Here is a 71,912-nt window from a genome sequence, read left to right as displayed (position 1 = left end):
GGTGTGACTAAATCACCTGTGTTTATATAAATATCAGAAATACAGAACGTGGTCAGGTGAATTGATGATAATGGCACTTTGTTTGTGTGACAATTATTTCTACATAATTCCTCATGATTATTGGAATGAAACATTAGAAGAAGTCGAGATAGAAATATATGAAGGATTTTTCCTCGGAGGAAGGGCTATAGGTAAGGGTAGAACGTACCTGAATGTACCGTGCCATATGAATAAATCATATCTGGAGAAGTGAGGGAAAGCCAATATTTCATCAGAGGGCTGGAGCACCTCTGCTATGGAGACAGGCTGAGAGAGTTGGGGCTGTTCAGCCTGGAGAAGAGAGAAGAGAAGGCTCTGGGAAGACATTAGAGCCCCTTCCAGTGCCTAAAGGGGCTACAGGAGGGATGGAGAGGAACTTTGGGCAAGGGCCTGGAGTGACAGGACAAGGCGGAATGGCTTCCCACTGACAGAGGGCAGGGTTAGATTAGACATTAGGAAAAACTTCTTCCCTGTGAGGGTGGTGAGACACTGGCACAGGTTTCCAGAGAAGCTGTGGCTGCCCCATCCCTGGAAGTGTTCAAGGCCAGGCTGGGTGGAGCTCTGAGCAACCTGATCTGGGTGTCCTTGCCCCTGCATCTAGTCCCTGACAGACTACATGGCCTTTCATGTCCCTTCCAACCCAAACCATTCCGTGATTCTATATTTTGCTTTAAAAGAACAGCTTTCTTGCTTTCTTGCTACAGAACAAACCACCTTCTGCTGATGAAGAAGAGATAGGCATTATCATTGATCTTTAAATTCTGATTCTTAGATCGCTGTTTTGCATCCATCATCATGGGGTGGTTTTTAAGGTCATCAAATGCAATGGAAGGATTTGCATCCCCTTTCCACATTTGGAATCCTCTCCTTCTCTGTATATATATACAATTTTTATTCCACTTCAACCTGTTGTGATGAATCCAGAAGGGTTTCTTCCTGTGTGGGCTCTCTCAGCACACTAGTACTGAAAGGACTGCTCACACGGAACAGGGAAAACTTTCTATCTTGCAGCTTTCGATATTGTGAGACAGAGGAGGAGGAAAAGAAGGTGGTTTCCCGGAGGCTGATTCTGCAGAGCTTTGTCTCCCTGATCACCTGTCAGCAGAAACAAACTCCACCGTGGGGGTGGCCAAGGAACGTAAATTAGGAACCTGCTCTGAATCCTGCACTGAAATATTTTCTCTTCCTTCATCTCCTTATACAGAGGTAATTTATGGAGTAACTTACGGAGGGAATGTCTCCCAAAACCCATGAAAAGATACTTCAGGGAACCAGTCCTTTAGTAACTGTTATCCAGTGACAGAATCAGACAACTAAAATTCCTTTCCTAATCCCCAAATTATCTTTTTCCCTTTAATAATTAGTACTATTTTTTGGACAGCCTCTTAATAGTGCAGTTTCCCTAAGACAGCTACTTTCCCTTCATTTTCATCAGTGTCTTCCTCTTTGGTTTTAACAGAGAACTAAATTAAAGTGGATTTTGGTTTGCATGTTTTAAACTGTTACTGTTCACAATTCCAGCACAAATGTGGGACGGGGTTTGCTCTCTGGCTCAGGCCCCCTCTGCTGGTCTTCCCAAAGCAAAACACAAAATACCAGAGATTTTTCATTACCAACTAAGATTTTTAAGAGAAAAATCCAGATTTCTCTTCCTAAACCTTTTTCTATCAGAATATAAATCACAAGGAAGATTGTCTTTGGGGCTGTGAACTCAGCATGGGGGAAGATTTTTAAATTAACTCAAGAAAATAATTGCATAATCAAGCATGTGAACCTGTGGAATTTCTCAGGCAAAAAGTCCAAAAGTGAGCATGGCCCAAAAAGCTGATCCCAGTCTGATCTGGCTCTTCGCATCACCCTGTGATTGGCATTTTAATGAAGATATTATGTAAGCTCCACAAGCTACTGGAGATTAGGGGGTTTTGTGTATCTCAGCTAACAAAAGCCATAGGCAGTGTTCCTGCTCAGACTGTACATATTTTAAGGAGATAAAAAGGTAAGGAAATACAGTGGCTAAATATTAGCTTCCATGCAACACAATAAAAGAGAGAGCTGATCTAATTATTCTTCTGGGGAAGTCCCTGGGTGTCAGAGAAATGAACTGGAGCACAATGCTTTCCTGATCAGGTGAAGGACAGGACATGCTGGCATTGGGAGAGGGGGAGTTTGGTGCACCTGCTATTCCAGCAGTTCCTTTCTGCTATCCAAAACCAAAAAAAAAAGGAGCTCTAAGACTGCTCTAACTAATACTAACACCTAAAAATGTTTCCTGCACTGCCCAGAATCAGGTAGAAATGTATGGTAGTACGGGTGTCAACCCAGAGAGGTTCAGGACAGTCACAAAAGACAGTAATGGTTTGTTTTCCATAGCTGAGATGTGTAATGATGTTAAAAATCACTTTATATGTCACAGCAACAGGCAAGATACTGGACACAGGTATTTCAATCAAAGCTCTGTAAGCAGCCTCCCGTTACCTTTCCTGGGTAAGTTCTTCAACATACTGGAGAAAGTGCAGTGGAGAGCTACCCAGATGGAGAGAGACTTAGAGATCCTTTGCTCAGCTGTAAGGAGAGAAGGATAAAGGAAGATTTTACTGCTGCCTTCAACCACAGACTCTTTTCAGAGATGCGTAGTGATAAGGCAAGAGACGACAGACACAGATTGCAACACAGGAAATTGTGATGGGAAACACAAAAGCAGGTGCCCAGACAAGTGGAACTTCCCTTCTTAAAGATATTTAGGTTGAGTATTAGGCAAAGGTTCTTCACCCACAGCATGGTCGGGCACTGGAACAGGCTCCCCAGGGCAGTGGTCACAGCACCAAACCTGACAGAGTTCAAGGAGCGTTTGGACAACGCTCTCAGGCACAGGGTGGGATTGTTGGGGTTGTTCTGTGCAGGGCCAGGAGCTGGACTTGATGATCCCTGTGGATCCCTTCCCACTCAGGATGTTCCATGATTGTATGGCTCAGCTGGACAAAGACCTAAGCAATTCCTCATGGGACCTGCTTTGAGACAGGAGCTGAACTAGATGACCTGCAGCAGTACCTTCCAACCAAAATTATTCCATGATTTTATGATAAATGACTGCTGTATCATTAATCCAGCTTAAACTGATGGAAGTTACTATGACAGTACTAATGCTTCCCCAAGCAAATAAGAAATTTAAATCCAATTCAGACTCACTGAAGTCAGGGGGAATCTTGAATTTAACTTAAGGGCACTGAATCAACTTCAATGCTTTTAGGATCCGTGTTCAGAAAAGATACTAAACTTTATTTTTGTAGATGACACTAGATATTACTTTTTTTTTTTTTTTTACTGTGGGTTTCTCAGTAGGCTGCCTTTGCAGGTCAATGAGAACTGCTCTCTTTTGAGCATTCACAAATCCTTCCCAGCAGAGTGAGGGGATTTGCTCAGTGCTCTGAAGGGGTGTAACTTTGCTTTTCAGTTTACACTTGCAGAATTCCCGTTTGCTGAGTGTTATTGGTAATGAGTCTCTCTCACCTAATGTGGGTTCAGCTCAGGTCAACCACTATATTCGTGTTGAGACACTGTTTGTAATAATTGAAATTTATGTCATAGAATGGCAATCTTGTGACCTCTGTAGGGTGAGCTAATGGTTCCAACACTGTTTCCAGCAGGCTGCTGTGAATTAACGTGGCCAGTGCTTTCCCTTTTTCACCTCATTGTTTTTCTCATCCTTGTAAGACAAGCTTTTTCCCTTTTCCTTAACTTGTCTTTTACAAGGGGTCATATTATTTATCTTGAGCATAAACCAGAGTAAAACAACACAAAGGAGTAATTATGACAAAATAAATGTCAAGGACTAGCCAATTATTTTGATTATTCCTAGAAAGGTTAAAAAATTAAATTGGTGAGTTTGTAAAAATATAGTATATGCCTTTACACACACAAATAGAATGGAAACATAGATTTGTCTTAATAACTACATGAGTGATATACCACAAAGAAAGAAAAAAAGCAAGGAAAGAAGCACATTTCAAATCCTTAAAAGAAATCACATTCCCAAATCTCTCAAGAAGTAGTTGGCCTCCTAATCCATGGGATTAACTGAAATTTCCTGAGGAGGGTGGAGGCTCGAATTACCTCCAAGTAGCACCCATGTTTTGAGTAATACTCTGATATGAAGCTGCGCCAGGCTACTTGCACTTAAACACTCTACAAAAGAACACAGGCTAATGTGACCTGCAACACGAGATTTTCCTTTCTTGGTAGGTTCCTCCTCCTGAAGCTCTCAGCTTGATCTGCACAACAAACAGTTTCTTTTCTTAACGGCCCCCGTTGCTTTGCTAACATTTTGTTCTGTACCATCGCCAAAGAAACACAAAACCGTCATGGTGAGGTGAGGGTTGTCATAAAAATGCTAAAAATACAAATTACAAATTGTTTTGCTTTCCTACGAAAACGATCACATACAGCTTGTGACCTCATATCCATTTTTACCATGTCCCTTATGCCAGAAAACATGAAACAATGTCTTCGCTTCTTAGTCATACCGCATCAGCACCTATGTAATGAAACTAAATTTAAACTTTGGTTATATTGTCAACTAAAAAAGGCATAAGTGGCAAAATCCAGCTTCAGAACAGGACTATCCTTTAAATCTGGGAGTCTCCAGAATCCTTGGTACTGTGGAAAGCTTATTTTGCAAAATACTAAGTAATCTTTAGATTTCAAATATCTCCATGCCTTGGCTATTGGATTCTGACACGTTGCTTTTAGCTTAACTTAACTGTTTAATTGACACAATAAATTCATCTCCTCAGCCGTGTCTGAGCTAACAGGCTTGTTAAAAGAGATATAAATATATGAAGAAATGTAGAAAAACCTAAGTTGTGTTTGGTTGTGCAAAGAGCGTGAGTAGACCCAGCTATTTAAAGAAGAAAAAGACTAGTAAGACAAAAAAAATGGGAGTTTACAAAATATAAATCTTATCCTCCCATCAGAACTAATCTCCTTCACATCTGGAAATTCCAGTCTTTATCAAATTTTAGAATCTCTTGCCTGAATGTTAATAATTATAAAACTCTTAAGAACATCATAAGACTCTTGATGACTCAGGATGAAGTATTCTTATGCATCAACAGTCTGACTTGTAATTTCAGCTGGGATTGCTAAGCTAATTTTTAGGTTAAACAACTGACAATTGTGGGCAGGCCCATTAAAATTGGCTGGGTAACAGCGGTTTTTACAACGTGCTAATGACTGAGGGATTGATCCTGCAACGCTGAGGTCAGTGGGAGCTTTGTCACTGACTGCAGGGAGGGCACAGGCCTTCCTGCACTGATTACTGACAGCAAAGGAAACCAGCAACTCCCATACACCTTCACATTTTTGAAAGAGAAGAACATCTAATGCGCGGAATAGGCGAAAGCCTGGCTGATAAAATATTCCGGGTGTTCTCTACTTCACAGCTTGCCTTACAGCAAAAGAAGATCTTGTCAAGAAAAATAAACTGTGAGAAACTGAACACCAAGACACAGGCACATCTTGGTGTTCAATGATGAAGATTAAATGAAGTGTATCCCCTTCAGGTTGGAAAGAAATGTGGAAGGTATCCCTGCCGGAGTCCTGTTGTGTGAGAATCTGACCCAGCCTTCAAAATACTTCAAATCAACTTCTGTTTTCTCCTAATGTGGCTTTAAGATGATTGATGGCTTCTGTGTTGAAGGGAAGCACAGATGATCCCAAAGAGACCATATGCATCACACCACCATGAAGCTGGTGGATAGCACAGGGACAGGCGCCAAAATGAGTTGGCATAGCCTGGCAAAGTCGTGCCAGTGCTTCTTCAGACATCAGCCATGGCTGTTTTGTCCCTTTCTCCACACCAAGTTCAGGACACACAGCCTTTCTACCAAGACTTTTCCGTTTCAACTACTGAGGCAGCTGAGATTCTAAAGGGAAGGGAGAAAATCAGTATTTAAATGGTTCTCTTTTCCCCCTCATTTTTCATTTTCTTTAAAATGCTTGTAGACCGTACTGACGTTCTTTTTTCATTTCCCCATTTCACATGAAAAGCAAATTTTCCTGGCCACCAGGTCTTCAGTGACATTTTGCTACAGATGGAGGGAACCACGTAAAATGCAGGTGATTCACATATGAGCTCTGAATACCTCAACAAACTGCATTTCTTTTCCTGAGCTGTCTGGATTTTTGTCATCTTACTTTGGGCTTTTGAAGGAATTGGGAGATGCCATGCTTTTGTCATACTACATAGAGAAAAGAGTTGGAGAAAAATGAGGGGACAAAAAAAAACCCCAATATTATAGAATATTGAGACTATTAATCTATACTAATTTATAATAAGTATTTTAGTTTTAGTCTTTACTATCTTATATTCATTTATATTAATATATTTTATATGCTTTATATTTTTATTGTGCTTATATTTTTTATGCTTTGTAGTTTTATTATGCTTATTTTTCCATGCCTTATATTGTTATTATGCCTCTATTTTTAATATGCTTTATATTAATTTTCAGCATTAAAGGATTTTGCCTCTATTGATATTTTGGTCTTTACTGTACTTTGCTTTTGCTGATTTTCCTGAATTGCAGGTTACTTCCATCAGCAGATTCTCCCTGGAAAAATAAAACTCATGACTGAGCATTGCTTGCTTTCTCTTACAGCTAAAATAAGAAAAAACCACATTGTGATGCCCTAATGACTTTGTACCTAATTTTGTAGACTGAAAATTACCAGCATTTGGCTTTTAACCGATGCCATAACTCTGAATGTTGTTTCTAAAAGAGATCAGGGGAGCATGGATCTCCTCTCAGAGGGGACGAAGTGTGGCAGTTTTGGGAAGCACTTTTCAGGATGTGAATTATATCGAAGCTGCTGCATTTCAAGAATGCAGGACGTTTGCATGTGATGTTCTTCAAAAGACCGAAGTCCTCGTGACATCCTTCAGGTAAATTCAGTTTGGATACAGGATACACCCTAGGTGTGTGCTTTTGATGACTTAAACCTCGTGTGATTGTTAATCATCGCTACAGGACTGGCATTTTATGGAGTTCCCAATGGCACAGCTGCCTGAGCAAATCCCTACAGATGTCATCACACCGGGATGTTGCAGGAATAGCACCGGGAAGACGTAAAGCCTGCAGCATAGTCATCCAGTTGGCTTTTAGATTCCAAAAATAGGAGCATCCCCCAGGAGAATGGACTGGGCGGGGCATCGGTACTTCCCAAGCCAAATATAAAGTTTTGACAAGATCACACTATTACAGGCCACACTTATCATTAATATGAAGATTTCTATTAGATAACTTCTAAGCAGCTCAGGTGAATAATTAATTAATTTTAGCCATCTAAAAATGAAGGTTCTAGTCCAGGTGGTCGCCTCAGCTTCTTCTGTACTCACAGAAACTACAGAAGACAAAAAAAAGCCACCTCCAAAGAACTCACACAACCTGCTCCAGACATCAGCGAAAGCACAGGAATAATGCTCACCTGCAGGTCTCCTTCTCCTTCCACCAGGGCAGCCTGGACAACAGCTTGATTGTATGTCTGATATTTAGATGAGAATTTATTAGGTGATACAAATTCTGTACCAAACAAAACAAAACCCCGCAGTCTAACAGCTTTTTAGGCTGCAAAGTAACTTCGAATGTATTATTTCCCACCTGTGTCAGCTATTCATGGCAGGCCATACAAGAGAGGAGAAACAGTGTCAATAGGTAAGGGAACCCGAAACCAAGGTTTCAGAGAAGTAGCTTTTTTTTTCACTTAGGAGTCAAGAAACGTAAACAGTGCAATACAACAGTTCATGGTAACATCAATAATCCTCCCTCTCTGCTCTGCCCTACTGAGGCCATATTTGGAGACTTGTGCCCAATTCTGGTCTCCACCGCTCAAGAAAGACAAGGAGCTACTGGAGAGGGTCCAGTGGAGGCCACAAAGATGATGTGGGGTCTGGAGCATCTCTCTTATGAGGAGAGCCTGAGGGAGATGGGCCTATTGAGTCTTGAGAAGACTGAGAGGGAATCTCATTAATACATGTAAAAATCTCCAAGGCAAGTGCCAAGAGGATGATGCCAGGCTCTTTTTTGGTGGTGCCCAGTGATAGGACAAGGAGCAATGGCCATAAACTAAAACACAAGAAGTTCCACTTCAATATGAGGAAGAACTTCTTTACATTGAGGATGGCAGAGCACTGGAACAGCTGCCCAGGGAGGGTGTGGAGTCTCCCTCTCTGGAGACATTCCAAACCCACCTGGACATGTTCCTGTGTCACCTGCCTCAGCTGACCCTGCATTGACAGGAGAGTTGGACTGGATGATCTCCAGAGGTCCCAATTTGGTTATATTGTCAGCCCCAATTATTCTGTGACTCTGTGATATTGGTTCTGGATGTCCCGTGTTTGAGGAACACACAGACAAAATTCCAGTACTTCATGATACACCTTATAATAAAGGAAGTTTAACCCTCTGGTATTAAAACAGAAAGAGTTAACAGGAGTGTTGGGCAATAGAACAGGCAGATTACAGCAGGCTCCTCCAGAGTACGGCCATTACAGATGGAAACTGATTCCAAAGTGCAGCTAAAAGCACATTGCCATGTGATCCCAGTAGCAACTGCGGTCCCATTTTCTCTTTTTATGGGAAATGATGTCATTGGGAACGGCTTCATTGGGCTAAGTGTGGAGTTTTCTAAATTGAGTTTTAATGAATAGATTGGACAAAATCATCCTCCTGCCTGCAGTAACCAAATGTGCATAGGTGGCAAATATCTGTTTATTTAGATACTTGGATTTTTTTTTTTCAGAAATACTCTTGGCAATTACTGTCCATCTAAAGACTTTTTTAAAGCTGTGACAGGAAACAGAATTGTCCAAAAATAATATTCTCTAAAAATAGATTGTGGAGCAGCACATCATTTTCAATATGTCTTATAAAGCTAAAAGAATTTTCTTGTTCCAAACAGCGCAATACGATTCTTCTCGATAACTCATTAATGATTTATGATACAGTGTTGAGTTTCACAATGGTTCTTGTTGCTGTGGTGCTAATGACTCTTGGGACTACAGGTCCCAACCATCTGTATCACAACTTGACGAACAGCTAAAGAGAAAACAAAGAGTTGTACACTGGGAGATGTAGTCTCATCAGCTACAAAGAAGTTTAGTAGAGGGATATGTTACATGCAGCTGTTTTATCCTAATTAAAAGCGATGTTTGAACTTCTTGCAAATATTTATTACCATTGTCAGTACAACAGGCCAAGCAAAACTAGGAAACTAAATAAAAGTTACACTTTAAGAAAATATTGTGGTAATTTGACTTCATCCAATTTCCCCTGAAAAAGCATATAAATAGAAAATGACAGCAACAAACTCTCTGCTGTCATTACATTCCTGCAGCTTAAAACTGGGACATCACAAAACAATATGCGGAGCCATGTTTTCAATCACTTTTATTTAAAATAAAAACCACTCAAAACACAGCTGCGGATAACATGGACTCTAAATGAAACCCATGATTGTATATAATTCAAAGTGTTAGGAGAGATTTATTAAAGTGGAAAAGGAGGGTGAAAGATTAAATTTATGTTTAAGCGTAGAGGTTAAAGAAACATGGCACATGCCTGCAGGAATTCTGTGTAACCTCTACCTTGTCTGTATATCGTAGATTTGGTGGGGGGGGGAAAGGAAAGAAAGGAAGGGAAGGCAAGGAAAAGTGAGGCCAAACAAGGCAAGGCAAGGGGAAAGGGAAATGCAGCTTTAAAAGCCTGAACTGCATTCAAATTGTAATCAATTATCTTTGGATACCAAAAAGAAATTCAAAATTGCATTGATGAAGGTTATGGGAATTACTCCACGACCTTCCATAATCTCCCTTTCGCTGTGGAATACACTGCATATTTTCAGTATATTTTGCATTTAAATCTCTCTAAAGGTTTGTTTCCACCAACAGATTTTACTGCATTTAACTACAAAAGCCCGAAATTTCTAAATCAAAGGCCCTGAATCCTTAACAGAACGATTAGCAATATCGAGATAACGATCATGATGATGGTGAATACAGGGAGACTGGGTCCAAACATTCCGTCCAGGCACAGGCAGCAATGGGAACTGGAGATTTTGTAATCGCACGGAAACACGAAACACGGTCAGTTTATCTATCACAGGAAAGCCCCACAACTATGAGGTTTTGTTGGATTTTTCGCAGCTCTTTTAGCTACCTCTGGGTAGGGCTTTGATGTTGTTGGTCAAACCTGTGCAAAAGCCTTCGATAAACTGCCCTCAGTCCCCGATGAAGTTGCACCGATGGATATCTACAATGGGAACATAACCAGCAATTGGAGGGCTTTCCAAACATTCACCTTAGGGAATCCTAGAATGGTTTGGGTTGGAAGAGACCTTAAAAGACCACGTCGTTCCACCCCCCCTGCCATGGGCAGGAACACCTTCCACTAGACCAGGTTGCTCAGAGCTCCATCCGGCCTGGCCTTGAACGCTCCCAGGGGTGGGAGAGCCACAGCTTCTCTGGGCAACCTGTGCCAGGGCCTCACCACCCTCACAGTCAAGAATTTCATCCTAATTTCAAATCTAAACCTACTCTCTTTCGATGCAAAGCCATTACATGTATGGCTGCTTGCTGTCGTTGCTGTTTAAGATGGAAACTACCTAGAGTACACAAGCTTGCTAAGCACCCACTTCACCTTTCCCAGTCCTCTTCAGCATCTCTCCCTTTGCATTCAATTCCTTCTTTACAGCCTCACAGCTCCTGTGCATTCCTAATCCTCCCCTTGAAGCACTCCCTCCTCCTGGCACCCACTCCAGCTCGGAAATCCCCAGCCACAAGGTTTAATCACGGCTTGCTGGAATTAGCAGTTCCCCCCCGAACCACCCCTCTCCCATCGCGGCCTCCTCAGGCATCTCCCTCCTTCTTGAGACCAAGCAGTGGTCTGTCTAAAAGCTTTTCCTCTCAGTTTGTTCTCTGCAGGCTGTCGGGGGGAGTCTCTGCCACAGCCTGAGCACACCGCCATCCCTTTTGTCCACAGGCCAGCCTTGATCAAAGGGCGGCTGAAAACCGTGGGATTATTAAACCCATTATGCGTTCATTACTGGTAATCCGCCGCTGATTTTGCCAGCGGTCGTGCTTCCAGCGGGAAAACCTGCGGGGCTCCGGTTCAGGCGGGTAAGAGGATATCCCTCAGGACCAGGGGACATAGTCTTAAAGTACGCCAGGGGAGGTTTAGGTTGGACATCAGGAGGACTTTCTTCGCAGAAAGGGCGATTAGACATTGGAATGGGCTGCCTAGGGAGGCGGCGGGGTTTCGGTCCTTGGAAGTGCTGAAGGAAAGACTGTCCGTGGCACTCGGTGCCATGGTTTGTTTGACATGGTGGTGTTGGATCATAGATGATCTCAGAGGTCTTTTCCAACCTAACTGATTTGGTGATTCAGGGAGACGAAGTTGATGCCCCCAGCGCCTCGGCACTCAGCACCCACCGCCCACCCGCTCCATCGCCCTCAGGTGGGCTGAGCTACTGCCGCCACGGGCCCGGGACTGAGATCGGGACAAGAATCCCAACCGGGAGCTGCCGAGCTGCCGCCGCTCGCCCTCGCGCCGCTCTCATCCCTCAGGGACAGGGGTGGGGCCGATGACGTCATCGCCCCTCGCGCCGGTCCCGCGCAGGCGCGACGCAGCGCGGGACCCGGGGCGGAGGGTGATGTAATACCCGTAACGGCCCCGCTCCCACATCCGGGTACCCGCCGGGGTGCGCTGGGGTTTTTTTTCCCCTCCTCTCCCTCCTTTTTTTTTTTTTTTTTTAAGCCCCACGAAAAACCTCCGTTTGTCGCTTATTTATTTTCTTGGGGAAGGGGAGGGGAAGTGTTTCGTGTTTGGTTTTTTTTATTATTTTTAACGAGGGTGAGAACGAGGAGGGAAAGGACGCGCTGGGGCGCGCGCGCGCGCGCGCGCGCTCCCGTTTCTCCTCTTCCCTCCCCACCTTCCCCCTTCCCTCCCCTGCGGCGCGCGCGCCTGCGCAGAGGGGCGGAGGCGGCGGCGGCAGCGGCGCAGCGCGAGAGCGTCCGTGTGTCTGTCCGTGTGTCCGTCCGTCCGTCCGCGGCCGGCGCTCCGCGGGGGCGCTGCGCGGGTGGGCGCGGGGGCAGCTCGGGCAGGGGGGGGACGGGGGACCCGGGGACGGAGGGGGGGGCCGGCGGCGGCGGCGGTGGGGGCGAGATGAGCGCTGGGCTCCCCCTGGGCACAGAGCCGCCCTGTGAATGAGCTGAGGCGAGGCCGCCAGCCGGGTGCCCCCCTCCTCCTCCTCCTCCTTCTCCTCCTCCTCCTCCTTGTCCCCGTCCTTCACCGCCGGGAGCGGGAGCGCGGCCCTGCCCGCGGAGCCGGCGCAGACCCCGCGGCCGGGGCGGTGAGTGTTCGCTGCGCCGTGAGGGGGCGGCGGGGCCCGTAAACAACCGGGGGTGGCTGCGCGGGGGCGGGGGGGGCGGCGTGAGGAGCCCGGCGCCATCCCCGGCGGCACAGCCGGGATGGAATCGGAATGGGAACGGGGATGGGGGTGCGATCCCGCTGGGATAACGCCGCTGCCGGGACCCCCCCGCGCAGCCCCTGCATTGCAGCGCCTACTGAGGGGCTGAGGGCGGAGGTGTCCCCGCAGCCCCCCCCGGGCACCGGGAGAGGAGGGCGAGCAGCGCGGGCTGGGCCTGGCTCAGGTAGAAAACCAGCAGCTTTCCCTTTCTCCCTGCCCCCCCCCCTTCTTCCCTCGCCCGGAGTTCATTAAATAAAAGGCTATAAACAGCCTGCCTCTCTCCCATCGCCACCCAAACGCTCGGGGCACGGCACTGGGAAAGGAGAGAAAAAAAAAGAAAAAAACACCACGCATCTATTTATAAAGCACCCCACCCTGGCGAGGGTCGGAGCATCAAGCGCTCCCCGAATAGTGACACAGTGATGCAGCGGGGCGGCTTCCCCTCGCCAACGCCTTTCGGGCGTTTTAAAGTTCGGGAGGGATTTCGGTGCCTTTGAAAACAATGTCGTTGAGCAAAGGTTGTGCTGTGACGGTCTGTGATCTGTCACGGCCTGCGTGGTAAAAGTCCGTGGAACCCAGCGCTCCCCCCCCCCCATGAGAAAGTTGTGCTGGGTTAATTGGGCTTGCGTGTGAAATGCCAGAGGTTCTGAGCATACGTCTAAAGCTTTTTGTTACATTAGGTTGTGTGCTAGTGGCTGTGATACAGCTTTAAGGCCGGCTGGAGGTTAATAGTTTTTCACGGGAATTGATTTTGCAGACGTCTGTTCGATACGTATTTGTATTTATTTTGCACGATTAAAATATTTCAGCGCTGCCCGTGTGGATGGCAAATTTTTCGTTGTAGCAAAACAAATGTTTAAGTCTACAGTAATACTTGGGGAAGAACTAGATTTTTTTTTTTTTTAGAGCTGTACCTTCTGTCAAATGAGAAAGTGCTGTTCATTGAGGGCCTGTCTAGTAAACCTTAAAGTTTAAGGTCCTGTATGTCATCCCAAGGAATTTTTTGGGTTTATTTTTTTTAAGCAGAAGGTGATTTTAGACCACCGACGAGAGCAGTAGCTAGAAGGAAGGTAGGTGATGTGTTTTCCTTAGACTGGGATGTTTAGCATCAGAGTAAACAGAATGAATTCATAAAGAAGGAGTTCTAAGTCTTGTGATTCTAGGAAATGACTTCCCAAATGTGAGCCCGTGTAGCACTTTGCTGAGCTGTTCCAGTGGTTAGGTGGCTGAAGCAGGATTTGTGAAGTACCAGTGCAATTAAGGCTGGTTGGCTGCTGTTACTCAGGACCCTGTGTGAGTTGCCAAATGACCAAGAATTGTGCAATTTCTACCCACATTTCTTCTGTAATACCTTCCCTTGTGTTGCTATTCATAGTTTTTTCTATGAATGACATCAGAGACATAGGATGGGGGAAGAAACATGGCTCAAGGAAGTTTTACACTTTACCTGTCCAATCACAGTATCAATCACAAGGAAGGTGTTGAAGGACAACAGTTTTGGTAGGTGTTACCAGCATTTTTGCCTGGGGTAGGGACAGCTGCTCCTAAAGTTTTCTCTTCCAGGCATTTCTGGGTCTACCTTTTGTATGAGACTGGGCTAAGAGTAAGGCAACTTGCTGATGCATCATGCCAATTATTAATGTTCTTCTCAAAGAGATCTCTGATAAAAGCCTCAGATAAATGTGGAGAGAGCTACTCTGTCCTCTCTAACTGTTTGGCATAGCCATGTTTTTGTCATATAAAGGCAAGGCCTAGCTCTGGTTTACAGGTTTATTCCTCTGGTTGGTGGTTGTCTGGCAAATCTCTCCCCTTGAGGTACAGTAGAAAACTATTCCTGTGTTCCAAGTATTTCCTAAACTGTCTGTAGGTAAGCTTAAGTTACTTTTGTTGAAAAACAGAGGAGGAGAGATGGAAATGCCAAATGACTGGTGAAGTTTGCAGGTCTAAACAAGCACAACTCAGGGCAATTTGAATTAAAGCAGAATGCTAAATTATTATTTTTTTTCTATAAAATCGAGGTAGTTGCTTCTTATCTGGAGTGCAGCTTATGTGGTGGAGTTGAGTCATTCTTGCTGAGACAGCATTTTGAGTACTGTCGTTAAAATGCTTAGAAATTTAACTCTGTCACAGTATAATTTGCAAACTTATGTAACTGGTATGTTTTTGAATGCAGCTGTCAATAAGAGATCTTATTGCACTTTTCCTTTTTAGTGAAACTGTGGAACATAAAGCAGCTTCTTTCACAAGATGACCTAAATATAGAAGTCATTTAAGAACAGCATATTTCTTACAAAAATATTGACATTGCTATCGACTTAAAAATTAAGTGTTCAGGTCTGTTCTGATGTAAAAAATACTTACATAATTGGCTAAGCAGAACTGCATTGCAATCAAGTGATGGAATGATGCAGGTTGTGTTATTAAATAAGCAGGTTTTGGAATGGAAAGTACTGTAAAATAATTGTATTCGTTTTGTCTCTGCAAACCAGAGGCGTTTTTCAGACTTGACTGGTAGCAGTGTTTGAAGTCAAGACAGTAGTGGCTTATCATAGGTAAACCTGAGCCAAACAGCATTTATTCTTGCTACTGCATGTGGCCCTTCATGATTTTAGCTCCTCTTTTCTCATAAATCGTACTTGACTTTTACTTCAAAAAAAAAATTGACTTATCATCTTTTTCTGAATGATGCAGCTTGTAGTCTCATTTGGTTTTTTGAAAATTTAGCTCCTTTTGGATACTACTTTGCTACTGAATTCTCACTGATCTCTGTAGTTTTAGTCACATGATCCAAGTTTCAGTTTAAAATGCTAGGATAAGAAATAAACCTCTGTAAAATTTCACATGCTTAACTCTAGTGCTCTTCATTGAATGAATGGCAAAGTACCAAGTATGTGTGTACAGTTTGTAATCCCTGAAAAAATGCCAGTGTTCTTAGGATATTTAGAAGGTCCAGGGAATGTAGGTAAATTTACATTTTATGGCATTTTATATACGTTCCATTAGCCAGAGGCTAAAAAATAACGTTTAAAGAGAATTCATGATGTGATGTGGATCACAGTGGAGGTAACATTATCTACTTGTAGCTTCGTAATGTTGCTGTCTGTGAAGGAACAGTTTAGTATTTATTAAGATTTAATATTGCCAGAGTAAATCATTTGACTCTTAAGACGAGGAAGAATGTGTAGACCAAGAAAATTGTAATCAGGGCAGGAGGAGAAAGCAAATGTGATACCTTGGGAGTGAGCAGGCTGATTTTTTGTTCCTGTGTAGAGGTGGTAACCACCGAGCGTTGCTGGTGTTAAACCACAAATTTAAGTTACAGATTTCTGTCAAGTCTCTGTCTTATTTATTTGTTTATTTCTGTTTGTGTTTAAACACATATACTGGTAAAATTCAGCTTGCTGCTGGAGTCTACAAAACAGAGCGTGTTTACAAATATGTGAAACAGTCGCTCAGATTTTTTTTTTTAACAGCTCTTCTCAAAAAGTGTTTCGATGTGACTAAAACAGCAGAATAAAAACTTCCTTCACTGGCACATCCAGTGAAGCACACTTCTACTGTTTAGAGTGTAAACTTTGTATCAGGATATATGTGTATATATATCAAAGGAGCATTTAAGAGTGATACAAGGGAAAAAGCCAAACTGGCTAACCATGTTTCAGTATTGAAATGTGGAGAAAAGCAGTTTACACATAGGGGAAAAAGTACGTTATCCTCTTTGTTGCTAAACAGATTAGTTCTCAGTTCAGGTAAGACTATTTTAGTAGGTAAAAAGCTCTCTAAAGTCTTCAAAGATAATAGTTTACAAACCCAACAAACTCAAATGTAACATGGCTTGTATTTTGATAGCTGCAGTTTAAATAAATCAAAGCATTTCAGTGTGCTTATGCTGATACTCCACGTGCAACTGAATTATGTGGGACTGCTCAGATGTGTGCTGTTGCTCTCATGCTGAAATGCCTTGCTGGACTGTGACCTAGGGGATGAAATGTGTTCTCATGTTTGGGCCTCAGCTGTAACTTGAAGGATTTTCTGTCTCTATGTGTGCAGTTCATTTTAACTGCCAGCTGTACTTGTGCTCTGGAATTTGAATGGTGGCCTGTGTTCCTGACCGTGTATCAGAGCGATTTGTCCATAATGTTCTGTGGTATTTTTTACTTAGAAATTTTTTACTCTAAAATGGCAATGGCCACGAGAAATGTAAACTGTGCCCACGCTCTTTGTGTTTGGAGATGAGCTCAAGGAATTCTCCAGCTGTTAAGTAAAACCCAGTCTTTGAAAGGGGTGCAGGATATGGGAAACTGTGGGCAGGTAAGCACTTAGCATTAAATTGTAGGAAAATTTAATGAAGAAAGAATCAGTTTCTATCAGTCAGTAATTTTCTGGTTCCCCCAGTCAATTCTAGTGAGTATTTGGACAGACCCTTCTTAAAAATATTGTACTGCTGCTCTCTGAGGCTGCAGAGTGAGGCCCTGTGAGCTTGGGCAGTCTGGAAATTAGCATTGCTTGTATTTTGAAGAACAAGTGAATTGACAATGACCTCATTCAGTGATCAGAGTGTTTAGAGCTGTGATGAACTCTTGGACTGAGCAGAGCACCTTTACTGCCTTGTTCATCAGGGGCAAATCATCTCTGTGCTGATAGAGGTGAACTTGGTAATTGCTGTTGCCCTCAGAGGAAAACCTGTCCTAAAAGGTTCTGGCTGCATAAAAGGCTAAACCAATAGGTTTGTTTTTTTATCTTGGTATCTCATTTTTATATTTTTATGCAGTCTTGGGGAGAAAATCTACTTTATTGCAGCAGTCATCTTCTAACTTTGTTCTTTAATGAAATGCTGGGGACGTGAGGGCAAAAGAGCTTTATAAATCAAAGCTCTGTATATGTACAAATGAACAAATTCCAGCTTTTCCTAAGCTTTGAGGATTTGACTTCCAGGTCTTAATGTGCTCCTGGCATAGTTTTGATGTCATTTCCTTGCAAGCAGAGCCAGGTTACAGCTGTACACTTTGCAACATTTCCTATTTTATTACCATTTTATTCCCTTGTGTAGTCATCAGGTTTTAAGTCTCTCCTGTAGCTGCTTTTCCTGTAGCCTCACCAGAATAGTGTTAATATTGCTGAGATCAGAACCCCGTTAATATTTTCATGTAAAGTGAAAGCACTGGGAAATTGCTTGTGTATTATTTCATGATGTTGAGTACTTGACTAAACAGGAAATTTTGGGGCCTTCATACAAACATCATCTTCTAATCATTGGGCACATACATACTGGTGGCATTTTCTCTAAATAGTTTATTTTATTCCCAGGCACTATGTGTATAAACTTTATTTTTTTTCACTTGGGTCTCATTCTTCCATATTGATAAATAAATGGCTCATCAGACAAATCACAAACAGGTGGCTGATGTTTCTTGTTGGAGGTAGGAAGATCTGAAGTTTGAAAGCTTCAAATAATTATTTTTTAAAGGGAGCAGTGACCTTGGTGAGAAACTGGAGGCACAGGGAGGACAAATTAAAGAGCAGGTTGTGGGATGAGTCCATGTGTTCAGTTTTCTTGAAGTATACAGGACTGTATTAAGTTAATTTTCAAAACATTTGTGGTGAGGTTATCAGTGAATCAGACAGAAGGATGGAGGGGGTTTATAAGAATCTGTACACATTACTACAGACAACAATACCGGCTGTAAAAAACAGGGCAGTTTCCTGAACCGAAAGTGACTGTGAGTAATTTTTGTTTCCATATTTCAGGAATAGTTCAGTTAATGCAATGGCTGTGTTGTTGTTTTTTAAATTGTAGTTATTCGAGCCTCCCTTTGTTTTTTGCGTCTCAGCGAATAATCCCACTGGGACCTTTTTCCATGGAGCATCTTTTTCCTGGTTATTTTAACACTTCAGCTAAAACACAAAGACAAATTGGCAGCAGCTTGACTTCAGTCACATTGGAACCTCCTGAGCAGTTCTGGCTATTCCAATAAACCATCCTGGTCTTGAGGCTTTTCAACCAATATCTTCACTTTCCTCTTTTGGGTAGTGGCAGGACAGGCTATGACTCCAATTCTGTCTTGATTTTTCTAAATTGGTTTAGCTGAACTTGATAAAAAAGCAAATGCTTTTTGGTTGGTTGGGTTTGTTTTTTTCTTTCTGACACAGAAATAGTAGTGGAATGATGTGATTCTTCCACTAAATAAAGCATTCCTCTATGAATCTTAAACTTTTTTTTTTTAATGGCAAGAATTTTGTCATTGGTAGTACAGTGAACAAAGATGCTGAGACTGTAAATGAGAGATCAAAGAAAGAAATTTAAAGAATAGGAGTGCTTTAGCTATTATTTGAAGCTTTTGGTATGGTCAGGTCTGTTAAATTCTTGGACTTTAGGTGGCTTGTACTCAAGTAAGAATTTTCAATTAGGCCTACAGTGTCCAGGAGTGGGGTAATGATCTGTCATGATGAGAGATGACAGTGGCAGAGCACTCATGGTATTACAAATACTGGAAAAAATTGTAAATCAACTTTCGTGACTTACTGTAGCTCCATTCTTCTGGGTTGTCTTTTTCTGTTTCCTTTTCACCCGTGTTTTCTTTGTGGTGAAGCTATTGCTGTGCCTGGTTCTCTTGGAATGGCTGCGTAGCCCTGACATGAGCAGTTTGGTTGGAACCCTTAAAATTTATTTCTCTGCCTTGCTCTTTCAAAAAATTTGAATCTTACTGCATCTCATTGATATATAAAATGAAGCAAGGCCTTTCTTTCTCCTGACTTCTGTCTACACAGACTGCAGCTTCCTTGGATCTTCCAGTTCTTTTTTGCAGTTGCTTCAGTGGGGCTTTGAATTTTGGCTGGAGTCTGCAGGAGTGTCTGTCCTGTTAACAAAGTGGTTGTCTGAGCTTAGTGTCTAAAATGGGTGTCTTTTGTTTATCTTCCTACACTTTTAAGTAAGAAATCTGTGGAAAATGAAGTATAACCAGAAAGGTGCTGAACTAACCACCAGCATGGGCATGTTTTTTGCTTATTAATGCTTTCAAGCAAGGACCTTGGTGTTTTCATTCTCATACTGTTCAGACAGCAGCATATGAATTTATGCAGAGTTACCTCATTGATTTTCATAGTACTTGTTTGTGCTATTTTGGTTGTCTACATAGTTTTTCATGGTGATTGGGCTGCTCGTACTCTGGTACTGCTGCCTAGTGTGTTTTTTTTCTTTATGCTTTCCCACTTGTAATTCATAGTATGAATATTTAGAAAGAAGTCAAAATTCTATTTTGGTCAAGAAATACTCCCTTAATCGTGTTCTGAGGGTGCCAGTCATGTTAGGATCCTGATGAGTGACTGCTGCTTGTGGATGCAAGCTGTAACTCCTCTCAGAATCAATGTAGTGATTTTTTTTTTTTCATTCCCAGCAGTGATCTCAATGATTCTGGAAAGAAATTATTTTCTTCAGTAACTGACCATATTGCAAAATTAACTCCATAAAGAAATCTTGAAACTACATCACTGTCTTCCAAATTTCTACAGGAACAATTTGTTAGAGGGGAATTATCTTTTTTTAATGTCCAGGGCTTCCTTTTTCAGAAATCAGATTACACCTCTCTCTGCTGGAGAGAGTTTGAACCTCAGCCAAAACACATTCATATTGAGAAGCTTCTGGTTTAACCTTGGAACAGGTTTAGTTGTCTGCAGGAAAGGTAGGCAGGAGCAGAAAATGATGTTTTAAGAAGAAGCTGAAACATGTTGTTGGAGGGAGGGTGTTAACTCAGGAATGGTTACCTTCTGTGTTCCAGAAGGCTTTAATAATCCTCTCCTAAATCCTACCTGCCCTGCCATACACACCACGTGGGATAAAATATTTTGCTGCTTAGTACAGGGAGGCATTTGGAAAGGCTGTCAGCTCCTAGGAAGGAGAAGGGATTTTGAGCAGAAGAGAAGTTATGTTTAAAAAAAAAAAAAAGAACTTGCAAAACAGCCCAGCTTGGTGAAATGGCAGTGCCTTGGACCAGCTATTAAACAGTCAGAGCTTGGAGGTGTTTGTAGCAGAGGTGCAGGGATTTAGTGTTTTCTGCTGCGCTGTAAAGTTGTAATTGCAGTCACTGTTGCATTTTAATTACCAGGAGAGAGGGAGGGTAAGTTGAGAAAGTTTGGAGCAGTTCATACTTTCCCTCATACACACAAAGTCATTAACTTGCTTACTCTGGGTTGGTTTTTTTTTTTCTACCCTGTCTTTCACTTGCATCCATGTGTAGATGTTCTTGCCTGTCCAAAGGCCTGTTTCTGAGAGTTTTGATATTTCTCTTTACTTTCTTTGAACTAATGTTTCCAGCTGTCTGCCTTTTCCTGTTCCCTTTGTCTGCCACATGCCACAGCTCCTACATCTCTCCTAAACCAAGAAATTGTTGATGTTATTAGAAGCATGGGTAGTTTCTTATGTTCTTCCCTTTGCAGTTGTCTTACTGCAGTGTAACACAGACTACAGTTGCATCCCTAAGAAGCAAATGTTCTGGTGAGGAAATTCTGTGTTAGTCCATGTTTATTCAAATAACCCTGCTTCTGTATTTCTTTTTTTTTTACATCTTTTTCATAGAAAATCCATGTCTTCTAGTTGGCCATTTATTCCTGTATTTGAAAGTACACATTCAGAAACATCAGCTGTAATTTTTTAGTGTTTTACTGATGTTTTGAGCTGTAAGTGCCAGAACTCAGTCATATAGCCTCCAATAGTTTTTAAATAGTTTCATTGGCAAGAAGCTTTTTCATGACTTCATTCAGCCCATGACTGTGGTGTAATTATGTCTCCTCATCTGCGTGTTCTGTTTTATTTTAGTCATTCTTCCGATCCCTGGGATGATCTCTGACATGTTGTTTGTTAAAATTAATTGATTTGGGGCATCCAGTACATTCTGTCAGGTTTTCATTCAACAGGCTCTAACTCCTGAAAATGTTTCCACGTTTGCACAATTCCACGCTGTCTGGCTACTGCATCCAGCCTGCTTAAGGCAGAGGGAAAAATTCTGCAGATCAGGCTGGAGCTGAAGTTGAACAAATGCCCTTTTTCTATTCAGTAGCAGTCTGTATAATTTGGTGACTTGCTCTGTGTCCTGCAGTTCAAGTAAAGGTTGTAATCTTTCTTTATGGTGCTCATTACAACACACGGGTTGTAATGTCACTGAGAGAATTGTTCCAGGAAATTGGAGTATGAGGGTATTTCTCAGCTTAGTTAGAACAAGTGCCTGTGACTTCAGTGTGGTTCATATAAGCAGCTTATCCTAGTGGAAGGAATACAACTTGCACATTGTTTTAAGAGGATTATTAATTTACATATTGTTGAAGTACAAGTTTCGGATGGGGGTGGTTAGTTTTCTTGGACGAAACGATCAAATCCTTGTCCAAATTCCTTGGAAAAATAAATTGTATTTTTATAGAGGTATGTGGAGTTACATTAACTGTCCTTTGTGGACAATGTAGGACTTACCTTCACTTGAACCTTCAAGCAAATCAATAACCAAATACCAAAACAGTAAAACTTATTTTGCAGTGTATCAGAAGGCATTACAGTTGTGCTGCCTGGATAGCACAATTTGAGGAACAAATGAAGGGGCAAAGAGATTTCATGCATTCCAGTGATGTATCTGTGGTTGTCCCTGGTTGTCTATGGTCTGGTATACTAATTACTCTCCTTTTCTTTGCCACTCTGTTCTCCAGTTGTGTCTATTTTCAAGGAGTTTTAGCTACTGACTCTTTGGCATGCTCCATTCATTATTTCAATTTTGTTTCTAATGCTACAGTCCTTTGAATTTTGGCACTCTTGTGCTTTATCCAAGGTCTTGTTACTTGTGTTGATTTTTATAGGCCCTTTACAATATTCTTGCTTTTCCTGCAGTCTGCAAACTGCAGCTTGAGTTCTCCGTGCACTTGTTGTAGATGCTGTCCTTCAGTTTGACCTCCACAAAATCAGGGTTTCAGAACTCAGGGTTTAAATGCACTCACAGATGCTTCTCCTGCATATTTGTTTCTGTTCACAGGGGTCCCATTTTCACTTCTAGCTTTGCTCAGAAGCCTCTCTGTTCTTCAGAGCTGAAATCCAGAAACTTTGACTGCAGAAAGCTCTTCTTTTTTAGGACATAAAACTAATGCAAGTCCCTGATATGAAGATGGTAAACAAAGAATCATGTTCGATTAAAATTGAAGTTTGCTTGGCTAATTGTTGTGGCATTTGCTGTGCTAGATGTGTTAGTTGCCGTTTCTGAAGAAAATGTTGCACCTCTGATCTTTTTATGAGGCACCACCCTTATAGGACTGTTCAGAATGGTCCTTCTCTAAGAAAATAAAAGTGGATGGTGTATCTTTGCCACTAAACTTTATGATTAAAGTGCATCTTCTCTTACTTTGCCATTAATAGGAGCAGGAAGAATGTCTTCTCCTTTAGCACATGTCAATTATTCAAGCATCCCAGAAGTTGAGGCTTCCAGAGTAGAGGACTGGTTCTATCTCCTACTGGGAGACCAGTTTTCTAACCTGATTGTAGAAATGTGTGGCTGGGTTAAGAAGGGAAAGGGTAGTAAAATTATTTGGAGAATGAAGGTCATAAAATGAGGACTCCTCTTAAGAAAGATGACTAAAGAAATATAAAGAGTGGCTAAGTTAGGCCATATTCAGGATCTGTTCCTTTATATATTGCACATGGTGCATGCAGTGTGTTCTGGGTCTGAAGTCTCTGTAGTGTTTTTACATAACAAAGTCATGCTGTAACTTGGGCACTTGCACTGCTATAGGTTAATCAGATTTGCATACAGAGTTAAATGCTTAACCAAAGGTGTCATTCCAACTTAATCACTGTAGTGCACGAAGCACCTCATCAAAGAATGAAAAACTGTGCTGGTAATTTAGGTAGACACTGGTGTGTGAAAGATATTTCCGTAGATAAGGACTCAAAAACAAGTCTAAAAGGTATTTTTAGTAGGAAGGAGGCATGGCTTTCTTACATCAGTCTTTGTGTGTGTGTGTCTGTCCCTTCTTTTAAAACTAAGATTTATTTTTTTTTCATAACCAAGACACTCTAAATTCTTCAGGTTTTAACCACACTTAAGGGGTGTGGGGAGAGAAGTAGCAGGTAGCTTCCAACTCCTAAGAATTCAGAGATTGGTCATATTTGACTCAATTTTTTCTGAATGAGAATTGAAATTCTAGGAAAAACCTAAAAGTCTGGCATGTTCATTCTATCCACAAGTAAATGATGCTTTCTCTTTGGATACAGTGAGCATTTTGAAAACTTGGCCTCCTTTCCTGCAGGTTTAGACTGAAGTTCTGGTGGAAGTATGATTGGCTGGAGTGTTGCAGGGACGACAAGTGCACTCTGTTATTGCAGTTTTTGCGGGTGATCACTTCATGCCATGGGCTGGGAATAATTTCCAAAGGGGTTGTTGCATGACCACATTGTGGTTTTACTTCTACCTGCTTGTATTTGCATCCATGGTGGGAACTCACACCCCTGAAGGATCCCTGGTCAACATCTCACCTGCAAGGCTTAATTTAGAATTTAGAAGAGACCCAGCTTTCAGGTTACCTTCTGGGGAGGGATGAGGCAACGTGGTTTTTAAATGGAGAGTGGATTTGTTAACTTTGCAAGTGTTCTGCCAGTTCTGTAGGAGTTGTTAAAACTTCATGTGGCCTGTCTGTCTGTATTTTTATTGGGGTTTACATGATAAACTACTAAACAGGACAGACTGCTTACAAAGCACAACTCTGGATCTTGTGTACTTTGTAAGGTGAGAGATCAGAAGGAACACTGCCAATTTTGACGTCCAAATTTTGACAGTGCTTGTGGTCAGTTTAACTGTATCCTGTTCTTAATCTTTTCTGTTTTGTTTCAAACACATCAATAATGTCAAATACTTCATGAAAATGTGGTATTTGCCAGGGCAGTTTCTGCTTTTTGAGCTCTAAAGATGAAATAATTGAATATCTGCATTAAGTTTTATGATTTCTTTGACAGTAAAAAAGTGCAAGGTGTTAAACTCTGCTGCTGTCGTAGAATGAATAGAAAGTATTATTCTGCAAAATAATTCCCCATGTGATGTATAGCAGCATTCTGTAATTATTTTGATCACTCTGACTTCAGTAGAGTTGCATGTGAAGATAAAAAAGTCTAAGTCATATTTTTTTCCTAGCAACTGCAGTAATGTGAACCTCTCCTGCATGTGCTGGGACACAAGACACGCTCAGTGCACACTCTGTTTTGTTGGTTAGTTACAGTTTACTTGGGCATCAATATCTTGTGTTTGCTTGAGAAGAGACAGAACTTCAGAGCAGGGTTTGGGGTGAGAGGAAGCAGAGGTGTATTGCTGCTGCTGCCATCTCCATACCGCTGAAGTATGTGTTTTGTTTTTGTTAACAAAGCATGTGAGCCAGAGAGTGTATAACCAGTCCCCAGTGCCTCACATTTGAATCACTGTTGTGGTGAGATCAAATATAAACATTTCTTGACTGTTTATTCTAACACAGATGTTTTAGAAAGGTTGATAGTGGCTGGAAAAAAGCTGTGTGAAAAGCTTTGTCGGATGTATGGTGTCACTTATAGCTGGTGCTGTATTGCATTAGAAAGTGATGTTATCAAAAAAGTGATGTGGTCACTTAGAAAACTGGTCAAATATATTCCACATGCAAGTTAAACATTTCTAAAGCCCCTGGTGTACTGAGTTTTCTGTTAGTGCAGCTGCTTAGTTGGGCCTCAGGTAAAATGTGTTTCAGAGTCTGTTCTCACAGTTAATTTTTGCCCACTGTCTTCAAATAGAAAAACTCATAATCTTGTTCCATTACCTTGCATTGTATAACAGTGATTTGCAGAGTCTTTGATGCTTCCCGGGGCACAATTTGCAAGTATGTAAAATGTGTGACCTATTTAGTATGGTTTTTTAATAATGAATGCACAAATAACCTGATGAGGATTAGAAGGGTGGGTTGGATGGTTAGGGTGTGAAAGCCATGAAGATAAACCAGTCAGTTGACGCTGCCTGCAAATATAACTCTTATTCTCTTAAGCACAAATATTTGCTGCATCACATCCCAATGAGGAGGTGGAGGAGGAGAGGGTGTGCAGTGTATTGGTCTGGCTCGAATCTTGATTCACACATGAATTTACAATACATGCGATTTTATTTCCAAACAGATTTCCTCAGACTTGTCAGGGGCAGTTGTCTTTCAGTGAAGCATGAATACATTAAGGTTTTAAGTAAATCTGCAGCACAGACATCTGAGAAGCTTGCTGCGTAATTTAACCGAAAATCTAAGGATGAGCTTTCACAAGATGGCTGAGCCAAACTAATGGCTTACTGCTGCCTAAAGGGACAGCTGCTCTGTTCCTTCCCAGCCCTGCTCCTAGATTATCCAGTGTTGCTTTTTCCTTTACACAGACTCTGGCATCATCTTGGTCATTGAGATCATTTATGTGTTTAAAAAAAAAAAACAACCAACCAAACCAAACCAAAACCCCCTGAACCTGCCCCCCCCCCTAAAAGAAAACCTAATCAGTTTGCTTTCACTTCCCCATCACTATGAGGAAAGCAGAGTTCGAGCAGGAATTTGTGGCCAGCAGGTAGGGATCTAGGGAATGCCACTGTTCTGGAAACATTGAACTCTTTCATGGCTCAGTAATCGCAGGGAACAGCTATTCAGATGTATGCCAGTGAACAAGTCCTCTTTGAAACTGATTTCATACATGCTTATATTAGAGGCTTTTGTCAGAACCATGAATGATAGTGGAATATAAATTTTTCAAGTAAAACAGCTGAAAATACAAAAATAGGAAAAGTGCATTTCAACTAGTAGTAGTGCCCTTGTTTAAATTAGATGAAAGCAATGCAGATTTGACTCGAGACACAGAAAAATCCTAGCTGTATAGCTCTGGTTTTTTATCATCTTAACATTATTTGTGCCATTATTTAATAGCTTCCAGTAGGATTTCCGAACAAGGAAATATCTTAATAATCCTTTTCTTTCTTTTTTTTTTTTTTTCCCCCCCTTCCTTGCAGAACTGAAGGAAGGTCATCATGGGAGCATTTTTAGACAAGCCAAAGATGGAGAAGCATAATGCCCAGGGGCAGGGGAACGGGCTCCGTTACGGCCTGAGCAGCATGCAGGGCTGGCGCGTGGAAATGGAGGACGCACACACGGCTGTGATCGGTTTGCCAAACGGACTTGATGGATGGTCGTTTTTTGCTGTATATGATGGGCACGCTGGATCACAGGTTGCCAAGTACTGCTGTGAGCATTTATTAGATCACATCACGAGCAACCAGGATTTTAAAGGGCCAGATGGGCCACCATCTGTGGAAAGTGTAAAGAGCGGCATCAGAACAGGTTTTCTGCAAATTGATGAACACATGAGAGTCATCTCGGAGAAGAAACATGGCGCAGACAGAAGTGGGTCAACAGCTGTGGGTGTCATGATTTCCCCCCAACACACATACTTCATCAACTGTGGAGACTCGAGAGGGTTGCTTTGTCGAAACAGGAAGGTTCACTTCTTCACGCAGGATCACAAACCGAGCAATCCGCTGGAGAAGGAGCGCATACAGAATGCAGGTGGCTCCGTAATGATTCAGCGTGTGAACGGCTCCCTTGCCGTTTCAAGGGCACTTGGGGACTTTGATTACAAATGTGTCCATGGGAAAGGTCCTACAGAACAGCTGGTCTCACCCGAGCCTGAAGTCTATGAAATCGAGAGATCAGAAGAAGACGATCAGTTCATCATCCTGGCGTGCGACGGTATCTGGGATGTTATGGGAAATGAAGAGCTGTGTGACTTTGTAAGATCCAGACTTGAAGTCACTGATGACCTTGAGAAAGTTTGCAATGAGATAGTTGACACCTGCTTGTACAAGGTAGCCAGACTTGAGAGAAGCTGAGTTTACTGTGATTTGACTGTTAGAAGTTTATGAACAAGTTAAGAATAAGTTTTGATTCCAGTCTATAAGTGTCCAATGGTTGATGTTAACATGACTTTGACAGTAATGACCGTGTCTCCCACAGAAATTGTGATAGAGGGGGAATGAACACACAAGAGAAACAATATGTCTTTCTGGTGGTTTTGGTTGATTAGAGTTTATAATCATGTACAGATACATTGTGATTGATGGAAAACTGGGAGCTGATGGGAATTTATGGGCAACAATAACTGCCCTTTTCTGTTTTATAACATACTTTACAAAACCGTAGCTCTTAAGACTTAATCAGGCTAGAGATCATTTTTTCCACTCCTAATCTTCCCCTCCTTTCTTGGACATATAGTAGTAATATTACTGATATAATTACACCAAGATAAATGCAGAATGAATGAACCTTGACTTCATATTTTGCAGTTTAAAATTCCTGCTTAACTATGAAGACCTGTCTTCCTATGTTAGTGTTTATTTTGGTTTAATTACTGTATTTCTTATTCAGTGTTGTGTGATACAGCTCTGAAACAAGCTCAAGTGGAAGCTGGGACCTTTTGGTTTAAACAAATCTGTGTAATTTTGTCAGCAATAACTTTTACTTTGTATTTATAAGTTGCAGGGTGATGCAGTTACAGAAGAGGTTCCAAGCACTGAGTTTCATAGCTTGATACTTAATTTCCAAAGGAGCTAGAAGTCGTAATGTAAAAAACCAACATTTTTGATTCTAAAGAGACAAGACAGCATCTCTCTTTTGCCACATGGCTAACAGGGTCATTGTTTCCTGTTTGGAAGAATGTAATTGCTTTCCAACACTTTGGCATATTGATAATGCTTATGTTTTTGTTTGCAATTTTTGTTTGGTAATCCTGAAAACAAATTCCAGGAAAGGAACAGTGGCTTGTGGATGCTGTAAGCTTTGCAGGAACCAGCTGTCAGCACCTCCCCATACACCCAGATACTCTTGTTCTGAACACTGGCTTGTTCTTGATCTTGCTGACATCAGTGGATTTAGTTATCATTAAAAGTTAGGCATATGGATGCACGTTTTGTAGACCAGAGCACAGGGGTATTGAAAGTAAGCTGAACAATTACTTTGCATAAGCAGAATGTGGTTGTATTTTAACATATTCAAGTACTGGGGTTCTGTTTAGTTGGGTTTCAAATGTTTCCATTTCAAAGAATGTTTTTGTAGAGGCCTGGGCACCTCCCAACTGGTCTTCAAACAAATTCTCTCACTTGTAACTTTCCTTGTTTTAAAAGAAAGGGGGGGAGGAACCTAATAGCTGTGATTTTAGATGGAAACACTGTCTGAACTCAGCACTTTCCTGCCTAGTGCTTTTAAGCAGTAATGGTTCCGTTCACCCATCTAATATTCAGCTGTTTTCCCCAAACAATTGGATAGTATTTGAAACAAGATGGAACACAACTTTGTGATTACACATCACTCATGACTAATGTCAGTTTTTAGACCGTGGGCTGTCTGTAACTGGCTCCATGTAGTCTTCAGACCACAAAAGAGGAAAGAACAAAGTGACTTAACAGTTGTACCGAATGAACGGGCCTGGAATTCTGTCAGGGGAAATTAATGCTAAGGATAATATTCACCCACAGTAGTAAATGTTGGATTCTAATACCTTGTGATTTGTGAATTTCTGCGCGTAAAATGCTTTGATGTGTATTTAGCCTGGTGTGTGTGTATACATTTCTCAAATCATTTTTTCTTTTCCACCAGGGAAGTCGAGACAACATGAGTGTGATATTGATCTGTTTTCCGAATGCACCAAAGGTATCGCCAGAGGCGGTGAAAAGAGAGGCAGAGTTGGACAAGTACCTGGAAAGCAGAGTAGAAGGTGGATCATTTAAAAAAAAATAAGTAACTTTGTTTCTAAACAGATCCCTGGCCCCCCTTCCCCTTCCAACAGCTAAACCCTTAACACATACAGGCTTCTTAACAGACCTTCAAGTGCCATTGGCCATCCTGTGTACCTCTGAAAAAGGCACTCATATATGTCCTGAAAAAGCTCTGCTATGAAAGTGCAGCAGCCTATAACCCAGAAAACTATTCAGGATGGCAGAGAATGCATTCGTGCCCAGAATTCTTCCTGAGTCTGTTGACAGCACTAACTTCAGACCAGTGAATCCTGATTCCTGTTGCATGGAGTTAAATGAAATAATCAAAATATCTTGCAAAGTGTCTATGAAGATGGTAATTTGAGTGCCATTTTTCCGTATAATTAAATACAAATCAGTTAGCTGTAATATTTTATTACCAGTTATAGTAGCATTACAACTTGATTACTGTAATCTTTAAGCTAATATATTTACTTATTTGAAAGCTGATCTTTAAGCATTCATGACAAACGAGCTGGGAACTCATCTTACTCTGATAGTAACTTCAAAATTTTTCCTTTAATTTGTATTTCTGGAGTTCTATAAACTGAAACTGCAAGCCTTGGGCTTTTTGGATCACATAAAAATGATACTTGAAATCAATTTGATTTAAAGAATTTCTGGTTCAAACTGCATTTATAGTGCCTTTTGGTATTTAAAACCAACCACAGCTTGGAGTTTGTTTCTGAAACATAAGACATGCTGTATGCATTATTTGCATAGGTTAAGTCTATTTTTGAAGTGGACTCCTCTAGACCTATATGTTACAAGTCTAGTTTTGTGTGTGTACTCCCAAGAATCCTTAATAGCACACCGGGCACAATAGGCAGACTTCTTCACAACTGTGGTAGCAGTGATTAGTAAGTTAGAGGAGTATATTATGCACTTTTTCCCTCCTTAACTTGCGTGAAGATAACACAGTGCAGCCTCAGAAATCTCACAGAGAGCTTGCCTACATGGGAATTGTGGGTTCAGACAAATTAATGTGCAATTTTAAAGCACTTACAACCTGTGTAGGTGCTCCTTCAGAAAGTACCACGTTTTTCAAAGACCTCATTCACAAGGTCTTGGCAAACTGCATCTGTTCTGCCCCTGAACAAATGTCCAGGCAGACATTTCTGTGCTTTAATCTTAACACTTGCCTGAGAGGAGAAGTTGGTGCCCAGAGAGCGCTGGTGTGAATCTCCCTGGCAGCGTAGCAGGAATACGAGTGCACGGTCACGCTGCGTGAGGGAAGTGTCAGATGGCTTCGTGCCTTGCAAAGCAGGGAGCAGGTTTGCACCAGGCATTTGGAGAGCTTGCTGTGTGTGTGCCCACCCACAGATTTGGTGGAGAACAAGTGTGCTGTACATTCACACATTAATTTACAGCATGGCAACAGTCCTAATTTGGGCGAGCGTTGCCTTCTTATCTTAGATATTTTGTCTGAGTTCAGACAAACCCATGACCTAGAATATGGAAATATGTTCAAGTCAAGGCTGCATCTTCAGCTGGCCTCATTGTACCTCAGGAGTATTACAATGAGGAAAGCTGGCATTTTTTGTGCAGCTGCTTCATTTTACAAAGGAAGAGCCTAAACACTGGACCTGCATGTGGTTATGGTACACACAGTGAGTTTGGCTGCTGGTACTTTGCAGTTATACAAATAGAAAATTTCAGGAATGAGCAAAGTGTGATAATTGCATAGAGGCAGAAGGATTCTGTATGTAGTTATAAAGCACTTTAATACTAATTTAATGGAATGATGTCTGAACACCTTGAGGAAATATATTGTACTTGCCCTCAAGGATTTTGCTTCTTTTTGAGAGTTCTTCTCAATCTTTTGCCTATAGTTGCACAAAGATATTATTTAAATTAATAACTATGTAGTAAACACTATTCACCCCAGCAGCAATTTGTATCAGCTGTGTGCAGAGTTTGGCCTTTTACTTACTCATGAGGGAAGTTGAAAGGCTGAACTAAAGCAGAACTTCAAGAACAGGAATTGATTAATTTGGTTACATTTAACTTAATTCCTGTGCAGTTGAGTTGTTTCCGAAGTAAATGGATAATGCCTTATTGAGTAGTAAGGTAGGACTGCTACAGCATCTGAAACTTTATACACTACAGTGAATAATCTTGCTCTTATCTTAGGATACTATAAGAGTAGCAGCGCTCAACTTTAAAAGCCTAATTTTTGGCTGAAGCGACTAGAACATATAAGGAGTACTTTTAGAATGATCTTACTAATCTGTAACATCAATTTAAAGTTAAAATTAATTAAAATGGAAAGTTGGTCAAAATGCATATTATGTATTTCTATGCACTTCAGTACTCAGTGAAGTCCGACAAGTAATGGGAGTCGATGCTTACGAGTGTGCATCTTTTTTCTGGTTGCATTTCTATTCCCTCAGCCCAGAATATATCCTTATACTGTTAAAAAGTAGTGCAAGTTTTAAGACTGAATAGGGCTTAGTACTGATGGTCATCTTGATAAAGGAGAGACGATTCAGATTTTAGAAAACATAGGAAGTTTTCTACTCACCATGTCACTTAGCACTCTCCTTCGACTACTTCTGATGTGTTTGTGGTCCAGATTCATAGCTACAATAAATAATGGAAGAAGCAGCAAGTGTGGAGAAGCATCCTTGTGCCATTACTTGCAATAAATCAATGTTTCCCCTAAAATATCATGTGAACTTCATGGTAGAAGTAATCAGTCATTCCAAAATGTGTTGCTATTATTTGCACTAATATGTGTTATTGATGTGTTGACTCTAAAAAGAAACTTGTCTAAGCTTTTTTTCTGTTCTCTTTTTTTTTTTTTTTACATAAAACCATTCCGTAATAAATAATCCTTACAATATTTATACCTATATAGAGATAAATAATTTTAAGCTAGCTGTTACATGTTCCTTCCCTTATTTTCACAAAAACAAAGCTCTGGCTTTTTCTTAAACTTTGTGTGGAATTCCCATTTTTGAATCCTTTATTTTTAGGGTTTTAAGTACATTTTTCCAGTACTTCATGCCATGAAAATGTGTAGAAGGTTTAAAAGTAAATTAAAGATTGGGGGGAGGGTTGAAGGTGTACTGAAACAAGATAATTCCAATAAATTAAACACAGCTAGCAGACCGACTCCATTTGTTGTGTCTTCAGTGTTCATTCAGTCTGTATCTATAGTTTTATCAAAGTATAAATGTATTCATTTAGTGGAGACTGTATGTTAAATGTACTGCAGTTACAGGTTGTGAAACTGTGTAGCATAGGTCAACTATAAATTCCTTATTTTTGTACAGCAGAACTTTAGCACTAGCACAATGTAGCATATACTAGATGTTCAAAATTGCACAATAAAGGAACTTGGCAAACCAAATCTGAGATCTTGGCTTCTTATTCAGATTTAAGAGTCTTAGATTATTTATTTACTAAACATTAGATGGTAAAATGAATTTTTGGCTATAGATTTTGAGGAAATGGCAAATTTTTGAGGGGTCTCTGGTGTGCGGTGTCATCTGTTTAAAATGTAGGTTTTGAAGTAAACAGCTTAAACCTTTGTGCTGCGGAGTCTGTTGCTGGTTGAGGACTAGACAGTGTTTCCACTATACCTTGCAAATAATTTACACAGCCTGACTGCAAAATAGAGCTGATGCTTTTTATAAACACACACAGCCCTGAAAAACTATTACACGAACAAAAAGTAATTCACAACTGTTGGTTTTAATTTTTTTTTTAACTAAAAGGGACTGGATACATGTTGGTTTTAAAGGATTTCGATGTGCTTTATCTCACAGATTATAAAATGGAAACTTGGTATGTTCTTCTGGAATTATTTAGGGCAAAAACTGAATGCTAGACTATTTTTCAGAAACGGTACTGATGAATTCCAACTACTTTCAAACTGTATAAATGCTTTATTACATGAAAAATAGTGTACCTGTACATATGTGCATGTATAGATGTGCACATATGTACAAATTATTGTATGCATGTTGCAATATTCACTTGAAGATCAACAGCACCAGGTCTTAATAATTCATGTATTTTGCAATTTCTGAGAGGTCCTGTTTACAGAGAAACCAAGGAGATGCATTTCTTGCTTGTTGTTTAGGTTTCCCAAAATCCCTATTTAAAGAGCAGCTCTTCAGGGGTGGTGTGGTCTGAAATCTCTTCAATTCAAATAAAATTGTGTGCTTATGGCTTGAGGAAAAAAGAAATAAAGCAAACACCAAAAAAAAAAAAATCCAACCAAGCCTAAGAATAAAGTTAAAGAATTAATTTCTTGGCAGATGAGACTGTGGCTATAATACAGATTCTCTTCACCCAGAAGCTGGAGTGGATCAGCTTTTAAGTATCTGCTCAATATTTAAATATCCCCTGAGTTGAGGATGGAACTGTCAATTGGATGTGGTGTCCCTGGCTATTAATTTGTATGTCATAATTCTTAAAATTTGCATATTGCTGTGATGCACTGAGATGCAAGGATTGGCTGGTACACATACAGCCGCAGGGGTTATTTTTAATATGTCTGACGTTTTGTTTCTTGAAAATATTATGCTCTCTGTGATGGCAATAATATTTTATCTTGTGTTGCAGCCATAAAGCTCATGTTAATATCTGCCTCATGCCCTGGGCATTTTATTGGGGAGATATTACGTCTTCTATCTAGTGTATAGCAGGAAAGCCATTAAAGAATTTTTTTTTCCCCACTGTTACTAGGTAGCTGTGTATTTCCAAAAGCAGTGTGCATGTTAACAGCAGTGTATCATTGTCAAATCTGTTACAGGCTCTTTTCCTTTCGGAACCAAAAGTAACAATTACCGTGTTGAGTACGATCTGTCTTTTTTTTTTTTTTTTTTTTTTTTTTAAATGTTAAGCTGCCTTTTTATAAAACTGAGTGTTTCAATCTTTTAAAGTTAAATTTGGACTGCACTTACAAAAAAAGTACTTCTGATTCCCAGAGATCATAAAGAAGCAGGGTGAAGGAGTGCCAGACTTAGTCCACGTGATGCGTACGTTAGCAACTGAGAGCATCCCAAACCTCCCGCCCGGGGGGGAGTTGGCAAGCAAGTGAGTTCACATCAGTGTACATGTGGTTTTTGATTTAAATCCCAACTTAACTGCAAGGCCACTCTTAAAAGTGGGGGGGGGAGAGGTGGGAAAGGGAGGGAAGAAGGGTACAGGACAAAAGGTGATGATCTGTTCTCTAATTTTTATTACTCAGTTGTTCTGAGTGAAAAGAACAGGCATAAGAACGGAGTTAACTATGAATCACTGCGAAAATTAAATGTCAAACTGTAGTTTTGGGAAGCAATGAGGGTTTTTTAAGGGTGGCCTGACTGGTTTTTTTTTTGTAATTAACTGGGGTTTCTGGGGGGGGAGGTTACATTTGAACATGCAAAAATAATGCACTGAATTTAGTGATTGCTTGGATATGTACTTCTGCACTTTGACAAGAAGTGATATGCATAAGATGTTTTGTTTGGCAGCTTTCTTTCCTTGTCTGTAGCTAAAGCCATGTTGTAATCGCTTAAAAATTTGCTTTTGTTTTCTCTCTGCTTGTGACAAATCTGAAAACAAGATAGAAGTCTATAAAAAAAAAAGTGGGAAGTTAAATTTACAGCTTTCTCTTTGAAGAGTTCAGTGATGATGCTCTGTGGCTTCTCAAATGTTCAGTCTTTAAGGAAGCAATGTCTTTTAGCTCATTTGCACCCCAAACCAAGTGCTTTTTGGTTCAAAAGATTGTTCATGAGCCTGTGCTGCGTTAAAATGAATTGGGCACATTTGGTACAGAGTATTTTTAACCTTTCAGAGTGTGATTTTTGTATTGTTACACCAAAATGTGAAGACTTTAGGCATGCAATTGAATAAATGATAAATGAATAAATTGAATAATAAAATAACAGTAAGGATTACTTCTACAAAACAAAATTGTTCTTCTATGAACTGTTAGACTTGGAAGAGATGGCAATTTTATGTAAAATAGCATCTATTTGGGACATTTTGCTGTAGTCTTGAAGTATCAGTCAGTTACTCATGAAATACAGAATACAAATTGGTTTTTCTTCATCTCCTTTGGTTAGTGGTAGCATCGTGGTTGTGAAGAAATGCTGAAGTGACAGACTTAAGGGATTTTGTGTCTTAGTGATGCTGGTTTGAATAGGGACTGATAAAAATGTGGATTTAGTTGGATGTTAGTGTAACTTAAAGCACTGTTGCCAATTTGGAAGGACTATAATGCTTTTCAAGAAATCTACCTTTATTTGGAATCAAAGGTACCTGTTTCTTGAGAGATAAGGGAAACTTTCCAGTTCCTACATGCAACGTACTTTGTCTGTAATTGCTTCATTTTATTGCTTTAAATCCAGCCTCCTCTTCCTATAATCATTCACTACATTCACTGTGATGTTTATTCATGGTAGTTCCTGACTTTTCAGTATTATGGGATGATTCCAAAGCCTGTCATCTGCTTTTTTTTCTTCTCATGTACTCCTTTGTGATTGCTCTGCATGCATTCATCAGCAGCTTAAAGGTGGTTCTTTGAAGTTTGTTTTGTATCACAGTTTCAGTCTCCTACTACTTCGTCACACTTGGTTTTGCAGAAGGGGATCTGGAAGAAAGTTGCTTTTAAAGTCTAACCTATAATTCCTGTTTTTTACTCTTCTCTTTCCTTCCTGGCCTCCCTCCAAAGTTGTTTACTTATATACTGGGAAAGGCAAAGGCTTCCTCTTTCTTCAGCTTCACATTGGATTCTTTTTCTTTTTTTTTTTTTTTTTTAATTTACTACCAATTTTCAAGAAAACTTTTTCACTCTGTGTTACATAAATAAAAATCACGTTGCTCATTTACATGTGGATTGCACATTTTCTATTGATATTTATCCATCCATTTCTTATCAATTTTCTGTCAGTATTAGAAAAGCCAAGAAACCCAGAGACGAAGGTTAATTTCAAGCTATCTTAAATATACTAAGCATGATTTTTTTTTAAAGGGAGGAAACTGTCAAGATGATCGAAATAATTTTTTTAATATGTTTTGCCAGACAAAATTTGCCTCAGTCTGAAGATAGAATACACAAAGCTGCTTTTTTCAGTTTAATGTCTTTTTGGAGAAGAGTTGCTGGAGAGTGTTGGACCTATCATTGTAGAAGAGTATTCTGTGAATTTACAGCCTTTTAAAGTTTACATTTTAAATTAAAACTGTACTTAGGGAATTTGACTTTAGAGAAAAAGAAAGACACGACCTTAAAATCTTGTGGGGTTTGTTTTTTTGCTCTAGACGGAGTGTGATTGAAGCCGTTTATAACAGACTGAACCCCTACAGGAATGATGATGCTGTAAGTATCCTTTCTCTTACATTACCTTTACCCCCACCCCAGTAATTTTAGCTGCTTTGTAAAGAAACATTGCTAGTTTTTGTTAAAGACCTCTTCCACAGGGAAGGAATATCAATGTTGTGCTCTTGGGACTGTGTTTCGTGGTGGTTTTCTGCTGCCTTCTGCTGATCACAGTCTCAAAACTCCAGTGTGGTTGACTCATTTGTCCTTTGGAATTTCATTATTTCAGTCCTGCCTGGATTTCCAAACGCTGCCAAATGGTGGAAAGAGTCATGGGGCTTTTTCCCCTCTTTATGGGCAATGTTGTCCCCCAAATATCAAGAAGATAATGCCTCTACTTAAAGGTTAAACCGATGTGTAATTATCAGCTTTAAGAATATATTATTCACTAAGTGGACTGGGGGGGAAAACCCACAAACAGAATATGAACTGTGATCCTAATTGCAGCTTGATCACCAGAAACAACGTTCTGTCACCAGAAGTGCTGTATGTCATGAAGTAGTTAAACTGATCCTTTTACCCATCAGCAAAAATTGCTTAAATGTGACCTAAGTGAAATGCGTCCAGACAATAAAGAGTTGGGCATTCATTTATTTGTCTGTCCTTGTTCTATTTTTAGCATAAAAATTCCTAAATAGTGGCTGAAAGAGAATGCTTTGCCTTGAAAATACATTCTGTACAATGTTGCTGTCCTACAAATGTACAGTACACAAACGTTGTGATGATGTTCGTGACTTGGATACCGAAATTTGCATATGGAATAGTTGGCAAGCAGCTCGTGCATTTTTGCTCATACTGCTTTTATTCTTCATCCTGGCACATGAAACAACCATTTTAGTCTTTCATATAATTGTTCTCCTTTGCTACTTCTGGTCTTGAAGGAAAAACTGGAGGTGGTACTTTTGCAAAGGGTAATTTCAGTTTGTGTTGTTTTTACTACACCTCCATGCCAACTGTTCCCCTCTATGGTTTGTAATGGATTCTGTGTGCGAGTTTGAGTGAAGGGTGCAGAACTTCAGTGCTAGGAAATTATCATGTGTGGCATTGCTAGAGACTTAATTAGCCTCTTTTCTCTCCAAGGAGCAGTAAGGCAGTGCTTTAAAGACGAGTAATATTTCTACCTCCTGCAGTCTTAGTAATGACGGGGAAGTGTAGCTGTGGAAGCATCAGGATACACTGTTGTTAAAGCCCATGGTGGCCCTTAATTACTTAAGGAAAGGGGAGCAGGTAATGCTGAAACAACCAAACCAAAGGTGGCTGCACAGAAGCAGTTTGATGCCTGTGCTGCTGATTTAGCTGTTGATTTAGCTGTGGTCCCAGTTAGTTGTGGTTAACCTGTGTAACCCCCGAGGGGGCAGGGAGAGAAAGCTGAATATAGAGCAGTCTGAGCAAGGGAAAAGGAAACAGACGTGACAAAAAGGCAACTGGATTAAAAACCACCTAGTAAAATTAAACATTGGTTAAACCAGGGATTGGTTAAACATTTTCTAGGACTGTGGTAGTTACACAAAATCCACTCTTGCCCATGGGACTAAATGGACCAAATTTTAGAGACACTGGAACAGGTTGCCCAGGGAGGTGGTGGGTGCCCCAGCCCTGGCAGTGTTTAAAGCCAGGTTGGATAAGGCCTTGAGCAGTCTGGTCTAGTGGGAGGTGTCCCTGTCTGAGGCAATGTTGGTTGGGACTAGGTGATCTTTAAGATCCATTCCAACCCCTTAACATTCTGTGATTCTCCGATGACACTCAGGTGGCCATATGGTTATGATTTGGAGCATGACATGTTTCTACTTCCATTTTTTTTTTAGTTATATACATTTATTTTTTCCTCTTGTGGTTTTATTACTATCCAAAATTAGGGTTTTCTGCAGTTGTCCAAACTACACATCTGTAACCTTGAATCCTAAGTGCTGAAATAGCTCTGAGTTCTAGCAGGGCATCAGTTAAGTCTCTGTGTTCCTCTGCAGTGAGGGAGGGCTGAGAACACAAAAGATGACAATGGTGGTAACACATGTAATGAGGCACATCCTGCTCTTTTATCACACCTGTTTACTGAGTGTATCCATTTTGTATTACTTCTGACTACTCTGAAAATGCTTCTTAGTAATGTTCCTGCGATATTATTTTGAGGCTTGATAAAACACTTGGTCAGATTTTTAAATGTCTTGGTTCTAATGTTTCATTTATTAAGAATATATGGTTTTTAGATACTTCTTAAATGCTCTTTCTGAAAGGGGAGAGAAAAAAAGACTCATGAAATGATTTAAGTCTCCACCCTTTTCAGTCTGGATTATCCAGAAACTCCTGCAGCAATGGGCACTCCAGACTTTAAAGGGTTCCTTCTCTTTTCTTTAAGGATTCTGCCTCAACTGATGATATGTGGTAAAACTGCTCATCTAGCTGTGGAGTTCACGTTTCATCCTGCAAATGAAAGTGCAGCCCAACCTCAGTGACCCTTCTTAACATCCATCCTCAACCTTAATTAAAGAAGGGAATATGATGTGTTGGTGAGAGTGACTACAGCAGTACGACACCTAGCCCAGGAACTGATCATTTTTGTAAAGCAGACTTCTGTAAACGTGATTTCAAACCATAATTCATGTTGTAAATCAGACTCCAGCAATTTTATGTTGTATGATTTTGTTTTTGTAAAGTGCAATTGTCTTTGTACAAAATGCTCATATTTAATTATGAACCGCTTTAAATCACTATAAAGGTTAGAAGAAATGTTTTGGCTTGTGTGATGCAACAATATATATCCCTTTTAAATTCATGTTGTGGTTTTGGATTGCAAGGAGCAGCAGCCTAGCCAGCTAGGTGCTCAGGAGGTGCACAAAACTGTAAAGATAACTTTTTGGTTTATATGAAAACTGAACTCGTGGGCAAGTTACCAGAAATTACAGTGTGTGAATTTTGCTTGGCAATGGAAAAATAACTTAAAAGTAGTGCACATTCTTCAACAAACGGATATCATTTTCTTGGATGCACTCCTGCTCTCATGTCGGAGTCGAAGGGATTTGCGATTTTGAGTTCAGTGGGAGTTAAATCATGCCCTGTTAACAGTATCCTCTTCATGCAAATCTTGGGATCAGAATGCCTTGATTCTTCGCACCTCTTTTGCCATTAACCCTCACCTGAAACTGCTGATCACTGAGCACGAACAGGCAGCTTTCTACGTCCAGTAGGAGTCTGCAGCATTTTTACAGTCCTGATTGGCTGGGTCTGCTGCTGTTCCAAGTAAAATACTCTGAATTCCATTTTATCAATAAAGCTTGATTTAACAAACAAGACCTTTACCCATAAACGTGTAATTCCTTTTTTCCTGCCTTTGAAAATGTCAGTGCCATTGTAAATGATATTTTACTTGTGGAAGAATATTTTTATTAATTGGTAGCCCATTTTTAAAATGGGAAGGATTTTGATTATTGCCCAAGACATAGCCATATGCTAGAGGATGATGTGGGATTAATCCGTTACCCTATTTTTTACAAGTGTGGGTTTTTTCAGGCTTTTTGGTGGTGTTTTTTGTTGGGTTTTTTTTTTTTTTCTCCTCCCTACTGAAGATGTGCATTGGTTTGAATTTGCCTACTGTTTGATAAAAATACATTTGTCAAAGCCTGACAATCTTTAACATTTTATGGTGTGTGTTTTTAATTGACCCACTTACTTAGAATGAGAGACTAGTGGTTAAACAGTACTTGTGATTTGAGGTATAGCATGTTGACAATATTTAACTGTTCGTTGTTTAAAATTCTAATTTAAAATTTTATAAGATAATAAACTAATTTGATTTAAGCTTAGCTTTCTCCCATTGAGCATACGAAAATTAAGTTTTCAAGTCAGTCGTGTTTGCAAAACTGCTGTTTTGTGCACCTTGTATTGTCTTTTTGGTTGAGAATATTGTATTTAATATGTAGTTTACTCATTTAGTAGGCAGATTCCCCAAAAGGAAAATCAGTAAAACAAGTAGATTGTAACATTTACTGCAGTTAGACAGAATCAAAACTTGGTGTATAATTACTTTTTGATAGGAAAACGTAGTACAATGCATTTTGCTATATTTGTCTTTCCCTAACTTTGACATATACATATTTGTATATATAGCCTTAAAACTAATGCAGAGTTAGGGAACACTGAACAGTGAAAAAAGTAACTTATAGTGTCTTGGAACTAAGTATAGTATATACCAGCAAACTTTTCTTTTATCCCTCTTGTCTATGTGGGGTGCTTAAACGTAACTTCATTGTATTCAGTTTGTAATCTGTTCAAGCATGAATGAAGAAAACATAAGCACTATTTGTATTTATAAATTTATAGCAATTTTTGCTTAAAGAACCAGTTCCTTACCTACCTATGAATAAATGCTTAAAATGTCTAATTTTGTTGTAGAGTGCACAACTATAATAATGTTAAGTTATAGCTTCACAGGCACCTAATTAACAAGCATATTTAATAATACATGGCGTATTAGTGCGAAAAGCTAAACTTAATTTAGGACTAGGCAGAGGAAGTTCTGTCCTTTTTCATAGAGACTAAAGTTTAGTTTTGGAAACTGCAAAACCTTGAACTGGACTGTGGAACCTTTTGAGTTTTAAACTTGTACGAATCGGAAGCAAAACTGTGGTGTGAAAAGCCATACTTACTTCAAACCATAATCACTTAAACTGTCTCAGTGACAAAGGAGATATTTGAAGCCTCTTCTGGCGAGGTCTCCTAAAGGTTAGAGAGGAGATAATTCTGCTGTTGCTACAGGCGATGTGAGTAGGTTTGAGGGTAGTGGAAGAAAGCCCGTTTCAGGCCTTTCTCTCTCCCGCCTACATTCAGCATTTCGGTGAGGTCAGAGCACTGAATTATTATGTATGCATAAACACTGCCATTTTAGATACAGATTTTGATTACAGAATATACGAGTTGAGTATATAAAGCATCCTAGAGAAGAGGCAAGCTGTACTTTTCACTGCTCTGAAAAGAATAAAAAAAAAAAAAGGCACTTTTGCACCTTTGTGCATCTCCTTCTTGCACCAGAAACTTTTTTTTAAATGCTAAAAACATTAGCACCTCAGGGGCAAGGCAGCAATTTTTATTTTGAAGTACTGTGTGCTATTTATTTCCCTCTTGGAAAAAGATTCCTGTGTGATGGAAATGAAAATTGTGTGATGTTAAAAGATGTATTTTTAAATACATGTTCAAATAGGATGGTCCCAATTTGCTTGTTTTTAAAAGGAAATGACATTTGTAAAGCTACTTTGCTTCGTATGCCATGCAACTTTGTTTTCCTTCTACATTTGACAGCTTCACTGGCTTCAGTTTCTGTGAGTTTTGTTGTAGTCAGATTAAATGTTTCGCTGATCGTTCTGGGAGAATACCTGTACTGCTTTATAGACAACTGTTTCAAATAATTCTCACTAATTCAGCATTGACATATGTTCAAGACAGAGGCTTCTAAAATGTGTTTTAAACGAGTGTTGGATGAACTGAATGCCATGGCATTGATCAGGGTCCTAGATTTGCAAGGCTTTGTAAATCCCTTTTATCAGTAGAGCCCCTGGTGGGGCAGAAATCAGCAGGTCCCATCGAGTTATAGAGCCAGAGCCTTTCAGCTGGGCTTGCTCTCACCTGGCCCAGGAGCAGCACCACCAAGACCTTGAGGCACAGCCATCGTTCAATTAAACCTTGAGCAAAAATCAGAATTGTAGAAAATCCGTCTGCCTGTCATTGGGCTGCACTAATCCTTGGCTGTGTCGTACTAGCAAGGTGCCTGCTGAATACTGAGCAGCAGATGAGCAGTGGTAGCAGTTACCTTGAGAGGTTGTGCAGGTGCCAAAGCTGATCTTTTTAACATTTCCTTGTAATAAACTGACTTCAGTGTCCATTACTTTATTTATTGCGAAGCTGGTGCTGTCTCAACTCACTGTAGGTCTGAGCTATTTTGCTCAGTTCAAGAGTCGGAAACTTAACAAAATTAGGGAACAGTTTTCCCTTTACTTGATTCCCTGATAAGAGTCCCATCTTACTTTGATACATTGGGATAGGACGGACTTCCTATTGCATTCCATTTTTACTAATTTATGAACGAAGGATATGGTTTCACGATGAGGTGACGTCAAGACTAAACGTTGCTCCAAGTTTGTCCCTACTGCCTTTTTTTGTGCCAGTGCTTGCCCTTATGTGGGCATGGAGTTAGGACAAAGGAAAGCCCTGTCCTCTTCAGCTGGGTGAGCTGATAATCCAGCTGTGGGGTGCTGGTGCTAGGGCAAGATGGAGGGTGGGGAGGCAGGGCTGGGAGCAAGGAATGTTTGTACCACCCATCCTACTGCGGTGTGGAAAACCACACCCAGATAAATGATGGGCTGTGTAGGGAGTATCGAAGCCTTTGCAGATCTTTCCCTGCTCTGTACTTAGGAGAGACATTTTGCTTTGGTAAACGTTCTTTTTCTTAAAACTGGAATCATCAAACTTTGGTCTTAATGTCGACAAACCTTGTGTTTGTGTTCTCTAGGGGTGTGTGGCTCTGTCCTGTGGGAGAGACAGCACGGCTGCCACAATTAGGTTAATGATATGGTTGTTACAGGTTACCTTATTTCAATGTACATCAGGATTTCATCATGCTGAGATGTTCACCTTCATCTCTACCTGCACCTTCTTGAATTGCTTTTATGCACAAATGATTTGGTGTAGTTGAATTTCTTGATGTTTAAACTTGACCGTGTCTGAAAGGGGCAAACCTTTAGGAAAAGAGTGCCCTTTTCCTCATCCTTCAGCAAAGACAGTATTTAATACAAACCTGATGTACCTTGCATACGTTCAGAAACAGCAAAACTTTATTGCTACAGAGCTGTACCTGACATTCTTCTGTAGAAAATGAATTGTTACTCTGTGCCAAGCTTCACAAGACGTGAAAATGATGTCTCCTAGATAACGAGTGTGGCTCCTTGTTCCTACCACCACCCGTGTCTGAGGTGATCATACCTGAGCCTTTATAGACCAGCTCAGGGTGTAAACTCTCTATTTGGCTGGACAGGGTTTTTACCTCTTGAAGTGGTAAAAAGAGGCTCCAGACATGGATTTCTAGGATTCTGTAGTGCATAAAATGAATGTGATTCCTGCCACAAACTGTAAAAAGGAGCAAAATTTAGAAGTACCACTCTGAGGCTAAATAATTTTGACTGACCTGTCTGAAATAGTGATCAGAGAATCTAATCTTCTGGTGAGCTCTTTCTATGGAGTGTTTGCACAGTCTGCAGGTCTCTGCAGACCCAGGTGTGCCCATCTGAAACACTGTAGCCTTATTTTGCTTAATAACATTGCTTTATACATGAGGTAGCAGTCACCTGGGCCGTGGCAATTGTTTGCAGGAGTTCAGGAAGCTGTAGGAAAACTTGAAGCTCGTCTTTATTCTTATGGACCACTAAATGCATTCAAGTAGAAAAAAAAAATAGACGTGCTAAAAGTTGAGTTCACGTTGTCTCCCCCTGAAAACTTGCTTTCAGAAAAATGACAAATATTTCTACTATTTCCTTAATAAGTGAAAAAAGTGTCCTGAGCTTTAATCTCCTGATTGTTTCAGTTGTTGACCTATAATGACTTAGGCTTTATGTATATTCATTGCTTTATCTGTGTTTTTATTTGATATTCCTTTTGAGTAGCAGTAAACCAGATCTTTTTTTTCCCCCTCATGTAGACACTTCTTTGCTTCCAAGCTAAGGGAACAAGAGTGAAAATGATGTCCTAGGAAAGGGTTTTGGGAGAGGCTTGCTTTAAGTGCAACGACCACAAAACCCCTAACTTTTGCAACGACAGAAGTTGAGAAAGTGGGCTTAACTTTAAAAATGCCTTTTTCAGAATTAAGGAAATCATTCTGTTCTGAAAGTGTCAGAACTTCAGTGGAGGTGGGATGACAGATCAGATTTCTAGAGTATGTATTGGTTTATGCCTAGCGAGATTTTTACACTTAACTTGTACTGACTCCTGCCCAAATGCTTTTTAAAATATCACTAGGCATGTGCTTTGTATTTGGGGTTTTTTTTCCCTCCCCCAAAATAGGAAGAATAAACCCAATGGTCCTTACTGCTGTGTAAGCAGCCACTTATTTGCAGGGGTGGGTGCTGTGTTGGGTAGTGCTGTTTTCCTTCAGGAACACGACATCTGCACTTCCCAGTGTGCTCAAGAACACTGAGCCACAGCTGAAATCCCTTTTTGCTTCCATGGACTGTTGGCTCTGAAGAGCTGGCGGGAGCGTGGGGGTTTTACAACCAAAGTGGACAGGACTCTCCATGTGTATTGTGAGGAGGCCTCCAGAGTTGAGGAAGATGCCACTGTTGTATAGTTTTAGAAAAAACTTAAATTAAAATGAGGAAACGTGTTGGGTCATAAAACATTATGTACTTCTGTCAATTCCTATAGACTAAGGTCCAGAGTTTGGTTTCACCTGTGTAAGTGAATCCCACCCATTCTGAGCAGTGCAAATACTGGGTAGCCCATTTCATTGTTTGGGGATTTCAGACTGGAGGCACAGTGTTCCTGTTCACACTAAAATTAGACTGAAACAGTCTTGGGAAAATCAGGCACGAACTTAAATTTACATTCTACTGACATTGATGGAGCTTTGCTCTCAACACATAAAGTTTGTTGGAGCCTTAAGTGTCCCACTTCTCTTGGAATGAAAAACAAATGTAATCTTTATCCAGTTTAGGTTTTGAAAAAGCTTTTTGGAGCCAAAGGGAAGAAGATGGTGATGTTAAAGCAAAATGTTAGATTATTTGGAGGTAATTTTGATAAGTCTTTAAGCATCTAAGATTTTTTTTTTCCTTTTAAAACCTCAGAAGGGCACAGTTTAGGAGGTTTGATGAAACACTTTTAGCTGTAAATAAATAAAAGGATGAAACCCAAAATGGGTTACCTGGGATGGAAGAACAGTGAGACCCTAAAAATGTAGGAACAAATGTGCTGAATTTGCATAGCATTATTTCCATGTCCAGTGGTGAATCTACTGAAAGGTTGGAACTGGATGATCTTTAAGGTCCCTTCCAACCCGGACCATTCTATGAATCATTCTATGAAAGGATCTTTATCAGTGTTGACAGGGGAACCTTTTATCATTGCTGAGTGATGCCAGACTGACAAGTCTGCTGCAATTTGAAGTTTCCAGCCTCTTAAATTGGGAAGTGGGCATTACATACCAGATCCCCAGTACTTGAGAAGCTGCAGTACCTGTTACCCCACATTCTGTGGGTTAATGCCCTGCAGCCTTTGGGTGCTGGGAGTTGGGATTTCCCAGCCTGTTATTGCTGATGGTGTGATTTGCAGTGACCTTGGGTACCAAGAGTTAAGTTGTATTTAAGAACCGGATCTAACTCTTTGGTGCCAGGAATCAAGTTTTTGGAGTAAGTGCTGAATTATGCAAATGTTCTTGGCCAATGGCGCCGGGTAGTTCAGTGCTCAGAAAACTAAATTACTAGTGATGAAGAGTTGGTATGAGACAAAAGCCAAGGTTCTCCAGAGCCAGGGAGTGCTGGATGTCTGAAAAGTGTGACATTTGAGTTCCAGGACCTTCTTATTTTATAAATCTTTACAAGCAGAGATTTTGGTTTCTAGCATCTGTCTTGTTTCTAAGACCACGTACAAACATGCTGAATTAGAGAGTTTTCACCTGTCTTCTCACAGAATTGACTCCACATCGTATCATAAAGAGTCTTGTTTGTAGTGACATGCTGTGCCTGTCTTTTTAGAAAATTCATGACCTCTTTATATCTATTTTGTGGAAAGTGTAACTTTTTTCATTGATGACCTGTATAAATGTGTGTTACGAATGGAGAGATTTAAGCTTGAAAAGCATGTTTGCAGATTACACAGCTTCATTATGGAATTTATAAATTTAACAGAGTAATATACAAGAGCATAACTATTTTCCTTAAGTAGAATGTATAACAATATATAATAAATTATTCTCCACGTAGTTCACCCACTATTTACAGTTTTACACAATTCAAACTGTGTGTTTACAGATAAAGTTCAATAAATGTATATTTTGTACTATGTACAGATTCCTGGTCCCAAAGAAAATGTGTGAACTTAGTTTCTAACTTAACTTTTGAGATTGTACTTTTTTTTTTTTTCTTTTTTCTTTATTTTTTTTGGTTTGGAATCAGTTGAACAAACTGCGTTTCGCCTGTCGATGGTGGAGGCTTGCATTGGAGTAAACGGGAATTGGAAATATTTCTAATCTACAAAAGTGATTCCACTAAATAAAACAGGCAATTACATCGTGTGTGTGTATTTGAGTGCAATGCTACAAACCACTCCCACATTTATTGTCCCCGATTTACAAACTTACCAGGCCTCCTCCTGTTTTCTGGTTCAAGGGAGTTAGATTCAAACGGAATATCGAGGGCCTGTTTTGATCACTCTTAGTCACAATAATAAAACTCCCCGTTTTCACCTGTTTTTTCCCTTACATGTTGAAATTCCAACACAAAGCAGCGTGTGCTTGGCTTCAGCCCTGGCGTTCCCCACCTGGTCTGGGGTTTTCAAGAGAACTAGGGATTGATTAGGATGCCCAACTTCTGGAAAACCACGTCACACAGGAGCAAAATACATTTGTAACTTCCGCCCCGATTCAGATTCAGCACTATAAAATATAAGCTAGACCTTTGTAATGCAATTTCTAAGAATTTAAGGATTCTAAAGGCTAAAGTAAATATTTACACTGGTTTTAGCCTTTATGATTTGGAGAGAAGATGAGCCTTTATGAGCCAGTTGAGGCTCACAATTGTCTTCCACGGAAATCTTTATGGACAGCAGAGAGCTGAAAGGATTCTGGCATGGACTAAATAAATTAAACCTGGGCGGGGACCAGGAGGGGATTCTGTCACCTGTGACCTGAAGCAAACTTGTCTTTTAAAAGATCTTAAAGATTCAGGCCTATCCCTATCAGGATTAGAAATCAGAACTACTGAATTGTCTAGCAAAATAAAGGCATATTTTCTGTGGATTAAAAAACTGGAATTACTATGATAAGACTGACTATTAGCCTTGGTTCACATTAATGGAACAAACATGGGAGACAAAGTATATCCCTTTCTAGCTCAGCATTTATAAAAAGAATGTTTTATCCCATCCCACTCCAAATTTACATTTTAATGTATTTTTTCCCATAGCCAAAGAATAATACACCTCTGAATTGCATCGCTGATTCATTAAATAATTTTTTAATCTTGACACGATAATAAATTTGAATGTCATCAGAGCAGTTTAGATAGAAATATTAAGCTAACTGCAGGTGTTCATTGTGGCTGAATTTAATCAGCCTGCATTTATGTGAGTTATTTTAAAAGAAGCAGAGCCCTGAAGCCCGGTTAAATCTTCTAACTCATTTCAGTTTTAGTTTTCAACAATTTTTAAGAATATAAGAGATTATTCTAATATTTTTTGAGGGAACAAAGGTGAATTTGGCAGAGTAGCAAGAAGAATTGTTTACATTTGCTGAAGGTTTGACTCGATGGTCTTAGAGGTCTTTTCCAACTTTAAACATTCTGTGATAGAAATAACTACGACAATTATCCCTGCAAATACACATACACAGGAGGGGCTCTGGGAGTTGAGTGAACTTGGTGCTTGGCTCTCATTTGTGAGCTTACAGGACTGGAAGTTCATCAATATAACAAGAATTCATATATTGATGAAGTTAATTTGCACTCACCCATTTTAGTGCAAGCTTTCCGATGTTTTTACTGGAAGTGGGAGAGCTTAAAATTACCTGCAGCCTTTCAAAGGTCCTACTTAGCAGCCACAGCTGTGGGAGAGATTTATTTTCCCAATTAGCAACTTTTTCTGGGGTGCATGCTCTACTTTAAGAAGATATTTGCTAGAGGTTTTTAATCCTATTAAACAGAACTGAAAACTCTGTGACCTGCCACTTAGACTTGTCTGGAATTAAGGGTTTGCTGAGCAGACATTTGAAACAGGGAGTTTATTTGTACAGTGGAGCAGATACGAAATAAACACAATTAGCTCTATGAGTTTTCTTGCCTTTACCTCTACTCCTTAGTAGTAGAAGTGTTTGTGACAGTGTCCAGTGCCCTGCTGAGTGTCTTTAGGAAGTATCATCTTGCTGAAGCTGCATTGTGGCTCTTCCCCTTCACTCTGAAATAGGAGGTCAGAGTTTGCTGCTGGCTCATGAACACCAAATATAACTCGGTGAGAACAGTCACCTTCCTCTGAAATTTCAGTCCTGTCCCATAAACTATCAGAAGGTAACCAAATAATTCAGGGTCCCTTACAGGCATGCAATAGAAAATAATTTAAAAAGGCTTTTAAGGAAACAAAAGATATTCCGGTCTGTTTTTAAAATAACCTGTGGAGTCCCTAGACTAAGATCTGGACAGGAGGATTAGGATATTTGGGCAAACGTGTCCTCTTTTTTTCCCTTTCATTTCCTGCTTATCCAGATTATCTTTTCCAAAGTGCAAGAAATCTTTCTAAGTATTTCTTTAGAAAAGTAGTTTATTTTTGTGGTGCTCACACCTGTCATGGATACAGTAGTAGTCTTGTTACCCAAAGAATGTGAAGTGACACCATCAACTTAAATCAGTCTTAATCCTGATAATGTTTTACTTCCTGCTATAAGTATCCTGAAGTGCACACCCCAGAGTGCTTTTGGATCTTTTTATGTGCTGTTGTTGCAATGTTTTCTGTCTTTGGGGGATTTTAATGCTCACCTTTAGCTGTCTTAGAAGACTATATACAACTGGAAGAGGAAAGTAAGTGAGTCACCCCCCAGCTGGTTGTTGCTGACTCCCAGTAATGAACTGGAGACTGGTGGGATGTCAGTCAGGAATCAGTTTCAGGGAGAAAAAATAAAAAAAGAAGAAAGCAGAAGGCTGATTTAGAAGGCTTTTAGTGAAAATATCAATTAAATGTACAGCATGAATTGAAATAATGTAAATATTTTATTACAGAAGTATATTAACTTTATGCTTTTACACTTTTAAAGCTTACAGGAGTTTCAGTATGAAAACCTAATTGTTCTGTTAGGAAACATTGATAGGTGCCTGCCTAACAGGCTGAACCTTACCCTGTTTCAGATGTTAAGCTGAGGGTCTCAGTACCTGCACTTGAAAACCTCAGCGTGGGCATGAGTTCAGTGCTAGAATAAACCTAATCCAGGCCACAGCCCAGCTTTCATTATCTAACAGCTAAGACAAACCTTTCATATTAAAATCTGATAAGGGGCTGTACTCACCTTATCACCTGGTTTCTAGGTAAACTACAACCTTTAGCCCAATTCTATATTTCCTATGCACAGATATCAGTTGGGTCTTGTCCTGTGCCTCGCTCTTGCTTTACATACAGTGAAGCAAATTCCTTTTGCCACCTCTCCCATACACCCAATCCCTTTGATTTTTCTTCCTTATCCATCTCTTTTGGGCCTGAAGCTGCCAGAGTGTTCTGTAGAAGTCTGAAAATCCTCTGAGTATTGGGAATTGGTTTATTCCCTCTTGCATCTTCTCTGTACATTTTCTATGTTTATTAGGAATATTATGCACTTTGCGCTGCCCTACCTGGCTGCAACCTCCTTCCAGGGAGTTGCAGAGAGTGATAAGGTCTCCCCTGAACCTCTTTTTCTCCAGGCTAAACCCTCTAACAGGGTTTGAGTCTCTTGTGTGCACTGCTGAAAAGCTGAACACTTCCTACAGGCAACCAATTCACGCTGTGGTGTGAACACCTTGGCTCAGCTTTTCTGGCCATGCACAGACAGACGTTTTGTCCCATTTCCACTTGGTAGATCCCACGTTGGCAGAGCCCTGCAGCATATGCTGAACATCCAGTCCCAGCTGAAGCCAGGGAGCTCCTTGCGTGCTTCAAAGTAAGCCCGTTCATATGTTTTTGTGGCAGGGAACTCGCAGTTCATTTCCTCTGCTGTTGCTATGGGGTTTTTTTCTGAAAGAAGAAAGAGAAACAACAGAAGACACAGTTGTACAGTCTGCGTTAGCTGAGGCAAAGAAAATTAATGGAGCTACTTCTGACCCTTTTTTGATATTTTTTTTTTTTTAATTTCACTGTTACTTGACTTCAAAAGGTTTTTTGCACCATTTCCTGGAAAATGTGCTTAGTCTAGTGAATTGGTGCTGGTGTATCATGTTCTCAGTGTGTGAAGAGTGTGTGTTTTTAAGTGATGTAATCCCTGTGCTCCCATTTACAAGTTTTGTGGAAGCAGTGGTCTCCAACTGGATTCCCAGTTCACTGAATCATAGACTTATTTATGTTGGAAAAGACCTCTAAGATTATCAAGTCCAACCATTCCCCCAGCACTGCCAATCCCACCACTAACCCACGTCCCTGAGAGCCACATTTACACTTCTTTTAAATAGCCCCCGAATTGGTGACTCCACCACTTCCCTGGGCAGCCCGTGCCAGTGCTTGACAACCCTTTCCATGAAAAAATTTTCCCTAATATCCAATCTAAACATCTCCTGGTGCAACCTGAGGCCATTTCCTCTTGATCTGTCACTTGTTACCTGGGAAAAGAGCCTGACCCCCACCTGGCTCCACCCTCCTGCCAGGGAGTTGTAGAGAGCAAGAAGGTCCCACCAGAGCCTCCTCTTCTCCAGGCTGAGCCTCCCCAGCTCCCTCAGCTGCTCCTCATCAGACTTGTGCTCCAGACCCTTCCACAGCTCCATTCCCTTCTCTGCACACGCTCCAGCCCCTCAATGTCTTTCTTGGAGTGGGGGCCCCAAAACTGACCCCAGGATTCCAGGTGTGGCCTCACCAGTGCCCAGCCCAAGGGGATGGTCCCTACTGGCTACACTATTACTGATGCAATTCCTTCATCTTTATCAGCTTAAAAATGTTTTTATATGGTCAGCATTACCTTCTGTGCTTTAAGCACTGATGGAGTGAGCAGACTCAATGCATATCACTGCACTAAAAGTTCTCCTGAGAAAACAGCTGTCAGAAGCAGAGTCTCTCCCCAGTAGTAACACAGTAAGACTCATGTTCCTATGTCTGTTGGGAGCATCATGAGCATTAGTGTTGCCACTTCTTCGCTACCCAAATCACACCCGATGGTTCTCTCCTGTGCCTGAATGCTCTGCTCCCTGGGACCAAACCCCCATCATTCTTGTGGGTTGGTTACATCCTTCCCTGTCTGAGCAGAACAACTGTAACTGCACAGGAGTTAAAAATCCTTAAGTGCAAAAAGGAGACACTGGCAATTGGATACACCAGCTAAAACTCACCCACTTTCACCAGTCCCAGCTCTCCTGTACTTGTAGCTAGAGAAAACCTTAAGACAAAGGCACAGGGCAGCCCAAGCCTTCAGGCCAGCTGTCTCTTTTGACATATATTTCATTAGGCAGTTGTAGTTCCTGAATTACACACGTTCTTTGTCTATTACATCCTGACCCCTGGCACAGCTGGTGATGTTTTTCCAAAGAGGAGGAGGAAAACTGGGGTTCGTCTGTTTTGATCTCATGGAAGTCAAATCTTCATGTAAAGAAAGCCAATCTTTTCCTTCCCTGCTCTGAAGAGGAGCAGCTGGGAGGGGCTGTTTCCATCGGTCCCCTTTTCCTTGCCACCATGAGGATCTTGGGCTGGGAATCCTCGTGTGTGTGAGCTCAGAGAAGATGTGGCTGTTTTCCTTTGCCGTGCTGATACAGGGTCATTGACTCCATTCAGCTGAAGGCCTTCTGTAATCGATTTTCAAAACAGTCTGAGGTCGTTGCATACTGTGCCCTACGGCATCCCAAGGATTTGTGTATTGTGTGCTTTGACCTGATTCTTTTTCCCCTCTCTCCCAGCATCCTGAGGTAGATCTGCCATGCTTTGTTGTCCCTGGCAAGCGTCTGGGGGGGTGGGGTGGTAGTGATTTGATTTGATTTTTTAATTAACGCCTAGAAATCTACATGAAGCATCAGCTTTTGGCTTTCCGCAGCCCAACCTTCGGTGTCATTGCCCTGAAGTACAAGCCCTGATGGGGCCTCTGCATGATGTTTGGACCTGTTCTGGCAGCACATTCACAAAAATATTTATAAAGCCACAAGACCAGACCGTGGGTCTCTAAGATGTAGAGAAAACATAAATTTTGAGTCATGTTCCCTAGTTCATTGCAAGATACAGAGATACAGGCATTGCTTTGTGTAGATCCTTGGCCTCAGCCAATTAACTGAGCCTTCAGGAGAGCTTTCTTCTTCATTACACTCAGATCAGAATGTTTTGTTTTAATTTGATACCTGCATGAGTTAAAATGTGCATACAGATCTGCCCATGCATGTGGCTGGTGCTGCACAGTCAGACAAACAGAAGATACTGACCCAGTACTTCTCATGGCAGAAGTTTGGAAACAAAAGATGTTCACACAACTCTAGTGTAGCAAAAATTTGCAGTGAAAAGAACCTTAGAACAGCAAAAGATAAGTATTATTTCTCTAGATTAAATGTTAATTAGCTAGATTAATATTTGTACATATCGCATACTTATGGTTAATATTTGATCAAAGTATGAAAATAGGATAACTGCTGTTTTAAATATAGTTTGGCAAACCAGCTTAGCCCTGTATAAATGTCAAATATGCTCTGTGTTTAAATAAGAGTCGCTGCTGTCAAAAACAGACATAAAAAGTCTCAAGACATTACCCAAGCAAATCCATGCCTGCGTTCCAGTCTCATTTAGGAGCACAATCTCTAATTGCAAAAGTGCTTTTGAAAACTGTATTAGGAATTTTCTCCACCAGCAAATCAGCAATTTTCTTTGCAGAAGCGAACAATGGAGAAGTGACCTAAATACACACAATTATGCAGGAAATTTTGCTTTGGGGCACAAAATGGAATTGTAGGCTGGGTACGAAAGTTAATTTGAATTTCAGACCAAGTCCCAACTGTTGCAGCAGGGAGAGTCAAAGGAAACTATATTTGAGGGATTTTTCCAGCCAGCTGTGAACACTGGATTTTCCTGCAGTAATCTCCTGTTTATAAACGAGACTTGTAAATGCTTGTGAAACAGGCTGTAACTACTGAAGTTTTCTCACCCTCTTTCCTCCTGTGCTTCAAATAATTGTCTGCCTGTTCTCAGGGAGACGTCCTAGAATAGGATGGCCTCGTTCTCCTGGTTAGTGGTGAATGCTGGATCTGGGATGTTGCCACCAAGTCTGGCTGCAGCAGAGCTGAGCAGTAGAAAATCTGGCCAGCATGAAGAAGAGATCCAGACATCTCAGCAGTAGAAAACTGGACAAAAATTTCGGGGTCAAAATGCTGCACTTGCCTTCTCTTTCTCTTTGCAGACAGAGTATGGTTTCCAGAACAAAAAGCAGTAAAGAGAGAAACAAGTTAACGAAAACCAAAACAATCCCATGTAATGAATGGGAAGAGGCCAGAACTATCTGTTCATCTCAACTGATTATAATGCAGAATGATGAAAAAAATAGCAGAGGAAATGAAACAGAAAATCGAAATAGAAAAACCAACAGAAAGTTTCTAGAAAAACAAATAGAATTAATAAGAAGTTAATAGAAAATCAAATTGAATAAAAACAAAATTAATAAACAATCCAAAGCTTGTGGTCTCCTATTTATCTATGGGCAAAATCTGGATTCTCTGATCAAAAACTTGCATTTGCAGTGTGCTCCAAAAATCAGGATGTTGCAGTGTGGTAAACCTACACCTGTGATCTACAATGCTTCTTACTGAGCAAATTCCTTCACCAAGAGATGCCAAAGAGTTTCCACAGGGATGATGTTTCTAATTTTGCTCTTGGGCAATAAAAATCCTCTTCTGGGAGAGCCAGGCAGTGCAAGACAGTGGAGTGGGACAAGCAGGCTGTTGTCATGTCTGGGATCCAGGTGAGCCCAAAAAATCCAAGAATGCTGCAGTGCAACCTCTTACCTATTTTTGTGCTCCTCTTTTCAGCAGCTGAGGAAAACCTCCAGGGGTAGTTGTGGGTTGGCCTGGGCAAACCATGGAGAAACAGGCAAAAGCCTGGTCAGGGCTTCATATGGAATAGGATCCTCATCCCACTCGTGAGTCCATTTCCTACAGTTGCCTGGGATTAAGTCCAATTTGGAGAAAGGCAAGCTTTATTACTGTTTTATGCCCTTCCTTTCCAATTTAGAATACCTTGTCCATGGGAGAAATACCCACAGCATCAAACAGCAAGGCTGGGACTTGTTTCAAGTGTCCAAGAAGAGACGTGTCCCTCAAGAAAATTATTTTCCAGTGTTCCAGGTTTTAACTCACCCACACCAGTCTCAGTGAGTGCACAGATGGTTCTGGACATGGCTGCGTATCTTTGGGAGCTCTACAAGTAACTGCAGGTTTATAGGAAGAAGGAAGGTGGAGGAGACAGGCAGCAGGGACAGATCTTCCTTTGCCCCAGAGGGAAGCCAAATCGGGAAGACTCTCATATTGGGATCTGCACCTTGGCACTGTGCATGTGCTCATGCCTTAATTTCTTTAGGAATAATTATTCTTGGCTCCACTTATGTCTTACAGTTCATACAGATGGGGAATATAAAAAAAAAAAGGGTGATGTAATGTCTCTGTTAAAAACATCTGCCCACTTCCTCCCCCAGCCCGCGGGTCAGAGGAAGCCATGAAAAAAAGGACATTCCTCCTGCCTCTGTCTGATTTCTGCCTCGATAGGGCTCGGACCAATGTTGCTTCAATTAATTTATTTTCTTTTATAGCACATGTTTCAGAGCACTTCAAAAGCTGGATTCCCTAATCTTTGGTAGATCAGCATGAGTCAGAAGCATCTGCAGGAAGAGCAGGAAGGTGCCCGAGCAGCGTATTCCAGAGCAAGCAGTGGGCAGGCTGGTGCCAGAGGGAGCTCTGGCACTGGTAAGTCTGGCAGCAGCAGGAGGGGCTTTAACAGAGGGTTGTGCCGAGCTCGGCAGAGCTGTCACCAGCAGCAGTGCTGCTCTCCCAGTCTGCTGTGAGCTGCTGCTTTAGGGATGCTCAGAGAAAGCAACTTCAGTATTGCTGCCCTCCCCTGAATCGTAGAATCATAGAATCATTGGATGGTTTGGGCTGGAAGGGACCTTCAAGCTCATCCAGTTCCAACCCCCTGCCATGGTCAGGGACACCTTCCACTAGACCAGGTTGCTCCAAGTCCCATCCAACCTGGCCTTCAACACTTCCAGGGATGGGGCATTCACAGCTCCTCTGGGCAACTTGTTCCAGTGCCTCACCACCCTCTTCCAAATTTGATTTTCATCCAAAATCAAATCTAAACCTACTCTCTTTCAAGCTTAAGGCCATTAGGATTTTTGTTGGGATTTTTCTGGGAGGGAAAGAAAGGAGACACCTTTGATTTAGACAGATGCAAAGGGATTGTGCTTGCAATTAGCCTTGCGTGCAGTGGCTTGGGCAGGTTGGGTGGGGCCCTGAGCAACTTGCTGTAGTGGAAGGTGTCCCTGCCCACAGCAGCAGGGTTGGAGATGATCTTTATGGTCCCTTCCAACCCAAACCATTCTGTGATTTGATGTGTGCTATGTTGCCAGGGTTAAGGGGGGAGCACTCAGACTCCCTTCATCCCCTGATTCATCCATGCCTGGACTTGCTACACCAAACCAAATCAAAGGACAGGAGCTGCAAACCTAAATCATCATCATTCACACCTTCCCCTCATTATTGTTGTCGCTGTTCATTTGTTTTACAGCACCAGTCATGGACCAGCCCTGGCTGGGGAGAGATCCTGGCCACGAAGGGACAGGTCCTGCCCTGTGTGGGTGCAACAGGCAAGTTCCAGGAGCTTCAGCGAAACAAAGAGGAGCATCACGGGTGCCATGAGACCTGTATTTTCACAGCACTTCTGTCACTGCACCTGATCCCAAATGCTGCCATCAGCAAAGTCTGGGGCAGCTCCAATCCCACAGGGCCAAACCACACAGTGTGAGTCAACCAGAGATGGGGCAGCCTCCTGTTAGTGGCTGGGAAGGGAGGGGTGAGCTCTGAGCTGAACACCCTCCATCAGCACCGAGTACCCTATCAGCTAAAATATTTCATTAATGTAAACTTAGAATAGGGCTGGCAGCGTTTACCCAAAGTAGCAGCACGAAGCAGCATCATTGCAGGCAGCTGTGAGCTGCTGCAGGTGTAGCTGTGTGCCAGCACTGCTGCCACACTCGGGGGTTTTACATACCCCGAGCCTGCTGTCACTCACCAGAGACCCCGCAGTCAGCTCTGCACGGTCACCTGGGGTTAGAGGCAGGGAGCACTAATGCCCTTTGTTTCCCCCAGTAAATTCTATTTCCCTTCCCATTGTGCAGAGCCGCTTGTCAGTGTAACCTTACACCCGGGGCAGGAGGCTTGGACAAAGGAACTTCGGTGGAGGCTGGCAAATTACAATCCTTTACTTGTGAATGGGGACCTCACCAGAGATGGGCTGAAGGAAAGCACCTGGTGTCAATAATTACACTTGAAACGGGGGGAAAGGGCTGAAGGCAAGAGAAAGGCCAGGTGATTGTCGTGGATGGCAAAGGAAGGACTTTTCATGCCAGAGGAACAAATGCCCTGCTCAGGAGTCTGCTGGTGACGGAATGAATAATCTTTTCTCTTTTCCTGCTCATTCTTTCCTTGACTTTTGGGGGGTTTTGTTCATCCTCTGCTACCTCCCCCTTTTGTTCTCATTCCCAGAGCAACACCTGGAGGCAGGGACTGCCTCAGGAAAGGAACCCTAGGGTGGCTTATTCCAACTGAGATTGTGTTTCAAATAACCTGTGTCTTAGTTTTTTCCAAGACCCCATTGATCTGCAGGCTACCTTTTAAAGGACTGAAGCAGGAATTTGCTTTACCAGACATCCAAGCTCGACTTCTTAGACCTACAGCAACTCTGTGGCACTAAACTAATGCTGTAAGTGTTGGTGGTGATCCTTGACTTACCAGAGATGTGTAATGCAGCTGAGTTTACCATGATCAAAGCTCTCTTTTGGCAATTCTCTGTGCTTTCTGACACTGCAGGGATCAAACCAGCTCATATGGGTGAAATTTGAAATAGAGAAACATCTTTCATTGCAAGAGTAACACTGTGCTCTTCTGAGGAGGAAAAGAGGATGAGATTTCCAGGGGTCTGTGCATAAACACTGGGGTTGGTAATGTGTGCACAGACAAGCAAATGTTCATCCCAGTTCCATCCCTTGTCCCCACACAGGTGGGAAGAAACATAGAATCATGGAATAGTTTGGGTTGGAAGGCACAGGGGCACTGGCACAGGTTGCCCAGAGAAGCTGTGGCTGCCCCATCTCTGGAAGTGTCCAAGACCAAGCTGGACAGGGCTTGGAGCAACCTGGTCTAGTGGAAGGTGTCCCTGCCCGTGGCAGGGGGTTGGTACTGGATGGTCTCTTAGGTCCCTTTCAACCCAAACCATTCTGTGATTCTGTCAGCCAGTTCCAACTACCCTGCCATGGGCAGGGACACCTTTCATGAGACCACATTGCTCAGAGCCCCATCCAACCTGACCTTGAGCATTTCCAGGGATGGGGGTTCCACAACTTCTCTGGGCAGCCAGTACCAGGGCCTCACCACCCTCACAGTCAGGAATTTCTTCCCAATATCTGATCTAACCCTGCCCCTGTCAGTTTGAAGCCATGTCCCCTTGTGCTCTCCATCCATGCCCTTTTAAACAGTCCCTCTCCAGATCTCTTGGAGTGCCTTCAGGTACTGGAAAGGGCTCTTAGGTCTCTGAGGAACCCTCTCATCTCTAAAGAGACTCAAACTCTCTCAGCCTGTCTCCATGGCAGAGGTGCTCCAGCCCTTGGACCACCTTTGTGACCTCCTTTAGAATCCCACTTCTTGTGGGACTTGTCCTGCAATGAGCTACCTCTCTTCTTTCCAAATGTTGTTTTCAGTCATGCCAATTCAATTATATAGAAACAAAAACTATTGATTCTTGAACAACACTCCTGCATTTCCAGAACAGGTCATGAAGAGTTATTAGGACACTTCCTTGCTACTTCTAAGCACAACAATACAGGGAAAGACACTCTGAGGCAAAATGCACAAAGTTGTGGTTGGCTTCCCAGTGGTGGAGTAGTGAAAGGGCTGGTAAACAAGTCTCCTTGCTTGGGCTTGGGGAAATCTGCTGTGTGTTGCTGCTTTTCCAGGTGAATTTTTTGACCCTGAAATGAACATGATAGAACAGGCATTGTGAAGATAAGACTAATGATGGGAGGTAACTCAGCCCTTTAGGAAGGATTATTTATAACCCCTTAAACCAGAGAAATGTGAACTCTGAAATAAAGCTCTTGATTTCTATCTTGCCCAGTTTTCTTCATGTGCCTTGTTTACCACAATTTAATGTAAACCACCAGAATAACAGTAGTTGTTGCACATTTTCCCGCTGCGTGGGGTTTTTTTTATTCATTCTTTTATCTATTATAGTTCTTAGCTCTCCCTTCCCCTCTCCCCCAGTAATCACCATAACTCAAGGGGAAAGAGTCAGGATTCTGGCAAAACCTGTTTCTGACTAAACAAGTGAAATCCTGCCCTCACTGACACCAGCAGCACGTTCATTTGGGCCAGAGCTTCACCAAATACAGAGTTGCAGCTCTGTTTTCGTTGATTACTTTGGAGAGGGCACCAGTGAAGAGAAGAATTCGGAGGAAAAGAATTCAATGAAGGGGAACCCGTTGCCCCAGAGCGGCTGTAGGAGCACACACAGGCCGAGGACCTCTGAGACCGGAGTCAGCAACAGCTGCTTCTCCACCTGTGGCTGCCCCATCCACCCTGACACGTCCACCTCCGCAAAGCAGACTTCAAAAAAAAAAAGAGTGGTTTCGAAAAGAAAAATAATCCCCCCTTTAAAAGCATTTGGTGGCTTTTCGTGTTTGTTTTTTTTTTTTTTTTTTAAAAAGCCTGGGAGAGCGGAGGGGCTGGGGAAAACCTGGGCGTTTCTACGCCCCCCGATGTTATTTAGCTCTCGTCATGCTCTGTTTCTTCGCGTAGCCATTACGAGTGACTAATGCGGCAACACAGCGCCGAGCAGGGCTCTCCCTGGGGCTGGGGATCTCATGTCAGGAGGGTACGATCCAATTCGCGTTCAGATGGATACGTTAAATCCTTTTACTCCGTGCCTTGTCAGGAGCAGCCGATCTGCCGGCTCTGAGCCGCCCGGAGAGCGCCCCAGCCCACAGCAGCAGTTTTGTGTGCTCGGTGATACAGAATAGATTGTCGCTAAACCTTTCAGGCATTGTTGTCAAGGTCAATAATACTGATCTGTTTTAGCACAACAGGGGGGTAAAAAAGGGAAATTCTGTCATGATATGACCTTTAAAAGACCTCGTCTTTGGAGAAGCAAAACAACAAAAAAGGTTGGGAAGGATGTTATTTTGTTACCCTTGGGCTTATCTCAACTGGGAGTAATTACAGATGTTAGGAATAGAAGAGCCTGAGAAATTATTTGGTTAGCAGTGAGATGATCCAACCATTAAGGCAACCAGTGCACTAATTTGGTGAGTTCGCATAATGATGTTTAAAATTCATTTTTCCAGCTGTCATTTTTAGCAATATTCATAGAATCATAGACTCGTTAAAGGTGGAAAAAACCCTTTAAAATCACTGAGCTCAGCTGTTAACCCAGCACCACCATTTTCACCACTAAACCAAGTCCCCAAGTGCCACATCAACATGTCTTTTGAACACTTCCAGGAGTGGTGATTCCACCACTGCCCTGATTAGCTTGTTCCAATGTCTGACCACCCTTCCAGTGAAGAAATTGTTCCTGATACCTAATCTGAACCTCCCCCAGTGCAACTTAAGGTCTTTTCCTCTCAACCTGTCTCTTGTTACCTTTCCCTCAGTGGGTTACAGAGGTGGCACATCCAGCTGCCCTCGTCCTTCCCTCACGCCCCTGTTACCCTGGGCTTCTGTTCTGCAGGTTTCAAACCAACCAGTTGGTCTTCACAGCAAGGACTGTGCTGGTCCCTGCACAACCCCTGTGTCTCAAAGGGGGTCTTTGCACTCTGTGGTGACCTGAAGCATTTGATGGGGTCATGTGCGTTAGATAAAGTCTTCAGCAGAGGCAGTGACAGGGGTCCTGCCAGGTTCACTGCGTGTGCTGAAAGCAGTGCAGCTGTTTTAATCTCAGCCTCAACTCACTGCTGGACAAGCTCCTGGTACTGGTACAGACACGAGAACATGAGAACCCTTCTGTCGCTGAAATTGGGCATTAGGGCAAAAAAGTTTCTCCAGTTTTCTGCTAAGTGTAAGCAGACTTCATTGTGCTGTTTTGTGATTTGAACTGATGGTCTTAGATCTGTTCTGTGCAAGCAGGATGATGATCCTTGTGGCTCCCTTCCAATTCAGTATATTCTATGATTCTGTGATTCTATGAAGTATGGATCAGAACATGACTTTACAACTTTTCTTCAGGTGCACAGTTGTTTCATCACTTCTTGTCCTCCCTTTATCAGAATGGTAACTGGGGATGGGTGACATGTCTTCACCAATGACTCACTGCCAAGTGATTTAACTCACACATATCACATCATCTAGCACCTACAAACATTATCAACAAAATGATCTGATAAGCAAAATCACCAGGCTGGTTGGCCTTACCTGGGAAGAGCTATAGGTGAAAGAAGAACAAGCATGTGGAACAAGCAGTTTTTCCAGCCAGCATAAATAAGTCGTTGCCTACTTTGCTTCAGGGAGCTAATTTTTCATGTGCCACCAACACTGGCTTTTTCGCTTGACTTGATCTGTATTGTGGCATATGCAGCAAGCCGTTCCCTTCCTCTCTGTTACATTTATTTTAGGCCAGTAGAAATACATCCCTGGAAATCTGGAGGGAAGAGAATCTAAAGGTCCTTCATACGCTGTCTTAAAAAGCTGTTTTTACATGGTGTGCTCAGAGCTGCTGTCCTGCAGCCTGCAAGGAAAATCCCACCTGTTCTGGGATCTAGTGTCTGCCTCAATAGCAGTCCATCCCGCTTGCCTTGGTCGTTCTTTTCCAGGTCTCATCCTCAGCAGCAGCAGTGGCAATCCCAGGTGGCCAGACAGGGGATTAAGGCAGCTGTTCCCAGAGGTTCAGCTTTAACAAGTTTCCCAAAGAGGTAACACGTAATAACTTTAAACTGGCTTTAAATGTGAGCAGCGTTAGGGCTTCAAAAGTGCTGGCAGGATCCATTTAGCAAGTGATGGAAGTTCCTTTCATCATCCCAGAGCAGAGTTACTGAGAGCATCTGTATCTGCATGACATCTGCGCAGAAAACAAGGAAGTTTTGTCTGAACAGTTCCTCTTGTTCTGGCTGTCCCGAGGCCCCCATCAGATCTAATGTTAGATGGGGGGATGACTGAGCATGTGACTCCCTTGGAGTGTGAAAGTTTAACTGTGTAAAAAGGGAAGTTTAACCATTATTTTACCTGGAAGTCATCACTTTCCTGACAGTTCCAGCAGAGATCAGGGATGGCAACTGTTTGATTCCTGCTCAGATGAGAGCTCCTTTGGGAGACCAAAGAAAGTGAGATCTTTCCTGTTGTATGAGGAGTGAAGTCATACTTTGAAGGAGTTCTCTGGAGTGGAGAATTCCATTCCACTTCCCCATCTTTTGGATAAATATGAGATACTGGGTGTGTAGAAATCTGTCTATTGAGGAATTTGTCATTTTGCACTTTGTTGGGCAGTACAGCATGACTGGGGGCTTTCAGCAACACACTGGATCCCTGTACCAGCCCTGAATCTGAGGCTGAAATGAATTTCCATTCTAAGTCCTTTGCTCTGGGTCACTTAAACATCTCTGAGAGAAGCTGAACTCAAACTCATCACTACTGATGCTCTTTAACTTGGCCTTATCCCAGCAGCAAAATCCCTGGCCCACGACTGTCCTATGCAACGTTCAGTTCCAGGTTGTCATGTGAACTTCCTCTCCCTTACCTTCTGGAGCAGGGCAACGACAGCATTCAGTTGGAAAGTATTTCTTGGGTCACTGGGCTAAACTTTCCACTACAGGGACCCAAATCCAGTAATCCCTTTGACAGACAAAGGCACACACAAGAAGTGCAATGGCTATTAGTGTTTGTTGCATTATCTCCTGGAGTATAAATGGACAGACATATAAATGGATGACTTATTCAGAGTAGTGAATAAGCACAAGATAGCAGTATTTCTATAGCTTGGGAAAGTCCAGATGATGTGTGTGCTGTCTGGTGTCAGCTGAGATGAAAAACAGTGGGTTTAGCTAAAATACACCTGCACAGAAACATGGCTTTTCATAAAGCAGGCAAACACAGGCCTGACAGAAATATTCCAACAACCCCGTGCATCATACTTTCAAAAGAGACACCATATGTACAATTACATGATAAAGTTTAACAGAATCTGTGAGCTCTGCCAGTGTCCTGAACCATGAAAGCTGCAGATATTTATAAATGTCAGCAAGATCTCCAGTGAAACCATAACGTTGGTATTTACTTCAGGACTTCATTACCATTTATTAATGTATATGATCATAGATTTGAAAGTATAAATAGATGGAGGAATTTTCTGTGGACAGCAAAAGCATGATTTGGAATATATGCATCTGGGAGGCAAGTGGAATATCTGGTGCATAGGAAACATTAAACAAAGGCTTTTTCTTGGAAATCTTTTTATACGCTCTAGTTCAGTTTACATTTCCACCATCACAAGCAGGGCCCGAGCACAGGCAAGGAGGAATTACATAACTTTTGTTTATATTTCCATTATTTTAGTTGATGTATTTAGAACAGCTTGATAAATTAATCATGACTCATGGTCCAATTCACAAAACCTTGTTGGCCAGTTTGTACTCCTGCGTTTACAGAACCTAAAACGTGATGCACTTAAACTTGGGACACTTGGCAAATTGTCTCTCTGTTGAACCCAACCCGTTCACTGTAACACCCACTCACAGGGTGCTATGAACCAGGAGCTCAGTGGCAAGAGAGGAATTACCTTGGGTTTATGCAAGATGAAAGATTTGCCTTGTCAGGGGAGCTACTGGCTGACTGCTGCCTCCCTCCTCCCCCATACATGCCTATGAAAACCAAGGGTGACCGTAGTGTCATTGAGAGAATTACACTTCAGATTCGGTCACGCATGAATACATTTGGTTGTATTATTGTGTTTTTATTTTACCAATGAGATGCCTTCTGTGTATTTCCTTAAATCAAAAGAAAAATTCCAGTAGGATTGATTTCAGATCCAAAATTATCCTTACCTCTTTTTCCTCTGCTACTCTTTACCCACATGTTCCTAAAGGGATGCTCTCTTACTTTCCTGGAATCTCTGACTTAGCCACTAGTGCAGATCAGTCCTTCAGATGATCTGTCCCCAGAAGTAAATAAGGTTCAGCTTCAAAAAAAGTGCAAAAGAACTTGTCATTTTTCTCTCCAGGTTTCCAACTGCTTTAGCTCCTTCAGATTATCTCCCTGACCTCGCTGTCAATTCTCATGTATTCTCCATGGCCCTACGAGCAGTAGCAGCTCGTGACATTGCAGCGCAGTGTCACAGCTCTCCCTGGCTCCAAGGCTGTCCCCCCGCCCCCTTGCCAGATCCTGCCTGCCATCCTATCCCACACTGCTCTCTGCAGAAGGCTCCTGGAGCAGCAGAAAGCTGTGAGCAACTGGGGACTGCCACACCATGGGCTCTTGTGTGGTCCTGCTCAGCTCTTGGCTGCGTGGGCCATGCCAAACTGTTAACCCTCCTCTTCAGCTTCGTATCACATGGCATGGCATCCTGTGATGGGTGGTGTAGGCTTGTGATTATATTCACCTCTCAAAAGGGGCAAAAAAATTGCACACAGAGCTCCTCTTATTTTACTGAGGTCAGAAGGCTTCAGCAATGTGTTGATCAACACTGATCATCTCAAGGCATGAGTTACCCATTTGTTGTCACCAGAGACAACCCTCAGCCATCGAATCAGAACCACAGAATAATAGAGTTTGGGCTGGAAAGGAACTTGAAGATCACCCAGTTCCAACCCCTTCCACGGGCAGGGACACCTTCCACTATCTCAAGTTGCTCCAAGCCCCGTCCAACCTGGCCTTGAACACTTCCAGGGATGGGGCAGCCACAGCTTCTCTGGGCAACCTGTGCCAGGGCCTCACCACTCTCACAGTCAAAAAGTTCTTCCTAATTTCTAATCTAAACCTGCCCTCCTTTGGTTTAGGGCCATTCTCCCTTGTCCTATCACTATATGCCATAGTGAAAATTCCTTTTCCAGCCTTGCCCTGTCACCACATGCTCTTGTGAAAATTCCTTGTCAGCCCCCTTCCTGTCAGTACTGGAAGGATTTGTGTACACCAACCAAATCCACACCTCCACTGGAGGATTTTAGGAAGTCTCTAGGCCTACACAGAAGATGTTGGATATGTGTGCAGAAACACTCCACCACCATCAGCGCTTCTGAGCTCCCGGTGTGGTAAATGGAAAGAACCAGGCAAAATACAGTCAAATAATTAAGGAGCAGATGCACCCTTCGTAGTCAAACCAGTGTCTGGGGAATAGGGAGACAATACAAGAGATGTTTTAAGAACAACACACAGGGGACAGAGTGGTTGAGGCACTGGAACAGATTGCCCAGAGAAACTGTCAATACCCCATTTCTGGAAGTGTTAAAAACCAGGATTAGGTTCTGAGCAACCTGGTCTAGTGGAAGATGTCCCTGCCTATGGCAGGGAGGTTGGAACTAGATGGAATTTAAGGTCCTTTCCAACCCAAACCGTTCTATCATTCTATGGCACACAGCTCTGAGCCCCAGAACTTAGCAGGGCCCATAAGTAAAGCAGGGAGAAATATTTAGCTCCAAAAAGTCTTGATCAAGATAAGTATCAAACAAATAAATGAATAATCACTGGTTCAACTATTTCAGAAAGTTGTGAATCATATAGATGCAATTAAGCTGTTCCTAAAAGCCATTTTTCCATTAACAATATTAAACGTTTTAATTTCTATGAGAATTTTTCATTTTAAGTTTCCTTAATTTTAAGGAAAATTGCATCAAGGAACTTTGAAGAAAACAAAGGGTTGCATTTCAAGTTAAACCTAAGATTTAACTAAAACTACAAATGACATTTGCGGCTTAAGGAAACCATGACTCCTTTAACAGATAGAAGCTGCAATCCCAATGATTGGAGGGGATGGGAAGAGGATCAGGCCCTGGGGGTCTAATTCTCCTCTTAGCCAAGACCAGCAGCAAAGGGGTTGAGTAGGAGCAGCTCCATCAGCTCCCCACAGGACAGGTGTCTACAGCACCCAGCCCATCCAGGGAGCACCTGGCACACGGATGATGAAGCCAACCACGTTTAAGAAGGTGAAGGTGGTAGAGGGAGATGCTTGGGGACAGGGGTTTTGCAGCAGCAGAAGGAAGAATTGATGCTCTAATCTGAATGTAGAAGGAGAGGCTGGATTGCAAACAAGATTAGAAGAACAAACCACTGCAGAGGCCAAGGGAGTAGTAGATTGTAATCGTTTAATGTATTCATTATCATCCTATCCATCATCTGTTTTTATTATGACTCAGTTGGAACACTCACCAGGGCCTTGGGCTGAGGCACAACACTGTATTTACAACATGGGTTGTGGTTCTCTGCAGTTGTTGGTAGTAAGTTTATTAATTTTTGCTTATTTTCGTTATGAACAGATAATAAAGCATGTTTGTTGCTCTAACAACTACAAACCCAAGTGTAGCTATTTCCTGAGGTCAGTTGTGTTTCTACAAGTGACAGGTGACTTTGTGCTGACCTTGGGCTTGGGACCAACGTTTCCCTTCAAAAGATGCATCCAAGAGGTAAACGATGGGAATGCTGCTGCAAAGCTTGTTCATAGCTGTCAGGTTTCCACCGGGGGACGAAGTCTCTATGTATCCTTTTTAAATTTTTAAGAATAAAACGAACGGGAAAATACTGTAATGTGGGCGTGATGGCTTGTCTGAAGTTGTATTGAGTGCAAATATCTTTAAATATAGAGTTGTAAATAGGGTCATGGCACACAATGGAGAGACTGTGGGGTGTTTAACATGCTACTTTATTCAAATCAGCAAGTCCCATTAGAGTACATTACTATAATGTCTGCTGTCAGAGCCTTCCTTCCCTGCTCCGTTGGGCCGCCGTGTGTCCCAGACACGCAGCTGCTGTTTGCATAAGGTATTAGGAACTCTCTCTCTCTCTCAGTGAAAGGTGCTATTGGCATCAATTATTTCCATTTCAGCTGTGCCGTGGTGAGAGCCAGCAAGTGCTCCCCATGGCTCAATCCCTGACAGCTCTGCAGTCCAGAGCTCACAAGCTGAAATACCCCTCAGTTACCTCTTCCAGTTGTCGTTGCTGCAATCTCGAGCCACGGAAGATCATTTTGTCTGTAGGTGTCGTGTCTAACCACAGGCAGAGGAAGTGCATCACTTGCTGAAGATGCTTTTGTGGCAGATTATAATCTAAAGCAAATTATATTGCTTTGACACGTGGTGAGAACCAGGAGGTAAAATGGAGAAGAATCAAGTACGACCTTCACCTGTACTGAATATATCTATGTTGCCAACCAAATGTAGACAGTTTTTATTTTTGTGATTAAGGTTTTGGGGTGGTTTTATTAATACTTTTTTTTTTTTCAAGAGAGTAACTGAAAGCATCTTGAAATGCCTGGATTTTGGGAAAAAGCCACATCCCTGTGTTGTCTTACAACACAGGGGCTCAGAAAGCTGGCTTTGGTTTTCTCTTTCACCCAGGAAACATGTGCTCTTGGATTGGACATGGGAATGCTGGAGAGATGGTGGCATGCAAGGAAAGCAGAGAAAGGCACAACATTTTCCTCTGTGCCTTTCCTAGTGAGCAGATCTGAGTCTTCCACATCTTGCATTGGTGGCAGAGGGGGCTCAACTCATGCTGATAATTTGACCTTTTTCTCTGCTTTCAAAACCCTCTTTAGGAACTTCTTCCTTCATGGGAGATTTTAAGACTTACTTTCATGGGGAGTGTGTCTCTATGAGGACACATATTTCCTGTTGTTCCATAGATCATGGGTCTCTGAGCTGGAGTGTGAGCATCACAGAGCAAGAACCTTGTAATCTCACAAGTCAGTAAAATACTATTAAATCTGCATCAAATAACAGAAACAAAACCATTAATAATAACTTCTAATAAAATGGCCTTAAAAGGCACAATTTAGAATTAAGATCCCTGTCCAGAGACTGCTGGAAGCCTGTATATAGGACTTAAGAGCACCAGTTACAATTTTTTTTTAGGATATCTTAAATGACTCTGCAATAGAAACAGTTTTAAATGTTCAATAGAAACAGTTTTAAATGTTTGGATAGATGGAGTAGAATTTACAGATTGTTTTATAGCAACTTCTACCAGAAGGGTATTACAACAAATAAAAATATCTCCCCACAAATGAACCTAAAGCAAATATCCTCTGAGGTTTTCCCCAGTGTTGAACAAAGTGACATGATTGTGCTTGCTTAAGTAATAATTTCTCAAAAGAAAATATTTATACTTGTATTTGAAGTGGTATCAGTATCAGATTTCACTGTCAAACTGATATCACTAAATGAGGCAGAAAAACATATTTTTGGAATAAAAATAATGAAAAAAACTCATCAAATTTACATTAGTTTCAAATAATCCAGAGCATTTTCAGCCATTAATATGTTGTCTCTTCCAAAGTGTGTGTGCTGTTCTACCATAGGTGCATCCTGAAAGATCTCAGCTTTAGGGAAACTCACTGTGAGTGCAGATCAGTGGAAATTAGTCATTTTGCACAGCTCTGTAGCAGGTGTGAACAGAGATTGATTCATCAGTCCTATAATCATCACTACTCTTTCTGATATATGCTCCTTATGTAGTTGGCACGTTGTATCATATTAATTAAGCTCCAGGAAATAAAAAAGTGAACCTGTTGGAGTGAGTCCAGGCTGGGGACATGAAGATCCTGAGAGGGCTGGAGCCCCTCTGTTCCAGGCTGAGAGAATTGGGATTGTTCAGCCCGGAGAAGAGAAGACTCCAAGGAGCCCTCAGAGACCCTTCCAGCGCCTAAAGAGGCTCCAAGAGATCTGGAGAAGGGCTATGGAAAAGGGCCTGGAGTGACAGGATGAGAGGAAATGGCTTCAAACTGACAGAGGGGAGGCTTAGATTTGATATTAGGAAGAAACTCTTGACTGTGAGGGTGGTGAGGCCCTGGCACAGGCTGCCCAGACAAACTGTGGATGCCCCATCCCTGGAAGTGACTGAGTAGCTGAGTTTGGAGTGGATTGGTTTTATATCACAAAATTTTGCTACTTATCTGTCTGTAATTCAGTCTGTGGCTTTTGAAGCTGAAATCTGTTTTGGCCCATTGTTATATGTGATGCTGCTACCAAAGCAAAGGCAAGCAGTGCAGACGGGTTCCTATTAATAGCAGCTCGCCCACAGCATCCCGAGTGAAGCTGGCGCGGCTTCGTCGGAAGGGATTTCCAAAGGGATGGTTGCAAGCTTCAGAACTCAACACAAGAGGGCTCCAGCTCCTTTTGTCAAGAAAAAAAATCCCAGCTGGTGAAAAGAGCACAGCAAGGCTGAGAGGAGCAGTGCTGGAGCGCGGTGACAAAGAGCAGCACGGAACCACTGGCAGAAGATGCCTTGTCTGTGCCTGGCTCATCGCTCCCCGGGGGATGGGAGCAGAGACACCTGGAACAATCGCAGCGTGAAAGTATCTGTAAGGCTGAATGAAAGCGTGTGGTGTGTGAAAGCCTGAGGTTTTGTGCTCAAACACGGACAGATCAGGGAGAGGTCAAGAGAAGTTCACCCTGGCTGCTCCGGCTCTTGCGACCTGCAGCCTGACTCAGGCTCCATCTCCTCTCCAGGCACCAGCCACGAAACAGGCAGGTCCATGGCTTGTGCTGTCACCAGCCCTTGTCCACGGGCAGGACTCAACTCAGGAAAGCACAGAATCCCTGTGTCAGCCTGGGGGTGCTGAATATGAGCAAGTGTGTGCCCAGGTGGCCAGGAAGGCCAATGGCACCTGGCCTGGATGAGGAATAGTGTGGTCAGTAAGACCAGGGCAGTGACTGTCCCCCTTTGCTGGGCACTGGTGAGGCCACACCTCAAATCCTGTGATCAGTTCTGGGCCCCTCACTCCAAGAAAATCATTGAGTTGCTGCAGCATGTGCAGAGAAGGGAACAGAGCTGAGGGAGGGTCTGGGAGCACAAATCTGATAAGGAGCAGAGAAGGGAGCTGGGGGGGGCTCATCCTGGAGAAAAGGGGAATCTGGGGAGACCTTCTCCCTCTCCACAACTCCCTTAAAGGAGGTTGTAGCCAAGTGGGGGTCAGTCTCTTCTCCCAGTAACAAGTGATCAAGAGGAAATGACCTCAAGTTGTGCCAGGGGAGTTTTACTTTGGATATTAGGGAAAATTTCTTCACAGAAAAGGTTGTCAATCACTGAACCAGGCTGCCCGGAGAAGCAGTGGAGTCACCACCCCTGCAGGGGTTTAAAAGATGCGTAGATGTGGCACCTGGGGACACAGGTTAGTGATGGGCTGGTGGTGCTGGGGTGATGGTTGGGCTCGATGATCTTAGAGGGCTTTTCCAGCCAAAAAAGTTCTACAGTTCTATGATTCTCTATTTGCTAGAGTGGACTTCAGAGGAAACAAGTAGGAAAGACATTGTCAGTCATCTCTGAAAATAGCCCACAACAGAAGGAAGGAAGCGGATGTCAGTTGTTTCTGGAGCTCATCTCTCATTTCCCCATGGAAAATTTTATCCCACAATCACTACAAGGTAAATCTGCTTGCTGGGGGAGATGTTTAGAGCCTTCCATTGACTTTCTGTTCTATAAGGCATTTGAACTAAATATTTTGATTTATACTAATAATTAAATTATTTCCCTTGTGATGGATTTCTAGCCTGTGTGTGCAGGACAACAGACATCCCATGGAAGTACAGCGTTCCAGACAGGCAACTCAGTGCACCCAGGGTGGAGAAAAAAAGCATTTCTTTCTGTTGTTGCTGGCAGCTGGCAAGTACCAGCAAAAGGTTTGGTTGGGCTGAAAACTGTAGTGAGCTGGAATGAAATCATAGAACACTTTATTTACAGACCATGAGACTATGATCAGGCTGGATGTGAGGAATGTTGATGATGATAATAATAATAGATTATTACTACTACTACCACTACTACTACTACAACTACAATACCTAATATTCAAAATGAACTATTGAAAATTGAACACTGCATGAAATATGGCCATAGTCTTCAAAAGGGCTCATAGCTGGACTCATGCTTACAGAGCATTTGCAACAACACAGATTTTAAAAACTTTCTGAATATTCTCAGCCTGAGTACTGAGAATACCTGAATACCCTACTTTCTGGATATTCTGGACTGGTAGCATCAGGAAAACCCCATTTCCACTTGTATTTGAAGGAGTTCTCTAAGTTGTCTTACTTATCACCCATCTCTGTTCAGTGGTTTGCCTCGTTACAATCCCTATTCTGCACACCCTCAGCACCAGCACTTTTCCCTGGAAGGTGAATTCTCTGCCACCTTCTGGTGTCTCCACCACAGGAATCATCTTCCTGCATTTAACAGAGAGGTTTTCAAACTTCTTCCTGCAGCTTTGACCCTTCAGTGCGCAGGCAGACACAGACAAGTGGTGGGAAGGGCTCTTACTGAAGGAAGGGCATCTCACCCCAGATCATCTCCCCTGAAATGATTCAACGTACAAATGAGTGTTGGCACGAGGCAGTGTATATTCTCGGGATTTAAACATGCTTTTTACAAGGAGGTAACTCTCACGTCTCTGGTGGGAGGGATTATGTGCACTTAGCAAGTTGCTGGTATTATGACATGGACACGTACACATGAAGCTTGCATGGCTGAGTGTGTTATGTCATGGGCCATCTCCTCAACTGTGTAAGCAACTGCAGAGCCACTTCACCGACAGGCCCATTAGCACTTCATTCCTTAAGAGCTTAATCTTGCAATCCCTCCTACTGCTAGTAGCCCTTACTCATGTGAGTAAGCAGATCTTCCCCTTCAGCCCTTGTAGCCTGTAAGCTGCTCCCTGTTCCTAGAAAATCCTCAGTGCCAGGAGGCTTTCCAGCCTTAGTGTTGTTGCTGTCATATTCTTTGGAACTATAATATTTATTCCCTAAAAGCTGCCTCATTCACTCTGACCTGGCTCTTCAATGAAGGTGGTGGCACAGAGCCTGCTGGCTTTGGTCCTGCAGACTCAGAGGCCTTATCTAAGGAGCTGCTTCCTTAAAGTGCTGAGCATTGTTGTCAGGTCCAGGCAGAGGCTAAAGCGTGGGCCAA

At 41.9% G+C, this 71,912-nt stretch overlaps 1 protein-coding gene across 3 annotated transcripts; it reads left to right on the top strand.

Moving 5' to 3' along the window:
* The first annotated feature begins 12,198 nt into the window (after positions 1-12,198).
* PPM1A (protein phosphatase, Mg2+/Mn2+ dependent 1A) lies at positions 12,199-46,948 on the top strand. 3 transcript variants are annotated; one of them, XM_032690156.1, is made up of 6 exons: positions 12,199-12,441; positions 26,574-27,425; positions 29,212-29,329; positions 34,310-34,418; positions 36,627-36,684; positions 38,966-39,056. In XM_032690156.1, the coding sequence occupies exons 2-6, from the start codon at positions 26,592-26,594 to the stop codon at positions 39,011-39,013; spliced, it is 1,167 nt and encodes a 388-aa protein (XP_032546047.1). In that variant the 5' UTR covers positions 12,199-12,441; positions 26,574-26,591; the 3' UTR covers positions 39,014-39,056. The 3 variants fall into 3 exon arrangements, with proteins under 3 accessions (XP_032546047.1, XP_032546049.1, XP_032546048.1); XM_032690157.1 differs by having other exon boundaries at positions 12,200-12,441; positions 39,038-46,948; XM_032690158.1 differs by lacking the exon at positions 34,310-34,418 and having other exon boundaries at positions 39,038-46,948.
* Positions 46,949-71,912: the final 24,964 nt, after the last annotated feature.

The sequence above is a fragment of the Chiroxiphia lanceolata genome, chromosome 6, assembly GCF_009829145.1.
Source record: "Chiroxiphia lanceolata isolate bChiLan1 chromosome 6, bChiLan1.pri, whole genome shotgun sequence".
In the NCBI taxonomy this organism is placed as follows: Eukaryota; Metazoa; Chordata; class Aves; order Passeriformes; family Pipridae; genus Chiroxiphia; species Chiroxiphia lanceolata.
The sequence above is the reverse complement of the archived record's forward strand: the minus strand, read 5'-3'. Positions and strand labels throughout refer to the sequence as shown.

Coding starts and splice junctions, on each gene's coding strand:
- PPM1A (XM_032690156.1), top strand. CDS start 26,592: ATGGGAGCATTTTTAGACAAGCCAAAGATGGAGAAGCATAATGCCCAG. Junction 29,330..34,309: donor CCTGGAAAGCAGAGTAGAAG/GTGGATCATTTA, acceptor TCTGATTCCCAG/AGATCATAAAGAAGCAGGGT. Junction 36,685..38,965: donor CCTACAGGAATGATGATGCT/GTAAGTATCCTT, acceptor CACCCTTTTCAG/TCTGGATTATCCAGAAACTC.